Below are 72,089 nucleotides of genomic sequence, written 5' to 3'. Positions count from 1 at the left end.
AAAGGAGACATTACTGAGACATTTTTTGTAAATGTGAGAATCCTAGAGACCATGCAAAACCAAAAAACTGGCTGACACACCCCTCCCTGCCCAAAAAAAAAAAAAAAATTGCCTTTGTTTATTATTGTGGTCTTTCTTTTCAATGCTTTTACAGTTTTTCCTGCTATCTCACTAAAATTCATTGATGAGTTTGTTTTGCTTCAAACCCACATCAAACTTCTGTGCTGACTGGAGCACTGGGGGCTGGGGGCTCTTGGCAGCAGGAGGAGCCACACTGGGCTCCACGCTCACAGCTGCTTCTGGTACAGAGCTACAGAAGCCAGAGACAAAGAGTTGTTCTCTGTCTGCTGTATGGTACAGACTAGTTTATGGTAATACTTTTTGCTTTTTTCACCCTGAAAAAAATGTTTGTTATTTGATATCTCCTCCAATAGGAAAACCAAAGATACTGCTGAAGCATTCCTTGAGCACATCAAGCTGACATGCTATTTATTACTTAACTGAAATAATGAGTCTCTGTTGAATGCTTAGATGTAGTATCTTTTCATGACAGTAAGAGAAAACAGTGGATGAAAGAAAAGGCTCCATCCTCAGGTTTTATCCAGTCTTTTCAATGACTACTTAAATTATAAAGCACTTTTTTTTTTTTTTTGTCTGGTTTGGTTATTTTTGTTGTACTGCACATTCATTCAGTAGCTTTTGCTCAGGAGTAGACAGGAGCCAGCCAAGTCATATCCTACACAAATATCAAAAACAAACACTTGAGTCAACATCTGGGTAAGTACCTCATAATTGCATGCTCTTCGCAGTCCAATATCCTTTTCAAAGCATGACACCTAAATCGTTCCTTAAATGTCTTAAGATTCAATAAAAAAGACCTGCAATATGATAGCTCTTTCAAGCCGCAGTGGGAGACATAAGGAATTATTCTGGATTTTTTCGTACTATTATTCATCCTTAGCAGTAGGCCAAAATTTATGGCAAGGAGCAGCAAGGTTAACAGAGGACTTCATTGAGTGTTTCAGAACAGATACTGACTCACTTCGCAAAGGGGAAAAACTTAATCTTATCTTGTAACTGCAGGGGGAATAAAATGGGACCCTCTAAGGTCTCCCTGTGACTCCCAACTTTACTTGTGATCACCACAAACCTCCTTATCATTGAGTGTCTGCAGTGCCTGATGCTTTTAGAACCCTGAAATACTCCCAATAAAAGTCCTGTTCCTGTTCTGAATCCAGCAACTTGCTTTCTGTGTACAGAGATTCTTCAGCCTATGCAGGACTGCCTTTCTGGCATAGGTGGTGTTTGAGGAATGAAGAAGTTGGTGGACTATATTGTGAGGAGACATCATCTGTATTTGGTAAAGTAACACCAACCTGTTGCCTACTGAGCAATGCAACATTTTACCTCTGCCTTTCATACGAGGTGAGATTCTCACTGCTGTTGAAAGCTTCTGACTCCAGTCTCTAAACTGGGAAGTTTTAAGAACCTGCAATTCTCACTGAAGTTAATGGAAGGTATGAGAGACCTGTACTTTATAACAAATCTGGTATCCAAGAGGCAGTGAGACTTATGTTGTCTTTCCATTAATGCTAGCTATTACACTTGGGTTGCCTGCTGCCCTTTGGTTTATTTAATTCTTTAATGTTTTAACTTACAGACAAAATTATGCATTAGTCCTAAACATGACAGCTGACAACATAACCAGTACCACTTGACTTACATAGATGACAGTTAGCTTTCTGCTAAAGGGATACAGGACAGATAATCCTAACAAGTTTTCATTTTTTAGTTTTTTTCTCCAGAATTTAACTGCTAACATTAGAGGCTTCCTTCCAGCAGGTATTGCCGGTGCTGTTTAAGTGGGATTTTGCCCCATTTATTAAGTATTTTCTCATACTCCACTGACTTTCAGAAGTTTATTGCTTTAATCACTGATCAGGTAAATGAGATAAAAACTAGAATAGTGTGATATATAGAGTAATTCCAAGACGTTTCTGTTTGAATTGTTAGCAAATATTTGAGATAATGGCTGTAGTCCAGAGCAGGAGGATGCAACACTGGCCTGATGGATGTGGTGACCGAGGCTGAAATTCGAACTCAGTGGTTGCTAAAGTTCCTAACAGAGCCTCCAAAAGAATTCCCAATGCAGCTAAGGGCAGCCCATCTTTCTGCATTTCCACATCACTTGCTTTGGAAGTCTTATGGCTTTGTTATTGCAGTTTGTCATTGTTCAAATGGTTTCTAAATCCTGTCCAGGTCAATTCTGATGCTAGATATCCATGTTCCCGTAGTTGGCAATTTCAAGGTGGTGTCTGTGGTGCGCAAAGGGAGCCTTCCAGCCAAGCCCTGCTCCGAGGTGGAAGTGCACTGAAAATGATGGAAGGCACCCCAGCAACGTAAGACAGTCCATCTTTCATTTACCTATGCAGCACATAGGAAGAGAGCAGGAGGAATCAAGGATACAAGATTACCGGTGTCTTGTGTTCCTGTAGTAGAAGTGATTTGGGTAAGTGAAAGTCTGGTTAGACTGCAGGAGTAGAAGAAAGGCAGATATTGCCTGAAACTACATACAGGTTTTGCTGACTGATATTCTAAGGGCTTTGTGACACACATGCAGATCCTTGAGGCTGTACTTAGACAACTAAAGGTAAAATGTCTAAAAAGAGATATACAAGTTCCACCCCCTTTCCAAAACAGGTAGAGAGCAGTGAAATGGGATGTAGTGATGAAAACCTGCTTCTACAGTGCTAAAGAATTCGAAATATGCACTCTGTTTTGAGCAGGGGGCATTTAGTCCGGCAATGGAAGTAGGTCCACATCTTCCTTAGAAGGAAGGGAGACTAACAATGCAACTATATGATACATCAAAATGATGACAGGGACAAAGCAGTGTCACAGCTTGTGACTTCATGGTGCAAAACGTTTGCTAACAAAACAGGAGAATGCCCCCCGAAGGGAGTGTCCTCCTGCTCAGCAGTGCCAGCTCAGCCACTTGCATGTGACAGCTCTGTGAGTTGAGGCAAAAGACCCCACAACTTTCTCTTCCTCTTCACTTTCTGGGTTAATTTTTCAACTAATTAAACCCCCGGCTGGTTTGCTGCGTGGTGCAGGAGCAGCTGTGTTGATAATGCTGAAATGTGTATGTGTGTCTGTGTGTGTGTTTGTGTGTGTGAGTAGGTTGGGAGGTGGCCAGGAGAGCTGCGACTCTGTTTCGGGGTATTGGCACCAGTCTCCCTCCCTTGCACACTCCCAGCTGGCCTGAGGTCCACAAAAGCAAAAGATCATCACCTTTTGTGTACATGTGTTGCTATTGTTGTTCTAGGCTTCCGCTTGACTGCAGGTTTTTAATTGCTGCAACTCTGTCTGCTAGGGGTATGAGCTTTTTGTCTCCCGAAGCTGTAACTCAGAACAGATACCATCAGGCCAGCACCACAGCACATTCTGCCAGTGCAGTTTATTACCCCATGGGAACTAAAACCAAAATAACTTCTGCTGATACAAGCATTTTCTGTGGGTACATCTGTGTTCATGTCCAGTTTTGACCCTGGAGTATTTAACACCACACACATGTCAGAGCTTTATCCTTTTATCCCCAGATGACTGACCATCAGGTTGCATCACACTGCTGGGAAACTCCATTAACCATTTATGGTGGAAAGACCAGTCCTTGGCAGTGGCACAAGGGGTGGGTGATAGATGCTGGAGGTGCTGTTTTCAGGGTGAGCCTAGTGCTAAGGCTGAGATTCAGGTCAGCTGTGACTGGTAAAGAAGATGCAATTATAATGTTGATGCCGTGCTCCGAGATGACCGGTCTGAGTGTACTAGAATTGCAACAGTTGTAAATACATCTGACATAGATGCCCTGGGGGATGCTGTTGGCTCATGGACTGTTACCTTTCCTCACAATTCACCACAGAACCCCAGGAACCTTTATTTTCCAAAGTTTCTATAACCTCCTGCAGAGGCCTTAGGCATTTCTAGGGAGCAGCTGCAAATGACCTATAACTGGTGCCTGTACTGGTTTGCAGTCCACAGCCTGGAGACACTGCTGACTCAGTACTGTGCTGCAGATCTGAAAGACATTGCACTTAGGACTGTCCTGACATCTCTTTAAGATCCATAGACCTTCACATTTCATCTCACCAAAGGCAAATAACAGACCTCGGAGGCTGCATGATTAACCTGGAAGAGGTTAATGTCTGACGCTGTTTTCAGAGTAGCAGAAATCAAAGCTAAAATCAGTGAAGGGTATTCTGGAAGGAAAAACAGCAGGGTTGGATTGTATGAGGTGCCAAAGCAACATTCCTGCTAGCTTGGGTAAGTTACTATAGGTATCCCAAAATCACCATCTTGATGTTATCAAAAGCTACTAAATACCCCCATCACCTTTTTTTTAAAAAAAAGTGAGTGTGTCAAATTAAATTCACTGTCTTCAGGAAAATTTGCTGATTGTAAGTAAAATACAGAGCTCTTTTCCAGGTATCTCTTGCTTCTGAAATTTATTTGTCTTAAAAACAGATGGAGGGAGAGAGAGACAGACTGAAACACTTTCCACTGTTTTATGGAATGAAGGTCCTTGCAAATAATTACTTTGTTGATGAATTGAACATTTTCCATGGGGTTATTGTTGAGAGAGAGTAGTTTTCAGTGGCAAATATTTTAAATGCAAGGAATGTGACATGTACTAGTAAACCACAGACTTTGCTATTGTATTGCACCAACACTGGGAAATTATGTTGGATGGGTGATGAAAAATGTATTTTGAAGACAAATAATAGTGCTAGTAAAGGAACTGAAGCTTTAAGCTGTTAAAGATGTTTCTCTCTACTGCCTGCTAAAGAATAAAAGGTGGGAATTGGGAGCTCCACAAGTCATCAGCTAGAATTATCTTCCTGGAGATCCAGGAGAAAATAGAAGTCTGCAGGCAAGACCAGTTCTAACAACTGAACAGTAAAAGCTAACTGAACGGGCTATTTTCCTTGCTGGTAAAAATGTTTTCTTCTAAAAGAGTTTTATTTCATCATCTCGTGTCCTGATTTTTCTCTTGATTGAGGAGGTATTTTTCAAGAAGCAAATAAGATTAAACTGGTCTTTTATTTTTTTTGATGATAGTTATCAGACAATAATCTGTGTGTAGCAGGAATATAGGTGTTCTTAAATACTTTCTTCTTAAATCAATAAAAAGAATATGGAAAAGTCTTAGAGCAGACAATCAAAATGGCTGGAGGACTGGTGGCAAGTATACCTTGTACTTCACTGTAGTCACTGCAAGGTTTTTGGTAATATGTTGTTAAATCTACATTTTTATTCACTCTTGTCAGAGTAGTCAAAGATTCCAAGGATGCAGTGTTTAAAAACAGGTATTAATGGCTTCTGATATTTTGAATTGTTTACACAGAGTGAAAGGGCTGTGATGGAAAACACTGGAGGTAATTTCAGTGAGAACCTTGAGTGAAGCCGTACATAGAGCAGATGAATGGAGGCTGATGTGGCATCTACTGGGACCAGGACCATTGATTCTCCTGCTCAGCTTTGGGACTCATCTTTTGGATATCAGTAGCAAAAGTGCAGACACAATAAAAGATATAAGCAAATTCTTAATGGCTTGACCTTTCAGAAGACTCTATCTACGTGACTTTTGCCCTTTTCATTGTTACCATCCAGTAGCCTTTCCTTAAAAAAAAAAAAAAAAAAAGAAAAAAAGAAGAAGAAAAAATAAGTCTAGCACAAACCAAACAAGCCCTGAGCCCTGAATTAATTAATGTGAATATGACAAGTTATAGGATGGTCTCCTGGGAGGCAGTCAGATATGTGGTTACGATTTTGAAGCATCTTTGTTGCATGTAAAGAATGACATTTCTGTAGTCCTCATCACTGCATATGATGAACTTTGTATGCAGGTTTAATGAGATTGTATGGCTTGTGTGTTTGTTGTTTTGCAGTAGGGTTGTTTTTTTTTCAGAAAGTTAGTAGAAATAATAGAAAGAAGGAAGGGGGAACAAGAAAAGGAGAGCTGGGACCCAACTATTTAAGAGATAACCTGAGCAGAGCCCTAATGGACTTTGGCACGGGCCTTTTGCAATAGTCAAAGGCAAACTCAGAGGTTTCCTCTGACACAAATCCATAGCTTAGGGTTACTTCACACACATCATTCTTCTCTGAGCATTTGGACTGAGAGCAGGCACAGCATGACAGACTTTGCAGTCTAAAGCTTTTGCTAGCATAATAGGATGTGCTAGCCAAACCCGAAATAAATTCATGTCAATTTTTTTCCGATGTTTAACATTATTCAGGTGTTTGTGAAAATGGAAACTAGTGGATCATCTGTGGAGTTGTCTTAGTAAAAGCAGCCAGCAATGAAAATATATATCCTATAAGTACATATCCTATAAATTGTAGCATGGGACACTGAAAGGTGATGCAGCTAAACTTCTGGGAAACAGGCTTCAGGCTGGCAGCAGTGTGTAAGGAGTAAATCACTTGTAATATGCAGCAGGAAGCAGAACGAGATGTACTATAAGAGGTGTCCATAAGGCTTGATAATAGCATTTCCCATATAGTACTTGGCATATCTGAGCATCAAAGGAAGGAAACGATTGCTTATGGCATTAAAAAGTGCCAGTAAGTATATAGAATAGGGGGCTGGAAGATTCTTGGCAGACTATGTAAGTGCTGATCCTAGCAGCAGTACCAAGTGAGAGAATGATCTTTTGAGAAGCATAGGATTGCTGTTGTGTGGGCCTTTTACAGTTACAGACACTTGGCACTACAGAATCAAATACAGAATTCTGTAGAGTATTTCCCTTTATTTTTCAGTCATTAACTATGAGAGCCGGCATATTATAGCACCTGAGGTTTTCACTGATGTTAGATCAATTTTCTTTTGCTCATATTTTATTGTTATAGTTATCGGTTCTGAATAATTTCTGAAAGCTTACTGCCATATATGAAACGGTTCCTTCATTAGTGTCTGACAATCCACAGGGACATTTTCATGGAAACTTCTACATCTTGACCTGTAATTTTTCTAGGATTTGAACAATCTTAATGTGAGCAAATGACTTTGTTACTACAGAGAAGAGGAATTATTTATTTGTAGAGTCAGCAGTGACTTTACCCCTAAGCTATAACAAAACTGTTAAAACCAAGTGTTTGGTAACTTCCTAGCTAGGAAACATGTTCTGAACCTTTCCTTCTGTAGTTTTCTGTGGTTTGAATTATCATTTGTTAAATATATTATGACATACTATTTACCACAGACCACAGCTTTGAGACCTTTGTGTGGCTATGTCCCCCAGGAATTTCATAAATAAATCACTAAAACCTAGACATATACTTCAATCTCTTTTACTGTATTTTACATCTTCTGAATGATATCTGCTTTGACTTGGATAAGACGAGGTTTATTAATGTTGTTTATCAGTTGCTAATGGTTGTGATGTGCTGAACTGGAATTTGGACATTGCTGCTTCTTAACATGTGTGGCCTGTAGACCATAAAGCTATTATCCCAGCTGGAGGGAAAGAAAAAAAACCAAACCAAAACAAAACAAAAAAAAACCCCAAACCAAAGAAACACCAAAATGAAACAGAAAGAAGAGAAAAAAAGATACTTATTATTCAAGACAGCTGAGCAAATTGAAAACTCTTGGTTCATCTGAAAACCTCTACTGAACTTTCTCCAAACAGCAAAATTAATGAGATGCTGCTTGACTATTTGGCTTTTTCTGCATTGTATTTTGACATTAATTTGATCTGAAATTTCATCTTGACTAATAGTCAGCATCCTTAATATTCATATTGCTTTGGTGGCCTAGGTCTGTGCACTCAAGGATTTGCTGCAGAAATAGCAGTGTTTTGTAAAAGTCAGTGTTTTTCCTTGATTGCTTACAGAAAGTAAATCTAAGAGAACTGGTTTATTACTGGATGTGCATCTGATTCTGAGTCAGTGAGACCTGTAGGTGTTCAGTATTTCTCATTATTGAGCCGTACAAATAAGGAGGCACCTCAGACTTGTTCATATAGGCTTTTGAAAAGAAGAAAGAAAAAATCTCCTTATTCTAAGCAGCCCTGTACAAATCTTCCTGCCTACCCTTCAGACATCATCCATTCGATAATATAGCCTTATCGCACAATACATTTAACCATGTATCTAATGGAACCTTAATTTTTACTTTGGTGCAATACTGCATATGGATAGGCCTGAAGGATGTGATTTTAGATGTTATTGCTGGAGTGTATGTGAACTCTAATCAAGAAGTAAGGCTCAGAACATGGCTAACAAATGCCTGTGCTTGCTGCCTTGCCACAATGGGGCCAGCTGCTGTTACCCTGTCCTGTAAAATGCATTCCCTGTTCTGATGTCGTTTGAATTCAATATCGTGCCTTTTGCACAGCTTTTGTCATATTCATTGTGTGAGCAGTAGAAAAAATTTTAATCTGAGTGCCCTTTTTTGTCCTATCTCCATTAAATAACCAGTGGAAAATAAATCTGTTTAGAAGTTACATTTACTTTTGTAATAAAAATTAGATGTGATCCTTACCTACCATAACTATTTTTTAAACCTGCATCATGCTATGGACCTCTTTGGCCATATATAGACTATTTGCCTATATTTATGTACATATACGTATGTATTTCAGCTATAACGAAATAAATTTTTTTAGGTTGTTTTCATTCTTGTTACATACAAATATTTTACTGTTTTTCATGTGTAAATTTGGGAAGTTCTTTTTATAAATCAGCTTACTGTATTGTTACTTTATATATTTTAGCAGAAGGCATTCCAAAGTACTTCAGACTGCGGCGTACTGAGATCAGCCATCCATTTATGGCTCCTGGCATTTATGACTCCTGGCATTTAAAAGAAGTATCCATTCTGCAAGAGCAACAATGTGTGAAAACCTGTAGGGAGGAACATAAATAATGGTTTATCCACTTTAAAGCCACTGGTTTGTAAATAGGACAGATGTAACTAACATACTGCAATTTGGACGCTACTCTGTCAAAAAAACAACTGACTTTTGCCATGTGTGAGACATGTACATCACATAGTGTATCATCTTGCTTCATACTTTGTAGATGATGGATTATCTTTGGTGATCTCTGAGAAACTGATTATTATTTCTCAGGACTTTATAAGTTTAGATGAATTCTCTGGAGCAAAACGTTCCAGTGTATCTCCCCCTGTCTTGAGCACTCTCAGTTGCTTCTCAAATAACAAATTACATATTTATTCTTAATTAAAAATAGGTGATGTGTATTTTCATTAACCTTTGTTTATTCTGCCATTGGAGAAAGTAAATAAGTGGCATTGACACTATAACCTTTATTAAACAGCGTAGCCAATTTATCTTCTATAATCTTACACTATGAAGCTGGAAAAGGTGTTTGTGGAATCTTGCCGAGATTTCAAAACTTAACAGTGGGGAATTAAGCTTTTTGTGTGCTGTGGAATAATTTGTCTTGTAATTTAGCTTTAATTCACATTTTCACAATTAATTAAACATCAACCTAATCATTATACACATAAAGCATTTAAATTGATGTATGAAGAATGATGGAGAATGAATAATGCTTTGAAGATCCATTTCAAATTAGTTGTTTGATTAATGAATATTCCACAAGGGCATTTGTGTGATGACCTCTGTTGATGACTTAAGGAAAGGCATGTCTGTTTAGATAATGAGAAGACAAAGTGAGTGAGAGTTATCTCTGTGAATAAGCAGTGTAGAATTACAAGGAATAATCTATGTGAAGCATATTACTTTTTTGCATTGCTTGTAAGAGATAACATACAACTGTAAGTTCCGTAAACAAGTTTGGCATTTGCAGATGCTGCTTAATGATAAAATGTGTTAGCACTGTATGCTGGTTGTCTTTCTTTAGTTGCAGAGGAACATAGTGCCATCCAGAGGGACCTTGACAGGCATGAGAGGTGGGCCCATGCAAATATCATGAAATTCAACAAGGCCAAGTGCAAGATCCTGAACCTGGGTCAGGGAAATCTCGAGCACAAATACAAGCTGGGCCAAGAATGGATGGAGAGCAGCCCTGAGGAGAAGGACTTGTGGGTGTTGATGGATGAGAAGCTCAACATGGCCTGGCAATGTGCCCTTGCAGCCCAGAAAGCCAACCATATCCTGGGGTGTGCCTAAAGAAGCACAACCAGCAGGTCACAGGAGGTGATGCTCCCCTTCTACTCTGCTCTCATGAGACCCCATCTGGAGTACTCATCTCTGTGTCCCTCAGCATAAGAAGGACTTGGACCTTTTGGAACAAGTCCAGAGGAGGGCCACAAAGATGCTCAGAGGGCTGGAGCACTCTTCTGTGAAGACAGGCTGAGAGAGTTGGGGCTGTTCAGCCTGGAGAAGAGAAGGCTGCATGGATGCCTTACAGTAGCCTTCCAGTACCCAGAGGAGGCCTACAGGAAAGCTGGTGAGGGACTTTTTACAAGGGCATGTAGTGATAGGACAAGGGGTAATAGCTTTAAACGGAAAGAAGGTAGATTTAGATCAGCTATTAGGAAGAAATTCTTCACTATGGGGGTGGTGAGGCACTGGCACAGGTTGCCCAGAGAAACTGGGGATACCCCAATCCCTGGAAGTGTTGAGGGCCAGGTTGGATGTGGCTTTGAGCAACCTGGTCTAATGGAAGATGTCCCTCCTCCTGGCAGCTGGGTTGGAACTAGGCAATCTTTAAGGTCCCTTCCAACCCAAACCATTGTATGATTCTGTAATTCTAAAACAGTGGAGGACTGTTCTCTCTTCCTAAGACCATTACGATCCTTCACAGCATGTGACCTTTCGATTTCATGCATGTAACAGAAGTAAAATTTTTCACACTGTAGCTCATTGATTTCTCATTGCTTCTATAGTTACAAAGATGAAATACAAATGTTTTATCTGGTAACATTATTTAATAGATTGGTGTTCCAACTATTTTAATACAGCAGTGTTCAAAACGTATGTATAAAAGTGGTTTTAATCTTATGTATCAGAAATGCAGTATACTTTGGCACATAGAAATGTTTCTGTGGTGCAGGGTTCCTGTCCTTGCCTTGGCACCAGCTAAGCTGTTGACTGGTCAAGGCAAGACACTGGTGCCGGAGGGTTGGGACCAAGCCGATGTTCAGTCTGGTCATGCCTACCTTCCACAACAACAAAAATGTTGGGAAGGAAGTGTTGCTGGGTATGAGTCTGACAATTTTTTGTGTTTATCACAGATCCTAATGAGATATTACATAAGTATCTTGGCCAGCAGTTAGCCCTGCCTCTGCTCCCTGCGTTCACCTTGTAGCACTGGGACAGTGTAGGGACAATAAAGGCCTTTGGAGACTTCTTAGGAAAGCACTGGAGCCTGAGGAGCTCTTCAACAGGCCTGGGGTACGTGGCAGGCACCCTGGCATGGCTAACATTTCTCTGAAGCCTTTTCTAGTGCTGTTGGGTCACTTGCTGTTAGCACAGCTGCCTTCTATGATCTTACAGAAGGTATATTTCAGGCACAAAACCACTGGTCTCAGCTTTTCCTTACTTTCCCTTCTCCTAAGCTGTGAAAAGAGGGTGCTGTTTCTAAGTAAGGATTCAGCAGGGTTGAGAAAAATCCGGTCCAATCCCTCTAGAGGATACCTCTGATTCTCCCCAGCTGCCAAGGAAGTAGGGTAACAAATAGAATTGTAAGCCTGGACTTCAGGAGAGCTAACTTCGACCTCTTCAAGGACCTCCTTGCAGGAACCTCATAGGGTAGGGGTCTGGAATGTAGGGGGGTCCAAGAGAGCTGGATAGTATTCAAGCACCACTTCCACCAAGCTCAAGAAAGGGACCATCCTTGTGAGTAAGAAATCAAGCAAAGGGGGCAGGAGGCCTGCATGGATGACCAAGGAACTTTTGGCAAAAGTCAAAAAAAGAAGGAAGTTTACAGAATGTGGAAAAAGGAACAGACCATTTGGAAGGAATATAGAAATGTTAGAACATGAAGGGATGTGATGAGGAAGGCTAAGGTCTGTTTGGAATTAAATTTGGAAAGGAATGTCAAGAACAAGAAGGGCTTCTTCAAGTGCATCAGTAATGAAAGGAAGACTAAGGAAAATGTGGGCCTGCTGCTGAATGACGTGGGTGCCCTGGTGACAAAGGATACTGAGAAGACAGAGTTACTGAATGCCTTCTTTGCTTCAGTCTTTACTTCCAAGGCCAGCCCTCAGGTATCCCAGACCCTGGAGGCAAGAGAGGAAGTCTGCAGAAAGGAAGAACCTCCTCCTTGGTTGAGGAGGATCAGGTTAGAGATCATTTAACCAAACTTGGCACCCACAAATCCATGGGCCTCAATGGGATGCACCCCTAAGTGCTGAGGGAGCTGGCAGGTGTAATTGCTAAACCCCTCTCCATCATCTTTGAAAGGCCGTGGAGAACAGGAGAGGTGCCTGAGGACTGGAGGAAAGCCAGTGTTGCTCCAGCATTCAAAAGGGACAAGAAGGAGGACTTGGGAAACTACAGGCCAGTCAGCCTCACCTCCATCCCTGGCAAGGTGATGGAACAGCTCATCCTGGAGGTCATCTCTAAGCATGTGGAGGAAAAGAAGGTTATCAGGAATAGTCAGCATGGATTCACCAAGGGGAAATCATGCCTGACCAACCTAATAGCTTTCTATGATGGAATGACTGGCCGGGTCGATGAGGGGAAAGCAGCGGATGTTGTCTCCTTGATCTCAGCAAGGCTTTTGGCACTGTCTCCCATAACATCCTCACAGGTAAGCTCAGGCAGCGTGGGTTGGGTGAGTGGACAGTGAGGTGGGCTGAGATCTGGCTGAATGGCAGAGCTCAGAGGGTTGTGAACAGCAGCGCAGAGTCCGGCTGGAGGTTTGTAGTTAACGGTGCTCCCCAGGGGTCAGTACCGGGTCTGGTCTTCTTCAACTTACTCATCAATGAACTGGATGAAGGGTCGGAATGAACCCTCCGCAAGTTTTCTGATGGTATAAACCAGGAGAAGTGGCTGATACACCAGAAGGCTGCACTGCCATTCAGCAAGGCCTGGACAGGTTGGAGAGTTGGGGGGAGAGAAACCTAATGACGTTCCAAAAAGGCAAGTGTAGGGTCCTGCACCAAGGGAGGAATAACCCCATACCCCAAGTACAGGCCAGGGCCTGACCTGCTGGGAGGCAGGTCTGGGGAGAAGGACCTGGGTGTTCTGGTGGACACCAAGCTGACCATGAGCCAGCAGTGTGCCCTGGTGGCCAAGAAGACCAATGGTATTCTGGGGTGCATTAGGAGGAGTGTGGCCAGCAGGTCAAGGGACGTTATCTTCCCCCTCTGCTCTGTTCTGGTGAGTTTGTGTCTGGACTGTTGTGCCCACTTCTGGGCTCCCCAGTTCTAGAGAGACAGGGAACTACTGGAGAGGGCCCTGTGAAGGGCTACATGATGATCAGAGGACTGGAGCACCCCTCTTACAAAGAAAGTCTGAGAGCTGGGCCTGTTTAGCCTGGAGGAGACTGACAGGGGATCTCATCAATACATCAATGTATACCAGTATCTTATGGGTGGGTGTCTAGAGCATGGGGCCAGGCTCTTTTCAGTGGTGCCCAGTGACAGGACAAGGGGCAATGGGCACAAACTGAAACACAGCAAGTTTCTTCTGAATACGAGGAAAAACTCTTCACTTTGAGGGTGTCAGAGCACTGGAACAGGCTGCCCAGAAAGACTGTGGAGATGCCCTCTCTGGAGACATTCAAAATCTGCCAGGATGCGATTCTGTGCAACCTGCTGTGGCAGGGGTTAGACTAGATGATCGCCAGAGGTCGTTTCCAACCCTGACCATTCTGTGTTTCTGTGATTCCATGACAAGTATGTGGGGATTTCATGGTGTCATAAGTCTTTTCATAGAGCTCGTTTTTTATTGTAAAATGCAAATTTCATGAAATGGAGGATTTTATGCATGACTAGGCAAGATTTGCCATTTAAATTTATTAATTTTATTAAAAAGACATTTCTCGGATCCAGGATGGAGATTACAGTCCAACCCTGACCCTCTAAGTGCATGGAAAAAGACACAATGGGTAAGACCAAAGATGCCCAAATCCAATAGTCTGTCTCCAGCAATGGCTAGTAGAAGAGCAAGGAAATGCTAAAGATAGCTCACACTCCCTGAGCTTCCAGTAGGCAGGTGGGTTCCTTCCACAGAGGTGATCTCTTTGTGTTTTAAAAGGCACACAGCCTGCTTGGTTCCGTCAGAGATTAGGATGGGTTCTTCCACATCCTAGTCAGTAATATTTGTATTCAGGCTTTACCTTTGTTTCAGGGAATATGGAGCAATGGAAGGAAGCCAGATCTCATGCACAGATCGATCTAGAACAGAGATGTGGGTGCAGGTCTCAGACACTTTCTCTCACATTTTTTCCCATTCCCTTGAGTCCCTCTCTTCTGATAGGTTTTGTTCTCATAGTTACAGTCTCAGCAAAAATTGAAACAAAATTGTAATATTTCATCTTAACTGAGGCAGTCATGGAGCACCATATTTAGTCTCTTCTTTTTTCCTTGAAGTAGAGAGGACAGCCATCACAACATGGCACCCTACGTCCTCTCCAGCTCATTCAAGCCTGAGTTGACAGCCTGGGGAAGATGTTTCAAATTTACTATCAAATGTAGCATTTTTTCCTTAACCTATGTGAGTTCAAGGGCCACATTTGAGGATCTAAAAGGGGTTGAGAGGGGTAGGGACCAGGGAAGGGACAGAGTACTCACGGATCCAGCATCCACAGCTTTTAAACTATTCAGTCAAAGAAAAATCCTGTCTTTCTCAGATCCTCATCCTCTACTTCCTCAGCACAAGTGGAAAACTTTGTCTGGACCTGCACATGCACATGTCTCTTGATTGGGAGGTAATATTTCAAACCATAGTTAATCCTTCTAGGATGACTTCTTTCATATTGGATGGGATCTGAGGTGATGCATTAAAATGAGGCGGATCCTGTCCTTTTCCCCTTGGTATCATATCTCCTGCCTACTGGCACCCCTGCTTTCTCAGGCCTGGGTAGGAGGGATATCTGCAAACTCTGGATACAGGAGGAGAAAAGCTCCCATTTCCCCGGTTTACATATTATTAAAATAGTTAGAAGGCAAATTAAAGCAGACTTGAAATAAGGGATAATGCACTGAAAATCGTGAAATAAATTTAGAAATAGAGACTATTACCACAGAGATGTCAATCACAGCAGGGTAAACTGCAGTATTTATTTACCAAAGACAAATCAGAATCATGCCCACTGTGCTGCCTGCCAATATGCTGTTTCAGAAAGGCACTATTTATAGCACAGTACTTTTACCACTAGTAGAAGCCCACAAATATTAGTATGTAAAATATAGAATACCTTTTCAGTCATCAATGGATAATCATGATTTGATGTTTATACTCTCTGAGCTTTGTCATTATTCTTTGCTATATTTTTGGACTTCATTGTTGCTGAAATTAATTCTGTTTTGTGATTGCAGTGAATAAGTGAGAATGACAGGAGAATATATTTACTAATGAGTTCTTTTTAAACAACACTTTGAATCAATAAGTGCAGATGAAGCTGAACTTGCACAGAACATTAAGCTGTGACCAGACAAAGGTTTAAAAATAATATGACAATAATGTTAACATAATAATTTGTTCACTGATAAAATTCATTTTGCACTGGACAGTAGATAAGGTCTTCAGATACATCTAAATTAATTTTTCAATACAATGAGCACTTAAAAGCTTGTGACTGACTTTTGGTGAGACATAAGGGCATATAGGATAAATTTATTTTGAAACTGGGACACAAACTCCTAAGTAAAACTTAAACTTTGATCTTTACCTGGATTCTGATATAGAATCCCTCAAAAAAATTTAGCAAGTTACTACATCGTGGAAGTTAGAAAAGACACCTGCAGTGAGATGCTAGTAAGTAGACATGTTAGGCAAGGGAAATGCCATTTCTTGATTCATGCTGAGCACCTAATTCCATCTAGTGTAATGTAGAGCCTGCCATGTGGTATTCATTAAACTAAAAGTACGTCATTAGTTAAATAAAATATCTTTAAAACATTCTGTATAATTGGTTCATTTCTAATGATCCACACAGCCTGCAGGAAAAATCCTAGGAAAGAAATGAGGAATATACTCCCTCAAGAAAAAAGTGAGTGCTCCGCTCCACGTCCTCAGCTGGTGTAAATCAGTCTTCTTCACTGACTTCACTGCTTGGGGATTTGTTGCATTATGTATTTGTCTTTGCTTGTGGTATAGCTGAAGTGAAAAGAAGGCAACTGTTTATCTCTAAGCTTCTTATCTTGTAAACAGTATGTGCTGGAGCTTGTGTGTGTGCACGCATAGATCCAAAGTTATCACCAAAATAATGAAACTGCCATTTAATCAGAGAAGATTTTTATGAAACTGTAACATCCCCCCACCCCCCTTACCCCAAAACCACTAAGTGGTTTTAAAGCCCCATGATAGAAGAACAATAGAAAGATCAATTGGAAGTTTTCAGCTCCCAGTGCCCAGCAGCTGCCGACTCCCCTGTGTGAATTGCCCTCCCTGTCTCCCTGGGACAGAGAGCTCCGGTGGGAGCGGTCAGAGCAACCTGGCTCAGCTCAGCCAGCAGCCTGGGGTAACCACGGCTGGCATTAATATGCCTTCACTAAAGGATAAAACTCTTCGGCAATTTCTTTGCCACCTGTGTATGACAATTTTTTTTTTCCTATACAGGCTTCTACTCATTAGTGTCCTAGAAAGAAATAGCCTTTCTATGAAAATAAATCATTGAAACTCTACTTCTAAGTGTGTACTGTTCCACCCTTGCATTTTCAGTGGTGAAAACTGGTTGTTACCTCTACAGCTGAACCCTTCAAAATCCTGAGCTTATTGAAAGGAGAGAGATCAATTTTGAAACTGTGCTGGGAAAAAAAAAAAAAAAGGCAAAAAAAAACCTGAGAGGAAAGTATTCAATGACAAGGTATCCAGCTGTGCAAAGATGTTTCGAGGGGAAAGCTGCTGCCTTTATTCTTGAATGGCATAATTCAGAGAGCTTTTAGAGCAATAAAACCACACCTTTGGCAATCACGGTGGATGATTTCTGCACAGAAGTGTTGCAGTGTAAAAGTCTGGGTTATGTACCTTGAGCTTGTTTTCCTGGTTCGCTTTGAGGTATCTGAGCTGTTGTTATGCATCGCTGTCCTGGTTCTCCAAACTTACCCGCAGAAGCCGTTCATTTCCAGAGAGCCAGCAGGTTCACCACCTGCCTGGAGGGCCAGGTACAATCTACTTCTGCACTTTGCAGACAATGGTACAAAAGAATTTTTAGTTTTCCAGACAGGTGGATTCCTAAATTCTCATCCAAAATTTCCCTGCAGTTTTTTGTTTAACCAAAGGTAACATATCAAAATGAAATTAAATGAAGCAATCTCTATTTTTTCCAGCCTCATTTAAAACTGTGTGGACCATAAGGTATGCGATCTGTCAGGTAACCTGCCTCTCAGAAGAGAATAAACTGTAGCTCCCACGAAGCACTGTGGCAGCTCAGGGAAAGATTAATGTTGAACTGTCCTGAGACAAGATATTTTAATTGTATTTAGCAAACTAAATTAGTTCTGCATGGATCAATCCAACATAAGCCAATCTGTTTCATTTTCATTTTGCACATTGGAAACTGAAACATGACAGAAAAATTTCACTTCTCCCAAATTTGCTTTCTATTAAAACAAAGTCTTACTCCCAAATTCTCCATAAAATTCTTAACTGGTGTGTAATATTTACTTTCTCCTGCTCATGGCTGAAAGCCAACTTCCTTCAAGGTTACTGTTTGCAAAATCCTTTTGCTGGATGGAAGACATGCAAAGATCAAAGCTGTCCCTGAACCAACTGGTTTCATCAGGGAAAGGTACGTCTCCAGCTCATCAAAACGTAAGCCCTAAAACCAGGCAAAGAGCTTAGAATAAATATTGTGTAACGATTTCTTTCAAAGGGGGCAGGTTTGGGGTTGTAGCCATGCTGCCATGAACATGGATAGCTTTAGTCAGCCTGGACAGTGGGTTAATCATGCTTGCTTCTGTCTGCAGTGAAATGAGCTGTTTTGAAGAATCATAAGCCAGCACATTCACTGGTGGGAAGCAGAAAGAGAGGGCATTGAGGAGTCATTTCACAAGGGCCAGTAGCTGCTGCTTGCTGGTGAGAGCCATTCCAGACATTATGCTTGTAATTGACACTCTAAAATGCTTTTGCTTTTTATGTTTCTGTGTGAGCCATTCAGCTAACGTTAATTTCATTCAATGGCAATAAAGGTGAAATCTCTCTAAAAATAATTCTCTTCCTTTGCATGAAGATATGATCCCTAAGTAAACAGGCTTTAATTAATGGTAGAGAGTATCCTGTCAGCTAGCAACACTACCTTCCTCTGTGGAGCTACACTAAATTCACGGAGCTTTTAAAATGACTCCTCAGACACAGCATCACTGTTTCTCTTTCATCCTACTGCCCAACAGCCCTCTCAGCAGTGAGACACAATGATTTTGAGCAATACAATACAAAAATAGCACCTAAGCAGCTGTACCGAGTGAGTCTGCTATGCTGTTGGAAAGGAGAAAATCTTTCAGTTAGATTTGTGGAGGTTCATACAGTGGTGGCATTTCAATGTTTTTTACAAATCTCTCATGTTTTTGTGTGCCTGTACTGAAAGGTGATAGTCTCCAGCAAACATTGTGTGCATACATACCATCATCAGCTTTTTCTAGGAGTTATCCTCCCCCACCAGAAGTCAAGGAATAAGATTGTTTTGATGACTCACAGGTTAGGTAAAAGTGCTGTATTTTTCATCACCTGTGGATTGTCTCTGTCTCACCTTGGTGCTGCAGGGACCAGAGAGACACGGGAAGGGTCATCTTAACCCTCAAAAGTGTTTGACAGCAACTTGCTCCTGGCCCGAGGTGCCCTACTGCCAACGCCCTTTCCCTCTCCAATGTGCCTGCGAGTTGGGTACTGTAGATACTGATGTTCTGAGCATTTTCTCACCACTTAAAGTATTTCAAATTAGCTCTCTGTGCTGGTACTGTTTCTAAACCGATCATTGGCAGCCTGCTAGAGCACTGCCTAGTGCCTGCAACTTGCCTTGCAAAATGTTGCTGGAAGGATCCTATCTGAACCAAACCATGGAAGCTCCCCTCTGCTGTGGAGGACCTATGCAACACAAGGGAAAGGGCTTTGGGAAGTACTGATCCCTGAAGACTAAAACCACCTCCCCTCTGTCACTTCTGTAAGGGCACCTCATTGTCAACCTGTGTGTGTTACCTGCTGGTGAATTGATCATTACCCTGTGTCAGAAAGACACTTAATGCCATTCAGATTAATTTCCAAATGTCCTTGTGATATCTCTCAGGGAGGAAGGCAAACAGTGGGTTTGCTATATTTAACTGAGTTTCGTGAGAAGTTTGTTTTGCTGGTAGATCAACGCAGTGGAGAAATGTTTGCCTATTGGTGCCATTGACCAGATAGAAGGACAGCTATTTCTGCTGACTTGCCCGAGTGGGTGCTGGCTCTTCCCTCTGCACAGAGCAGTAGAGGCATTAGTGGTAAGTGGAGCTAAGCCTTTACACACTGAGGAATCGCTTGCTGAGAAATACAAGGAAGGAGGCAGAACTTCAATTAAAGAGAGGATGATGAAAATCAAATAGGCGACAGGCACGGTGCTGTGGGCACAGCGTGCTGAACAGTTTTTGGTGGCCTCACCAGCACAAGCAGTAGCTGTCCCTGCTGCTGGCTCTTGCCCTGTGTTTCATGCCTCTCTCCTCATCCTGCAGTCCCATGCTGGCACAGATTTTTTTCCATGCAGGCAGTGGAGCAGGCTGGAAAGTAAACACTCTTGTTTATTTACTTCCAGAGGTTATTTTTCAGCTGGATGGAGTTCTCTACCCTACCTGACCACATGGACAGAAACACAGCAGCAGGGACACAATGATTCACAGCCAGGAACAAACCATTGGAAAGGATGGCTGGATGGGACAGTGACTGGCCACAGAAGATCTGCTGCCAGATGCCAAATCACAGCTTCGGTCCAGACAGTATCATGGAAACACTCTGTCTTTTGATTTAACATGCAAAAACCTGCAAGGTAGAAATTATGCCAATTCACCAACTGGATTTCTGGAAAGGAGACCCTATTGTACTTTAAAGAGCTTTGATCATACAGTCAAAGGAACATATACACATAGCTTTGGCTCTCCTGTATCTTTTTTCAGAAAAGAATCAATATGATTGCTGCAGATTTTCAAAGAAAAATGATAACCCCATAGCAACTGGTTGCTTGTAAAAATGTTTTATGGTGGTTCTTGCCTTGCTTGACTATGATGAAAAAGAAAGAGATGGTTCTTGCCTTGCCTGACTATTACAAGCAAGGACAAGATGTATCCACCACACTCTGTTAATTGGGAAATTCTCCGGAGCTGCAGGCAGCCAGTTGGTCTGCCCCCCCGACCTGTGCTGCAGGGAGCATCCCCTCATCCCAAAGCTGCATTATGGCTGCTGGGCAGAGGTCAGGCCAGAGGGCTGGGAGGAAACCCAGCATCTCCTTATTCCTAGGCCAGGCCAGAACTCATGAACTGGGAATGTCTAAAACAAAAACTAAATATGAAATGGAAGTAAACCATAAAAATGGCTCTTTCTCACTTTGTGCAGGACTGCAGAGGAGTTTAAAGGGGTCATTCACAGATGGCATAATCACGACAAATGTTGGCAAAATAAACCAAAATTGCAGCTTTAATATCAGAGATATAATCAAGATTTGGCCTACTTGTTGCACATTTCCTTTTATAGGCAGAAGTTATGGGTTTATGTACTGGAACTCTCTTTATAACAGCTTATCAAAAGTGCTTCACATGAACATATGTTTTCCCATGGTTGTGTTTTCTGAGCATGCTGAACGATTTAGTAATATCAGCTAATGATGCAAAATGGGTTTCAATAGCAATTTTAGTGGCTAAATGAATCATACTTAGATAAGGGAAATATGAAACATTCCATTTTATGCAAAATTGCAAATGACCTATCCAACACATCTCTGAGGAGAAGTTAACACAGGGCGGTACATGGAACTGGAAAAATACAGCAATGTTTTCTACTTTACAAATGAATGGGATTTTAAAGAGAACTTTAACATACAATACCAACTATTTTCTTTACGCTTGTTATCTTTAAAAAACTTCATGTAAGTCTTTGGAGATGAATTATTTTCTCCCTTTTTTCAGTAATCTGATGAAATACTGGTTTATTGTCATTTGTTTTCTTTTTCTGTGTCTTTTTTTCTTTCTTATTTCTCATTAGATATTAATAAACAGAGCAAAACAGAAAAATACAAGTGATTTGACTAGGCAAAGAAATGTTGTAGTGCATATTTTACCCTACTTTATTTTATACACCTATCAAGTGGGGTGATTTCCTCCAAACAGAGTTTTTTAAATCTCCTTAGAAAATAGGGGAAGATTTCTTACACAGTTTTGCACATGCCAAAGTTGATTAACAGATACATTCATATTTGTGCAACGAAAATCAAATCACCATAAAACCTGCAGAAAAGAAAGATGGAATTAGCTGAGTTCCATGCTATGATATGTATAAGAAAATTATTTGGACTATCCATCTGCTCTGTATTTTTCCTAGGTCCCTATCTAAAAAAGGTGATCTATTTGCTTCTTTGGGAAAATAAGAAAAAAGGAAGGGACAGTAAACCAATGAAAAATCTTGTTGACATAATACAAGGCAAGCTGTCTAGAATAGTAATTGTTACTCCTGGGACACTAATCACTAAAGATGTTCATGGTATGTGAATTTCATCCAGTCTTCCAGTACCGGTAGACTGTATTTCCAAAAATGGTGCCTGAAAAAGTGCTTTATTAAGGAAGCATATACTATTTACTGCAGCACTGGGTAGCATTTCATATTGCAAAACACTTCTTAACTTTTAAATAAATTTTATCCCTGGTGACAAGTTAATAGATATCACACTAGGCTATTTGCTATGAATTGATTTATGTTGGTAGTAGACAGAAACGGTAGCCTTCTTATTCTGAGAGAAAATTGGAGTGGGATGTGGAGGAGGAAGTAGAGGAAAAATGAATTTTATAGTGATCTTAATTAGAAAAATATTACAGCACCAGGGTCACACAAAGGGAGTGAAGCATTGTTTCACTTTATGGCAGAAAGATTGATAGATTCTGCCTAGGATTTGTGGCAAAAGCCTATTGTAAATTGTCATAAACAACACATAAAAATTACAGCCAGAAACAATTTTTTGTGCAACTGGTCTGCACAATCAGGAATTATTTTTTTCCTTTTAGGATATTTCATATAATCTTATCTAAGGAATCTCCATATTTTCCAAACAATCTCTGTTGAAACATAAACCAACTATCAATTGAATATAGGACTTTAAATGAGTCTGTGAGGGTAGGTTATCTTCAGTGCACATAATGAGAAAAATAGAATAGTTAAAGTTGACATCAACCTATTTTAATCATGTCTGTGCTTCTCAGATGCTGAAACATGAAATCTGGGACCAGCAGCACCTAGAATGTGTCCCCTCAATAGGTTGGAAGCATACTCAGAGACTCCATTCAAGTGTAAAGGAACATTATAGCATGGCATGATAACTGATAGAAGATTACAGACTGATTAAATTACTGCAAGCCAAAAGCAGCGAAAATAGTGCAAGAAATTAATTTACAGAAAAATCAGTCTTGAAATGTTCTCAAGCAACACTAATTTAAGCTTTTCATTGCTTTGAAGTAAAGGTGTTACGTGAAACTCAGAACACATTTCAAAGGCCTTCAAAACCCTATAGAGGCTAAAATGACTTTCAAATCACAGCCCTTCCCACCTATTTTTTTTTTTGGTATCACTAAGGACCATGGTGGAAAGGTGGAGATCTGCATCAGAATAAAGTATGTGTACTTCCTGTGTCTGGGAAGGGGAAAAAATCTCTTAGAAATCTCTGAGCCCTAGACCTAGGTATGTCAAGGAGTACTGTTGTATATTAAATTTGACTGCCACATAAGCAAACAAATGCCAGCAAATAGCTCCACGACAGGAAAATTAAGCAAATTCATTATTTTTGTTGGCTTCAAACCTTTTGCTTTCTCAAGGCTGCGATTTGCATTACTTCAACCATGACATACCCAGGCCAGATGCTTGTTTCATTCATTATACCTCCACGTGACATGCTGCAGCATGTCACACTCACTGTCCTAGTCTCTCTACTTTGTTCCTAAGAAAAAAGCATCATGAATGGGAGATAATTTAGATGATCATGTTCTGCGGTAGTGGGTACCTTAGATGTACTATAGATGGAGTATAATCGGTACAAATTTAGGTGCCTACATTTCAACGTGTAAATTCGTGTGGCTAATTGTTACCAGCTACTTCAATAGAAAGGGTACGGATTCTTTCACAAGGCAGGCATGGTTTATTCTGCCCTAATAAGTTCCCTGCCTGCTTTCAACAGCTGCAGACTGACTCCCACCTTGAAGCTTATTCCTTGCCTCCAAGACGCTTTTTATTTTTCAAGTCTTCTATAGGTTAAATGTGCACCATGTGGAAAGGTTCTGTCCTTGAATTTGTTAAATTTGATGTTAACACGTTCCCATGCTTGCTTTCTCTTTGTTATTATTTTAATACCTGAAACACAGAAGCTCACAAAACAGGCTATTGCAATGATTCTGTATCAATATGTTTCCAGAGAAAAAGGACACCTTTGAATGTCAGAACAGAAATTGAGATAGTAGAATATATTTTAATGTAAATCTGAGGATTAGTTCTAATATCAGGAGTTAAATATGTTTCTTAAGAAACAGCTTTACAACATCATTAACAGTTAATTGTATGGTGTTTATATTCTTACTCTTTTAAAGCAAATTGATTTCTTTATTTTTTTCTTTTTTTTAAGTTTCAATGAAGCAGCTGTCTAAAAAGAAGATTTACATTTTTCTTGAAAATTAATCCTGGGCATAGCAAATATTAGAAACATGATAAAAAAATAAAATTGCATCCCTTCTTTTTCTTTTTTCCACCATGAAATTATACAAATGACATTACAACATTTCAGAGTGTTTTTTATAAATAATTATCACTTTATATTGAATATTTGCACATTAATAACTTGGGGATTTTGTCATTTTCAGTGTATTCTTCTTTCATGAACACTGTGTGATTATTCATAATGAGCAGCCAGTGTCTTTGAAAGTACTGTAGACTGTGCAAGTAAGATAAAAAAAAATGTTTTTGTAGTGACTGCAAATGAAAGACCTCATTAATCAACTAGATTCCATTTAAACATTAGCATTAGAAACGTCAGTATGTCATCATTAATATGTTTAACCCCTTAAAGCTGTGCCCCTCAAAGTCACCACTTGGAACCCGTGTGACAGCATTGCACAGAGAATATGTACCCTGAGTTAACGAAATGTGTGCTTCAGACCAAGAGCAAAGCTGAAGTCTCCTCCTGGATGCATTCTCAGACCTCTTGCTGAGTTTACTAAAAGCACCATTTGAGCACTGATGGGAGAAACAGCTCTTTCCAAAGCATTTGGATATGTTAAGAAACTGCTGATTCCTCAGTAAAGGGTATTTATGAAGCTAATGTTGATGGATTTTTGTATTATAAAGTTAGCCCAGTAATGCTGACTTCATTTGCCTTTCTCCATGTGCGTGTGTGTTTTAGCATCCCATTTTATAACTGTTTGAAGAAATATTTGGAGTGTTATAAATATGTGCCATTTTCTCTGAGGAACCTATGGACGTATCTGCTGCAGTCCATGGTTAAAGCTAAGATGCATTTTTCATTTCTTAGCCATTCAGCTCCTGTTAATTTTTAAATGTGTATTTTGGGACCATATTCTGGAAACACCATAAGCGAAAGGGAAAACAGCCTGAAACTGTATCTTTCAACTCAGTTTAATCAGGAGATTTGAGCATAAAGCACAAAGTTTCTTACTTGCAAATTACAAGGTGTCAGCAGAGACCCTGCTTGCTTTCTCTACTTGTTTTCTTTTGTAAAAGAAAGTAAGTCTGCTGGAGGCATAAAAAACCCACTAAAAACTTCTATATTTTTCTCAGTTTGGTGTGTTGCATCTGTATGTGGTATACTCATCTGCTTTTTGCTGAACACTGCCGAGCCCCACTGGATTCAGGGTTGGATTTTGCCAGCCATCACATCTCTGCAAGAGACAGTTACTTCAGAGGACCAAGGACTCAGAGGTCATTGATCTCACAACTTGGTTTGTGCTTGCTTAGAACTCTAAGGAAACGAACTGAGACCTGAAACAGTGTCAGGCCAAAAGAATACTTGCTGCTGGTTAGGTAGCCAGTGCCAATGGCATGGTACTGGGCTAGACTCAGAACCAAATGAGCAAAGGTGTGGCTGTCCTAAAGCTTTGAGTACTTCTGAGGACTGAAAAATAATGTGATCATTGTGTGGTAGTAAAGGGCATGCAAAAAAAAAAAATTTGGATTCCTGTGTAATCCCGAGTGCTGTTTGTAAGATTTAGATTCTCTTAAAATCTTGATTTACACTAACTTCAGCTGGACTCCACAGCTGAGAAGCTGCTGGGCAGAGAAGTCCATGGCCCAAGGCAAACCTCAAACCATGCCTCTTGCACTGAAATGTGTGGGAGCTGGGACAAATACTGTCCTCACATCCTCCTTCTGGGAGCACACCTACCTGCATCCCCTCTGCAATGTCTTTTCCTCCTCCTCATTAGCTTCCTATGTTAGGAGACAACAGAAATGTCCATGCGGACAGGCAACTCATGCTTGATTTATAGTCACTGATGCTGACACAAGTAATAAATTCAAAGGAAGATGAAAATTGCCTAGCAAGAACGATTCAAATAACACCTGCCTTCCCGGGCAAAGGAGCACTTACTTGCTTCTGCTCCACTGACAACATACTCACTGACCTTTACAAGAATGGTGAAAACTGTGCACATGCCAATATTTAAGAAATTAATTCCTTTTTGTAACTTGTCTTTAAACACATATAAAGGAAAGAGCAGGATCTGTGCTCTGGCACATATTATGTGAGGAAAATATGAAGATTAACTCTCCTACCAACAAAGAGTAGACATCTATTGACTTAACAAAAATTTAAAGATGTATTAGATTGATGTAGAAGATGTATCAGCTCTGAAATGTTGATGAATATTTTGGAACGATGTGTTGAAGAAGTGATTTTTGTAACAGCCAGTGCTCTCTGAAAAATGCCAACAGAAGTTTCTGTCCACGTGTTAAGTGCAAGTTGCCATTCTCCCAAGTGAATGAAATTAAGATTTGAAATTGAAGAGCAATTTGCATCTTAAAACCACTATACCTCATTAAGCAGTTGATAGTAGCATTCTGCCTATTTGCACGCCCTCTGGGTTTCAAGACAGGAAATAATTGTTGGAAACACAGTATGTCTTTCTGCATCTTTATAGCTGGAAATACTACTATATAAAAATAGGCAAATACTCTTACACCCAAAGGCTTGCAGAGACAGTGATTTCTCCATGCCAGAGATTCAAAACTCAAGTTGAGGAGGCCTTGAGCAACCTTCCTTCACTGGACCCCCTTGGAGTGGCAGGCTGGACCAGAAGACCTCTGGAGTTCCCTTCCCACTACTTTGTTCTGTGAGTCCCAAACCACTTTGTGCTTCCTTGCCAGTTCATGCAAGTGTTGCATTAAGAATCATGTGATTTCTGAAGGAAAAAAAAAAAGAGCCAATAGATGATGCAAAGGATGGGTGAGGAAGAAGTCAAAGGCACAGATTGTTTTAGGGTTAGGGCTGGCAACACTTGTAGTACCTCTCCACCCCCTTTTTTAATTAGGACCAAAGTCTGGAACTGAACATCTCCAAGACAGTAAGGAACAGTGTTGTATGAAAGGTGTAATATGGATATATGAGGCTCTCTTCAGGATAGCTTTGTTGGTGGGTACTGCTTATCTTCAGGACTGGTCTTACTGAGAGCTTGCTGGAGGAGCAGCAGTGGAGAGTGCTGCGCTCTGGTGTGTCATACATCCAAGAGTGGTCCTTCAAGGAGTGAGATAACCAGCATATCACATAGCTGCTCATGGGGTGCTCTGCTTCCAGACGTGTCCCAAAGCAGCAAGCAAAGGATGGAAGAAGTATCTCCAAGACTCTTACTTATTCTCCCCTTCTCAACTGCACTGTGACTGCTATGTCTAAGAGGGTGATAACACTTTAGCCATTAAGAGGCAGTCTAGTAGTTTCCTCTTACAGGGACCCAGTCTCTACTAAGGGTATTCTTTTAATGCACAGATTTGTTTCTTTAAATGCATACTACTGTTTAGCTATCTTCTTTGTTCTTTTTTTTTACCCTCCAGGATTTAGGACAAAACAGCTACAGCCATGTACAAGCATTTAAGCAATCATCATCAGGTATGTTTTAAAATAAATGGCAGTATGTTGGCTCCAAGGTAGAAACGTGGGTATAAAGACATTCAGGTATGGTTGGTACTAAGCAGAACTACAAGTATTTTTCACTGTTTTATGCTAAGATAGCAGAATTTGAGGGAAATGTCTGTAGTTGTGTCCCTATCTCTTTCAGTTTTGAGACCCTGAAATGGCCAGAGCACCGAAATGAAGTGGGTTACCAGTCTCTCCAGTCCCAGTAGGACTGGAGACAAACAGATCTTCATACAATCACAGCTGTGCACCAAGCACATGCTTTTCTTCATTTAGCACTTGGGACTGACCAAGCCTGAAGTCTGATGGACTGCTCAGTAGATGAGTATAAAAGTTCTTCTTTATCATAATTTGCACTGCACTGTTCGGTCAACTTCCATTATAGCTGTCTGATATGATAATAGATAGCCCATAACATTTGAGTCACTCAGTATTCCTTCCCAAATTGAGTAAAGGAAGAAAAGAGCTTAAAATATTTATAATGAAAGCCTGCATATCAAGTTATAGATAATCTCAGTTCTGAGATGTGGTCAGATATCCTCATTTTTCTTGTGTGATTCTGGACATTTTGGTATGAGTCTTACGCAGGGCATAGCCCATAGGTTTCTGAGCAGGAGGCTGATAACACTATAAGTTGTGATTGTGGGATTGAGAGATAGGAATATCCTTTAGAGTGTGAGTAATAGATAGAAATGTTTTCTACAATGACCAAATATTATTTTTCATCAGCCTTCTGAAAAGTTTCAACCTGCCCTAATTTTCTCCATTGAATCTAATAGAACTGGATTAAACTACAGGGGAGATGAGAACATAAATTTGATTCCTTTCATTCCATGTAATATTAGGGTTTGTATTCTTTCAAGCCGTAATAACCTCTAGACTTCAGCAAAATTGAAAACCTTTAAATAGCCTTTCACAACCTTTCAGCGTAGTAATGAAGTTTTAAGTGCTCACTGGGGATTTTCGGTTCAGAAAAATCTAAGCAGCAGTAGATATTAAAATCTAATGTTTACTTCAACTCTTTTACAGCCTAATGGTTTTTTCTGACAGTGTAATTTTTAAAAGGTTAGGTTTCATTTATGAATATAGTATACTAACCCTGGAAATATTTCTTCTTTAAGGACTCTGGTGGGAGCCTTATACTTGTACTTTGGAGCACCTGGAAAGGCAGCTAGAACAGTGAAAAAAGAAACTTACTGAGACCCGACTAGAACAAGCAGGTTAAAAAAAAAAAAAAAAAGTCTCATGATTTAAACACCACAGGAGGCAAAAAACAAATTAAGGATGTAGATTCCTTGTGTGCACATAATTACAAGTATGTGAGTCACTGGAGTCAGCACGGTTGCTCATCTACCTAAAGACCTAGAGAGGATGTCTGGCTGCACTCAACTCGGGGAGCAGCTAAACAGATTTTATTTATTTATTTATTAAGCTGTTGCTGAAGGGGGTAGCAGTGGGGAGAGAAAATTGCAGGGTGAATTTACACTGATTAAAGAAACACAGTCTATGTACACAGGCCTTTCTGATGCACAGTGTGGGACTGGAAGGATTCTGGTTTTCTATGCTGCTAAATTAGTGGAGAAAAGAGGATCTGAATTTCATTGAGACAATAACACTATAAGCCCCAGAGGGATATTTTTCATTGCTGTATCGCTCCATATACAATGTTTTATACATACATATTTTTATTATGCATACAAACAGCTATTAGTATTTGCTGGGAACATATAATAATGTGACAGGGAGCTTTGCTTCCTTTTCTAATAATACATTCAGATGGCATTTGGATATCTTTTGTTGGTAGTTTTTCATCTTAAAACAAAATAAAAGCAGAAGGAAATACAGAAATAAGGACATAAGTAAATGATATAAAATTCTTGTATCTGACAGGTAAAAGTCCAGTGCTTCTAAAGCAACAAATTGCAGTACATTTTCATTAAGAAAATAAACATGTAGGAGAGGGAGGATTTGCTTATGAATATTTCTTAAGTACATAAACACATGCAAATGAAAAGAAACAGGTCCCAACATAGACATATATGTAATAGCAAAATATCCCATAGCTGATTTTAAATTTCTAGCTAATTTAACTCATTGGTGTATGCTTAACTTTAAGAGCATGTTTATTTCTATTGGTTAAACAAAATGGCATCGGGCTAACTACCAGTCCAGTGTCCCAAACCACCTACTGAAATCCCTGTCGTAGGTCCTTGTTTACCCGTTCAGGCCAGTGCTGGCTTCGCGGGGAAAGGAGCTTCCTGACTTGTTTGTGATGCCCTGCTGCTGCTCTCAGCCTGTACTTCATGGAGATGGGTGAGGAGAGTCACAGACTGGTGGTCAAAAGTAACTGCTAAAAACTGTTACGGGAGAACAGGCATGCTTGCGCTTGGTAACTTGCTCTTTCATTCCTGGCAGACATACTTCAGCTATTCAGCACTCCTTGCTCAACAACAGTAAAGTGTTAACTTCTCAGAGGATGTCAATTGTCAAGCAGCACAAAATGGCATAACTCTTCAATCTTCCCGAGTTGAAAAGAGACTAGAGGCTTTAGGTAAAAGGAAAATCTAAGCCAGAGGAGCGTTCACAATATAGGGAGAAAAGCATGAAGGGGGGTGGGTGGGGAGAGAGAGAAAACAGTCACTGAAAGAGGTTATAGAGAGACATTGCTGGTTCAGAAAATGCAGTCATATGAACATTGCAGAGAAAGGTAGTTCATTAGAAAGTCTAAGAGACTGAAATGTGGGATTTCCCATTTCACGTGTCATGTGATGCTCAGGATTAAATACTTTTGTTGGTTGAGACATTTCTAAGGAGTCATTTGAGCCCCTGTCATGGGTACGGTTGGGGCTGTTGCTTCTGTGAGGGACAAAAAGCTCTGCTCACCTTTCCTCCCTGTCTCCAGATATATGCACTTGCTGGCCACGTGAACGTAGTTTTCTGCAGCATATACAGTATAGAAATGTAGTGCCAGTGGAGCAAGTCACTTGCTTTTAGTTTTGCAGGCAAATGTTCCATGCACATTAATTTCCCATGGATTCATTTAAATCGGTCTTGAGCAGATGGGAGAAGGAAGAAAACAAAAGGTTAGGAGCAAGAGGGAATGCTGACAGAGAAGCAAAGCAGGTTAGAAATAATAATTGAGATCTAGAAGAAAAAATGACAAAATGGATTACCCACAACTCTGCTCTCATACAGTAACAGAAGGAAGTGGGGAAATGAACAAAAGGGAAAATGTAATGCGAAGAAATGATGGCTGAAGGATATGAAAAGCTCAGAACAGCTGGTAACACATACTGGGCTAGCTCCCTCACCTGGTGTAAGTACCAATTTTGTAGGTATTTGGAACTGGCTTTATCAGAGTAGTCACGTGTGTCAGACCCACAGAGGGGAGCAAACCCAGGTCTACTTCTAGAGTAGTCAAGGTGATGTCCTGGCTTTTCCTTAGGTTAAGACATTGCTGTTCAGGCCCCACTCTTAGGAGATTTGTGTGCCTCTGCCACCCCCCACTGGCCTCCAGCCTTGTGCCATGATGAAGCAAAGTGTGAAATTCAGGCAGACCAAAAAAAACCCACTAGGCAGCACAGTGGCAAATGAAAACACAGCTGAAAAAGACAGGCTAATGGGCTTCAGAGAGAATAATCAGAGGTTTTTATGCACATTACTGCTCTGAAATTAGCTGTAACCACTGAGGAAAAAGACCAGTGTATCACTGTGGACAGGTCACGGTAAACCTCTCCTTGATATGCAAGCGTGAAGCAGTCGATTGAGAAGTGACCCAACAAAACTGGTTATCTAACTGACTGGATACAGAATAATACTGAAAACGACAACAGTGCCATGATTTGAAAAGACTCTGTTCTTCCTCCAACTCCATGCTGCTCCTCAGCTCAAGCAACTCTGTCTTGGAAAGATCTAAGAAGACAAATTTATGGCACAGTTTAAAACTGAGTAAGATTTTGATTTGACCAGATTATATTTCAAGGTCTCTTCCAACCTGGGCTGTTCTGTGATTCTATGATTTTGAAATCAGAAGAGGCTGCAAAGTAACAGGACTGTTATGTATGGAAGGGGCATTGCCCAGAAAAGGCAGTTTACTCATGTACCCTTTTGCTTAACAACTTATGTGCGAAGACAAAGTAGAGCTGGAAAACAATGAACTTATAGAAAAAAAAAAAAACCAACCAACAACAACAACAAAAAACCCATACTATTTTAACCAGTATATGCAGTCACTAAAGATACTTCCAAACCCTGGGAACTGAAACAAGTATGGAACATTTGCATGAGCAATGAAAACCTCCATCCTATCTCCAGATAGGATGCTCTTTTCACACAGTTATTATTTGGAGTGTAAAACCTGAAGTCGTTAGGCATGAACTAGTTGCCAGGTGAATGTCTTCATTCCAGAAAGGAGTGCTGTGCAGACATGACTGAATTAACTAAGCAAGAGGTGGAGCAGAAGTCTCAGCCAGAATTGCACTCTCTGTCACTCCAGGCACTTGAGATCGCTATGTTTACAGAGAGTTTGGGTATGTCCCCATGGCACTGCACTGTGCCTGCTGCCTTAGAACTGACAATGCAAGATACAAACTTCTCTTTCAGAAATTAGCTCATATGCTTTGCACCTTTCTCTGATTTTAGAATCATGGAAAAGATAGACTGAGAGAAGAGTTCAAGATCATCCTAGTCTGTCTTCAACAGTGCTGGACCAACAAAGCCAAGTGTCCTCATGCACATTTGTCTGTCTTTGAGAACAAAGCATGGGCATTCCACAGCCTGCTCATCCACCACCGTAATGAAAAATAGATTATTCTCTTTGTTTTTAAAGCCTTTTTGGGTGCTTGTTATTATGTCTTTCAATCTCATGGAGTGATCCATTGCAGAACATTCCTATTTCTCTTTCTAGAGGTTCTCCAATGATGTGCAGTTTTGTTCAGTTTCTTCAAAACTCAGCACAATATTTTAGCAGAGATTCTTCAGTGCTGGATGATTATTTTGTGAGCATCTTTATGCTTCTTGACCTTGTGTGACAGCATTTTTGGAACAACAGGGCTTTGGTTATTAGCATTAGTAAGGTGGTACGCTTTTTAAGTTCTTTTATGCAGGTAGCTAATGGAAATATCAGAGAACAGCAGAGTCAGGTGCAATGCACTGCAGAGCCCTGCTTGATACAGTCCTCTGTTTGATAATCAGCTACTGGTAGCTACATTTAAACTATGTTTTTCCAACATTATACATAACCTGAAACAAATTGCTCCAGAACAGTTTTCTTTAGCTTTCTCCTGAGGCGGTGTCAAAAGCCTTGCTGAAAAGAAGGTGTGTGACATCTACTATAGCTTCCATATCAACTAGTCATTCTGCTGTCACAGGAAGAAATTAGATTGTTTTGATGTGATCGTTCCTGACAAATCAACTCAGACTGTTGCTTACCTTGTTTTCTTTTTAGGGCTTATGAAAAATCCTTTGTTTGTTTGTTCCAGTACTTTGTAGGCAATTTGAAATTGGGCTGGTAATTCTCTGGCTCTTCCTGTACAAATATTAGCTTTCTGTTGGTCCCGCCCAGTTTTCTAGTATCTCAGTAGTCACCCATGAATCCTCAAAGACCATGGGTAATGATTCTGAAGTTGCTTCAGGGAGATCTTTAAATACAATGATTGAGGTAACTACTTTTTAACCTCTTATTTGCCTGCATTAAACTGTTATAATAATATATATATATATATACTATAATATATATAATATAATAATAAAACTGTTATTACCCTATTTACATTGGTATTGGTGTCTGCCATGTTGTGGCTATCCTCTCCAGTAAAATGCAAAAAAGCTGTAAGTTTTGTCCTTCTTATCACTACCTGTTGATAATTTTTCCTTTGCAATTTGTTTTCCAACATATTTTTTCATCTCCTACTCTTACTAATATTCTCGAATGATTTCTAGTTATGCGCCATGCCACTTCATAGTTGTATCTCATTTCATGCTCTTGCGAATCTATCTCTATCATCCTTTGCTGTTTCTGTAAGCTGACATAATTTTTGCCTTCTGTATGTCTTCAACTATTCATGTTCGGTGGAAAGATTATTGTTTACTGAACTCTCTCCCTCAGTTTCTCTGTATTACGATTTGCACTTGTGTCCTTTATACAGTCATGTAAAGGAGCTGCCATTTCTTCTTGACTATTTTTCCCTTTCAGCTCGGTTCCTGGAGAGCTGACCAGTCAGTTTTTCAAAATCATCAATATCTTGAAGTGCATTGGTTTCTGTTTTGCTGTTCTTTCTCCATAATGATGCTCACTTGAGTGGTTTCCTATATTCATGTTTTCAAATGACTCATGCCATTAGTCAGAATCAAATATAGAAATACTTTGTTTCTGGAGGTTTCTCTGCCATCTGTATCGAGCAGTTGTTACCAGAGCATCTGAGGAAGAACGGGATTCTGTGTCCACGTATATCCAGTTTCCATTAGTTGCCTGCGCAGCTGAAGTGCTTGAGTGCTGCCAAGTCCTTTTATTTAAATGATTCTGCTTATTGCTCATAAAAGCCTCTTCCACCAGATCATTCTGTTTTGGTGAACTTTCATAGATTCCCCACCACCATGTATCTCCCTTTAATCATTACTTAAGAGCTCTTCAGCTGCTCAAACCCCTTCTGCATTCTGGGATCTCAGAGCAAATAAATGCATCCTTAATATCTGAAATATCAGATCCTTCCTTTTTATCTGTACTTCTTGAGCAAGTTTCTTATCAGCTATAATTCTGAGAGGGTGATTGGATTGAGTCTCTTAGGCCAAGTCAGCATTAATTTTGATCATGTATGAAGACTTCAGTCTTCTGTTTATTCCACATACTTCTGTATTGGTATGCAGAGGTCTAAGATAAACACTGACTTTAATCCATTGCTCTCTTCTTTGTCTTGTCTCTGATCCTATTTTGAACAGGTTGATCCTCCCAAAATTTTATGGCTTGACCAGATAACTCCTGTTAATACATATCTATGGTGGCTTGCTTGCTTACTGGCTCACATGCAGATTGACCTCTGGTGGATTAGAAGGGCTACTGGTATGACCCGTTTGGGCTGTTCATGCATCTCCTGTATACCAATATACTTCGGAGGTTCCTGAGAGTGGCGGGTGAGACCTTACTTGGTGCTTTCTGCCCCTGCATGGGCCAGAGTCTGACGGCTCCACAGGTGATCTGTCTGTCAAACTCTTTCTACTCCATTTGTCTTGAAGTATAAACCTGAGAGTTTTAGATGTGTTTTATTTATAAGCACAGGCCAGGTAGGGAAGTGCAGCAAGTGGGAAACTAGGAGGAAATAACTCCTCTGCAGCTGCATTGGACGTTCATCTGTGTTACCCATTCTCCAAACCACAAGAGGTGGTTACTTGTGGAAAAGTGTGAGTAGGTGTCTGGAAATCACATTGTGGTCTTGAGCTTACAATGCAAACTCAGAACTTTACTTTCGTTGTAATGTCTGCATTGACAACTTTATTCTGGACAGTATATGCAGCCCAAGCAAGCATTGTGCTTTAGACTATACTGTGGGTTGTCAAATCACCTTTGATATCAGTGGTACAGCATTTACCTTTTCACCATCTGCACTCTTCAGCCCAGCTACAGCAGCGCAACAAGTGTGTGTCCAGCACAGTGTACATCAGCGTGCTTATTTTTACATTTTTCATGTCTTATGGTGTTTGTTTGTTTGGTTTTTTTCTTAGGTAGTTTACTTTCCACAGAATCGCATCTGTGGGCGGTGATTCCTCCTGCTTGGTCTTTAGGAGGTGGTGCATATTCATTTCCAGGATGGTATAAAAAACACAAAGCAAAAAAAAATACTTGAAAAGTTTGGGGAACACCTGTGTTGTTATATTGCTGGTGTGTCCCCAGAGGCTGGCAAGGACAAGTGCCAAGCCACGCATGCCCAAAGAGGTACGTTCCCCTGGGCTACACAGCTGGAACAGGGCTCCTCTTGGGATGCTTGGTCCTTTGCAGGTTACCAGGCAGCCTGGTGGGAGAGGAAGACATGAGGATGGAGGAGGAGGTTAGCTCTCATTCAAGTGCCTTGTGGTGAAACCCATCACCTCACCCTGGGTGAGGGGGTGGGGGCGGTTCTTTGTGTCAGCAGAGAGAGGCGAGGAATCCAGGAACTTCTTTTCTCCCATTGATTTTTTCAAGGAAGAAGCATTCCTACCTCACCTGCTCCCTAGTTTTAGAGGGAGATTGAAAATATTTCCCACACCCCTCTCCCACCCCCCACCCCTCGCTGAAAGTTATGTGCTTTAAAATAATTGATTTTTGATTGAGAGATGTTGGGAAGCATATTCAAGTGCAGGAGTTGGGTGGATATAAAACTGCTGCTGCTCCTCTTTTAACTTTGTCCTCCTGCTGTTAGAGATTTATTTTTTTTAAAAATTGTGTGTAAATGCATTTCACATGCTACTGTGAAAGATCGAGTTAAGAACTGCATGAGTTGCTTTTATATTACAGACTGATATTTGATAAATAAAGGGAAGTTCTGGGACTGGGGTCTGGTGGTAGAAGAGGCCAAATTACAGGCAGTAAATGTTGCCAAATCCTATACATTTTAAATAAAAAAAATGCAAACTTTTTAAGTTATTTTCTTAATATTGTATTGTGTTGAACTGTTCTGATGGACAAGAATACAAAGCCATCAGGAAATTCTTCAAAGGTCTGGCACAATCTGGAGCCTTGGTGTGCTTTGATGAATTTAATCATATAGAGCTGGAGGTAATTGTAGTACCAGTTTCTTAGCAAAGTTGTTATTCAACGGAAGTGACAAGCTTGACAACTTCATTAACAGTACTGACATTAAACAACATTGACTGAAGCTTACTGTTAAACAAAACAGAATAATACAATTTTAGTACATTTTAATCAAACTCAACTTGTTGTCTATGCCAAATCTGTCCTTGTGATTTTGTTATGGTTTCTGCATTCTCTACTGTAAATATAGCCAGAGAAATATTGCTGTTGCAACCTCCTGAGCACAGTGTCAGAGGGAGGTTTGTGGGGAGACATTGTATTTTGTTCATGATAAATTAGTGGCAAGATTTCTCTTCGGCACTGGTATGCAACCTGCCACTCACAGTGTTTTGAAAGACAGGAGTTAACTTTCATCTACAGAAAGCTCACAGCCAGAGAGAAAGGCTGCTTTACTACCACATTTATTACCTTGCTGGGGAGGGGGGAGCAACCAAAAACATAAAGCAAACCTGCAAGGAGGGATCTGCAACAAATGAGAGCTCCAGGTTTTAAGAAGGTAATTTATTGCACTTGCACAAAGCATAATTAAATGTACATATGAGGAAATATTGAATAACTTTTTCTTGTATAAACTGAGGTGATCTGGTTGATCTTTCATAGCTCCTACATTTTTCTCATTTTTTTTTTCTGATTTTTTTCTAAATCACAGCTACTGACAACCCTTGGTAGAAGGTATTGACATTGAATTAGGCTATAACCATTCATTTAAATTTCTGCTTCTGAGGTAGCACTGAAACAGGCTTTAAAAACACAATACACTTGCTGTATTTTCCATTATCTTGTATTAGACCATTAGAGATACATAGCTATTTCTGGAAGATGCTACGGCTTTAGCATTTTCATTCATTTAGCAGGCTATCATTTGATGCATAGGGAATTTTCCAATGCACTGGGCAATTTGTTAGCTTAAGGGTGTGATTGATTTTTGTTTTTATTACATTTAGTGGCACATTAAAACATCATTTTAAAGTTTCAAAACAAATGTACTGGTGTTTTCAAACCCAAAGTGTGTTGAAGAGCTTCTTTTGCATTTTCCTTCAATGCTTTTTGTAGCTGTTCAACAAATGTTGACCCTTCAGACACTGGGTGTGAGCAGGTGCAGGTGCAGGAAGATATGTCTGGATTTACCCCCCACTATGTTTATTATCAGCAATTTGTGTGGACTGGCAGAGTGGAGCTGTCAAGCAATCCAAAAGGAACAATAGCATAACAACTTTGCTAGGGTGGATGAAATTATAGGATCATTTCTTCCTTATGGCTGTTTGCTCCTCTGCTAGACTTTGAAAGATTTTCTCACTAGATTGCACTACCATGAAGAGCAACTGTTCCTACATTGGTTCTTTTCCAATAAAAAGGCAGCATGCACTCCTTTTTGTATTAAAGTACAGCATACCCCAAGTAAATGCCCGAGTGAAATCTTTTTTGCCTTTGTGCACTTCTTTCCTTTGCCCACTGACAAGAGATCCCTCAAGACCAGCACTAAGCTCCTCTTCATTAGAACCCAGTTTTCAATTTAAATTTTAATTAGAATGGATGACTAGGATACTTAACATCACCTTAACTTCTGCATGCCACTAATCAACAACCAGAAAAATATTTCTTGTTTTTATTTTGAAAAAACAGGTTCCTTTTTTGTAAAAGGTTTGTTGCTGGCCATTGAAATTTTTTTAGCTCATTCTATATAGTTTTATTTTTAAATGGGATTCATGCTTGCAAAAGGATATTCTTTTTTCATTCTTTTAATGTAAGGTCACCTAGAACCTGGATTCTTACATTAACATAGGGATAGTGTGCAGATAAGGTTAGGGATAAACTGCATACATGTGTAGTCCTAAATGCATTTTTTAGCACTTGTTTGATCCATTATGATATATTATATTATGTTACATTAATATATTATCATACACTGGCTATAATGATATATACTTGATTGGAGGATTACAACTCTCCGGTGTTGATTTTGCTTGTTGGTTTTAGTTCTGTGACCTAGCTTAAATTGGAGATGTCTTCAAACTGGAAACTAAAACATTAGGAGGTCTAGCTATTACCTGTGTGGTATTTCTGGTCCCCAAACCATTGAAGAAACTTATTTCCAAAGAAAGAAATGCCATACAAATGGCAAAAGATTTTATCTAACCAGAAGACACCATACCTGACTAAGGAATTGCACACATAGGCTGCCACAAACAGAGTGAACTGGTACAGGATAACTTTGGTAGAGGCCACCCAGACATTTGAATGGTCTGATATAATTTGAAGGCTTTTATAGCATATTTAGATCAGTGCCTGGAAATTCATCAAGGACAGTAGGTATCTTCTGGTTCAGGTTGCTGGTCAGTTCCCACAATCATTCCCAGCCACTGCTCATTGTCACTGTAGCTGCAGTAGGACAGTTGTGTCTGTGTCAGAGCGCTAACACAGCTAACAGAGCTGTGAGTCAGGAAACTGGGGTTTCCAAGGCTTTTTGATTTCCTAAAAAGAGCTCAGATCTAATGCAGCTCTTAGTCTCTAGTCTTCAACTGCAAAAAAAAAAATATCATCTTTTCAACATGTCTGGTTTCTTCCCTCACTCCAATACCATGACATCAGTCTCATCTGCAACAAGCTCAACTAAGCTGCTGTCACCCACTCTTGAATCTAGAAATTCTCAAAGTTATTAATTCCTTTGTAAATGTCAAAATGGATGAGATAAAAACATAGAGACTGTAAATGTCCTGTAGGGAAAACCATTGGGAATTCCATCAGGAATTTTGCCATTAAAATGAGTAGATCTAAATTTTTGCCTCATCATCTTTAATTGCTCTTCAAAAGCTCCGATACTGTCACTCTTAATTTTGTAGGAGTATTTGCACAAGAATATTCAGAAGACACAGTGGGTTTTTTAAAATTTCTAAGTATTTTTAAAGTCACACACTTGAAATTTTTCTTAATGACACATTGTAGAGAAGAATAAATGGCAGAAATGGGAAATAAAACATTCCAATAGAATTCTGAGTGCTAACATCTTAATGACTATAAGTTCACTACTGGTGTGTTACAGGCCTGAAACTGTGTCACAGGGGTAAGTATTTACAACAACTTCAGACTGCAGAGGAAGCTGGCTAATATGCAACTGCATCAGGCCAGATATTACACTATAATGGATCACACAATTCAAATAACTTCAGAATTTCTTTCATTTCATAGAAAGATATTATGCTGCTTCTGCGTGCTTAAAGAAAGTACACTCTGACACAGCAATAATCACAAGAAAAGTAATACTCTAACAGGCAAATGAAATAGAACATTATCGTGCTGGTACACAGCAAAAGAAGTGAACTCATCTTTTCTGCAAGTGCGTTCCCCAAACTAGAGATAAACCCAGTGATTTAATTTCTGTAATAAATATTCTAAGAGGGAGAAATCCAACCTTTTGCTTTCTGACCCCAACAATGTTTGTTATTCATAATACAGTGTTTGGATTACTAGCCTCAGCTATTTTTCTTCTTTTTTCTTTAATCTGTTCCTTTGTGTTCTGTTTTTTTTTTACAGTGCCTGAATCAGTAACATGATTCCAAGTCTGCGAACAGTAGCTATGAGGGAGCTGTAGAAAAATAAGCAGCGCAAATCTTACAGTATATATCAACAGCACTTCTTTGTCATTCTCCTCCTGGAGTTTCCCTCAGGTGCCACCCATCCTAGGGGTGCCACCCACCCAGGTGTCCTGCTTGGACATGAGGGTGAAGGAGGCATGCAATCATCATGAAGACAGTGAACCTGGATGAATCTGGTTTTCTCCAGATAGCCAGCAGAAACAGGACACAAGTGAAAGCTGTTTCACACATACTTTGCCTAAGATAGTGCAAAGTTGGTCACGTTATGAAGTATTCTTGAAGAAGGTGGTATTCATTGATGCAAAAATTTCTTCAGCCCATCACTAAGCTTGTGGCTGGACTCAAGGTATCTAATATCTGCTTTGTTATTAACATTTATAAATAAAAGAAATTGGTGGAATTACCTTAAAGGAAAACTTTACTCCCAATTCACATAAGGTAAATAAAACAGGAAATAAGTCTCTTCTTTTTGCCTCCCTACACCTGCCTGATTTGAACCCCAGCATGTTCTCATTGCCAATTTTTGTATCCCCATGTCCAGCAGCACCCTTCTTTTCCCAGCTTCCTGACCTCATGTCTCTGTTCTCTGCCATTGATTAAAGTCCAGTTTCAGTTTCTTATTTCTACGTTATCTTGTAGGAGCTGAAGCATGCACACAGGATTCAGATTTAACACTATCTTCATAGCCACATGGCCTGCTCTGGGACAATGGTAGGAATGTTATTTTGAAATTTGAGCACCCTCAGAAGATGGCTTATTAGCCCTTCCTTCCACATCTGAGGAAAAGGATAGATTCTGCCTGATGCAACCCTCCTTCTCAGTTGCGCCAGGGCAAATATCTGCTTCCAGAGGTACTACCCAAACTGTCACACTGAGGTCTGCAATAGTGACCTGTGTTGCATGCAAAGACTTTTCTATTACAAGATCATCTCTCACTTTTGAAAACATTGATTTTTAGAAAGACAAATGTTGTTTACTGGCAGGTGCTCACTTCCAGTCTGTCTACCAAACCAAAAATCAAAGAGAGCAAGACAGTTTGTATTTTCTCTTTTACTGACATGGAGGTAAGGGAAGATCCATCCTGCTTGCATGTGTGATTGCCTGATCTCTAACCAGTTCCCTCACCTGCAGCCCACTCTGACACATCGATCTTTGTGCATTCAAAATATTGGTAAAATAGATTCCAGTACCATCACCAGTTTTTCCACCATTCTGAAAAGATGTACAGCCTCCAATGTGGCTAATTGAAGGCATTGCATTGAGCATGCAGAGTCCTAAGAGAACCTTGCACCATACCCATACACTGCCCAATGCTGGTCTTGTAAATTTTGTGCATTAACTCTTTTCCCATCAGTAAAACATCTTCTGGTGTGTGTCTCAATGACGGTTGTCTGGTTTTGTTAATTTTATGGTACCTGTTTATTTTATGGTAGCTTGCAAGGCTGTTTGGTTTTCACTGCTGTTATATTACATTCTCTTGTGCAAGGTATAAATTTACTGTTTTGTGGTTTGGTTTTTTTTTGTAATGTGCAAGTGTTCACACAGCAGCCTTGAGAATAGCATGCTGTGATCATTTTTCCTTACCAATGAAGGGAATAGCTGACTTTTCCTATTCATTTTCCAAATGTCAATTCACAAATCCAGCTGGTTTGTAACCTCTAAAACTGTCCTGGGTAGGTTCTGCTGTTTACCTACTTCCATAAGTAAACTTCTAAACTCTTTTTTTGTTGTTGTTGTTTCTAACATTTTCAATACTTTTTTCCTTGAAAGCTTCAAAGACAACTCAGGATAATTAGTCTAAATGCTGAAATCTCATTTTTTCTTGCAAGTTGTCTTGATAATCAAGACTATGGGGATGAAATGTCAGCTATTTATAGACTTTTTTTTTTTTTTCAAAACAATGAAGTATGAAAACATCTATTTTTATCCTTTAAAAATAATTATCATAGAATCATACAATGGTTTGGGTTGGAAGGGACCTTAAAGATTGCCTAGTTCCAACCCAGCTGCCAGGAGGAGGGACATCTTCCATTAGACCAGGTTGCTCAAAGCCACATCCAACCTGGCCCTCAACACTTCCAGGGATTGGGGTATCCCCAGTTTCTCTGGGCAACCTGTGCCAGTGCCTCACCACCCCCATAGTGAAGAATTTCTTCCTAATAGCTGATCTAAATCTACCTTCTTTCCGTTTAAAGCTATTACCCCTTGTCCTATCACTACATGCCCTTGTAAAAAGTCCCTCACCAGCTTTCCTGTAGGCCTCCTCTGGGTACTGGAAGGCTACTGTAAGGCATCCATGCAGCCTTCTCTTCTCCAGGCTGAACAGCCCCAACTCTCTCAGCCTGTCTTCACAGAAGAGTGCTCCAGCCCTCTGAGCATCTTTGTGGCCCTCCTCTGGACTTGTTCCAAAAGGTCCAAGTCCTTCTTATGCTGAGGGACACAGAGATGAGTACTCCAGATGGGGTCTCATGAGAGCAGAGTAGAAGGGGAGCATCACCTCCTGTGACCTGCTGGTCGTGCTTCTTTAGGTGCACCCCAGGATATGGTTGGCTTTCTGGGCTGCAAGGGCACATTGCCAGGCCATGTTGAGCTTCTCATCCATCAACACCCACAAGGCCTTCTCAGGGCTGCTCTCCATCCATTCTCTTCCCAGCCTGTACTGATTGATACTTGGAGTTCCCCTGAGCCAGGTGCAGGACCTTACACTTGTCCTATACTTAAAAATAGTCTTTTACTATACACTCCTAAAATTCTTATGCAATGTACTCCTCACTGTCTTTTATACCACACATGTTCAGTTTAGAAGACTGAACACCAAGCATCTTAAGACCTAACATCTTAAAATGGATCTGGACCTTTTTCTGCTGCTTAAAATTTTATGCCGAGCAAATAGTGTGCTCTGGGAATGCTTGCCAGCACCTTTGCTAACAATGCAGAAGACAGAAGAGGATTTAGGTCATCCCTCCAAAGCTCTGCACTAGCTCTGCAGTAGCAGTCTTGATAAAAATGTTTAAAATATATGTAGTAAAGCAACTTGAAATGCTGACCTTAAAGACTGCCTGACCATTATTTTTGAAGGAGTTATATGCTGCCTTGCTAATTTAGCAATGCACGTCAGCATGAAACTAATGAAAATAACTATTTAAATTGTTTTACTTCACCGAGGATTTCAAAACATATAGAATATATGTGCTTTAAAATTAATTTTTCTTTTGTGACTACAGTCCTTTAAAACATTGAATCTTTATTGGACAGTTGTTTCATTTATGACAATGGTCTTATCTTTAAGTGAACAATTTACATGTCAGAATGATATTTTCTTCATGGACATATAGCCAGATTTATATCAAAATCCACTTTAAAATCTGTTCTTCCCTCACTTTATTTCTGCATGTTTATTTTATGTGTAAGATATTCTGAGTGGCCCGAGATGATAATGTAGCAGAATTGTTCATTATCCTGGCCATTTTAGATCTAAATGCACACTAATTTTTCAGAGCTTTTAGTTATTTGTCATTAAATGTCTGTGAAAGTTTTACTTGGGTAGTGGGGCAAATATGTTTATAAAAGAAAAGAAACACATGCATTTCAACAATATATTTGACTATGCTGGTATTTATTTCAAGTGTATAATTTTCCCAAATTGATGACCACAGATCTGTGTATACATTTCATCCTGGTGAAAGCGTGCAATATTTTCCACACAGAAAATTCCTCCCATATTTTGTTTCCTCCTGCAGCTCATGTTGAAAGATTGTTTTTTTAAACTCAAGGCTCAAGACCATGTTTATTTCCTTATTTGTTTATTTGTTTAAAAGAAGAGTTACATTTCTATAATTAAGTGTACTGCCACATTTGAATGTGAATGGAAAAATAAGCACCTAGTTAACTTCAGTGTTTGAAAGGAGTTCTCCTGAAAAGGCGGATTCTTCTGTTGGAATTTTGTATTTCCTTACCTGCAGCACGGCCAGACTTTAAAGGCCTGAAAGCAACTCCCACTGAGTTTTCTGAAAGTCCTTAATCAAGTATCCAAGAAAGAAATTTGACCCTAAACAGGGATTTCTAGGGTAAGTGGGGGTTGTCTGGGGAGTCTGCATCTGAAGGGAGAAAACTATATTCTTTCCTCTTGAAAGGCAGTTGGTGAAAGAAACATAAGGAATGGCTTGGAAAAAGGAAAACAAAAAGTTTCTAAACTGCAGGTAGAAACAATATGTCTTTTGATAAAGCTAATGTTGCTTTGTGTTAAAAGCAGAGTTCAGATTGCCGGGAGTCACACGCTTTGTGTGATGATTTTCTACCTCACACCATCAAAGACTCACAAGCACCGTGTTGAATAAACTACCACTCAAAAAGAAAACCAGAGGAAAAAAATAATCCCTGAAGGTAAGAAATGATGAACAGGTATTGCACTGTCTTTTACAGAGAGAGAGATGCAGATCCTCAGAGCGAGGTGATGGGGGCAGAGACATGGTGGGCTGGGGTGTTTCAGCCACTGCAGTGCCTTGCCTCAGCACAGAAACCCAGCACACATCTGAAACACTGGTCTGATGGTCAAGCAAAAATCCCCCAAAACATCATTACCCCAGAGAAAAGTAGAAGTGTTTGAATTTGGATGTTTCTGCAGGACAAGGAGGGACCATACCCAGTCCCAGCCCAGAGCAGCCTCTGTGGTGGCTGTCCTGCCCCAGGGGGCTGCGTCCCCAAACCAGGCAGGAGCCTGAGTCCTATCCCCAACCTCTGGGCAGGACAGCTTTGGGGGTGACACCTTGCCCTGGTGGGTGCCTTCCCTACAGTGTGGAGATGACCATCGCTGATGGGAGAGGAACGACATCCTGAAGGCAGCAGGAGGAAAGTGGCTGCAGACGTGTATGGGCAGAGAGACCTCAGTCCCAGCTGAGTAGTTGCCCATCTCCCTTTGTTAATAGTTGCTTCCTCTTTGGGGTTTTTTTTTCTTCTTTTTTTTTTTTTTTTTTAAATCACATTCCTAACCAAGGTAGTCTGTGATGTAAAAATCAACAAAACAAAAGCCCAAACTTCTGAGTAAGTTTTATATCTGCTACCTTAACTTCAATAATTTAATAGCTCCATCTCAAGTAAGTTATTTTTGCCTATTACAGTTTTAAGCAATAGATTGTATTTAGTATGCTCATATTAATAAGGGGCTGTTTATATAAGCTCTTTTTAATACAACATGGAGAAAGTGATTGAAAGTCAAAATAAAATAGAATATTTATTGTTTTGCCCATCTGTTAGTTACATTTGTTTTTTGTATCCTTGGGCAGAGTGGAAAATAAGTTTGCATTAATTACCTCAAGCAATTCTCTGTTGTACTATCCAAAAAACTGTCTAATATTTGCAGCCCATTCCAGCTCTTAAAGTGGGTGAAGGGGAAAGACAGAGATATATTTGAACAGGTGTAGGGATAACTTAGCAGGGGATCTTTTAGGGGTGAGGGAGGTTGTGGTTTGGGTTTTTTAGGTTTGGTTTTCACTTTTTTTTTTAATTTCCTGGTGTAACTGCCTTCACACACATACAAAAGAAAAACAACTGTAAAAATAATCCCTGAACTTCCTCCTTCCTATCTGCAGTTAAGTTGGAAACAATGTGTTCCCTGTACTTTTTGCCCCTGCCCTATATGAAAGCACTGTATCTTTGATGCTAGATTTCCAGTAGGTAACCTTGCTACTTTGATGAAATGGCTTTGAGAGGTGGGTTCACAGTAGAGAGCTCACTAGTCTTACTGTCATAAAACAGGAATTTTAAAAGAAACAACAAATATGTAAGCTGCTTGCTCTTTAAGCTTAGGGAAGCCTTTGTTTTGCTCCAAAGGCCGAATATTTCATGCATAACCCAAATAGAAATTATTTAGCCATTAACTAGGTCTCTTTTCCTAACTTGTTTGTTTGTTTGTTTGTTTGTTTGTTTGTGTGTTTGTTTTATCTTATCTCATTTTATTTCATTTCATTTTTCACCGGTTCATTTCAGAGATGTGTCCAATACAGAGAGCAAGGCACATCACTTCTCTCCTCACACCACTGCTACTCTCTAGGTCGGAAGAAGAAAAGGACCAATCCCCAGTAGGGTGTCAGGATGGTCTACTGGGGAAGGCTGAAAATGTGGGTATCAGCAGAGTTCTTAGCATCTATTGTAAAAAAAGCCACCATTTCGTTATGTGGCTTGTGGCAACTCACCAGATTTTCTTTTTAGCAGTTAAACTTGCTGTTAAATTGTGGAAAAGCAAATATTTTATCTAAGCTGAACTATCTTTGGTAAATACATTTTTTAAAGGCAACTTGCTTGAGGTTTGCCATTATATTCAGGAGAGATTTATCAAGCCTTTTTCTTCTTTCGTGTGTAATTTTAGAACCTCCAACTAGTGAAACATTTTTACAGCTAAATAAGTAGCTCAGCTTCACTGGGGAGTAGGCTACAGAGACTGCAAGCACTGACAATTTTACTGAGATAGTTTCATGGCCCTCTAGCACAAAGTGATGAGCAAAGAAAACACCAACTCTTGATTAAAAATAAATCCACTTATTGAACATTCTTGCTTTTAATATCAATTTAGCCTTCAAGTAGCCAGTGCGAAAGCAAATGCAACATTGCGTGTCTTGCTGGTATGCATTAAGCCCTTGAATGCTTTCATTTTAATTTGGAGCTGAAATTTGACCTAATTTAAAGTTTTCCAGTCTTATGATTATAAATTGGATGTATTCCAATGGCTAGTTTTATATCAGATATACTTTTAAAATGAGCTCCAGAGTTTTAGTTCTTTTTACAAGGTCTGTCCTTGCAACCTATGGGTAACAAGAGTAAAATCTGTCCTTGCCCTCACTGGAAATCTGAAAGTTAATTTCCAAACATAGGAAGTGTTGGTTCCCAGCAAAACAATCAGAGATGTCAGCTTGCAAAAATTAACTTGTCATGATGGTGGCAGAGGTCATTTTACTTGGAGCTGCCTATTTTATACTCACTTTCCACATTGTCTACTTGTTCTGGGGAGGAACTGGTAGAGTGAGGGAGCCAGCTTCCCCCATCTTGCTGCCGAAATACCTTTTCTGACCATTACAGGGAAAACAACTTTGTGAAACTATTTCAGTTTCAAGTGTGTTAGCACATTCAGTCATGACATCTCAACTGCTGCTTTATAATAGAAAGCCTCCTTGAACGTTGATGCTGTGGGTTTGCATTTCAAAGCAGCTTTTTTACACATGAGTTCATAGATTTCACTTACAAAGTTCCTCTGCGCAGTTTCTGGGGTGCCAGGCTGGGAAATGGGGAGGGAATGCTGTTCTGCAGGAGCACTGACCACATCCTCACCCCCTGCTCTGGGGCAAGGAACACCTCTTGGACCCCTCGGCCCCTGACGCAAGCACGGAGTAACATGTATGTTTAAAACCACAACCAAACCTAAGGCCCTGACAAAACTGGGCACTCCACTGCACTCCCTGATTTCCCCCCGGAGAGAAGAGAAGAGAGGGAATAAAACAAAATGACAGGTATTAAACGTGGTGTTGAATGTGTGGCTGGAAGGTATGCCTATGAGAGCTATAATATATACTGACAAGGAATATAAATACATAGTGTATAGTGAAATGGTATCTATACGTATATATTAACAAGTTTGATTTCCTGTTTATGCTATGCAATAGTATTATTGTTAAAAAACTACTATGATGTGTTATTTAGAAATGAAAAGAAGGCAAGTTTTGTCAGGTTGATTTAAGACCATACGTAGTATGTTCCCTCTCTTGTTTTGGGACAATCAGAAATACTTTTCTTGGTGTTTTCCTCGGGGAAAATCTATGCAAGATTTTCTGGGAAGAGAACCACCCTAGCAAGTCAGCAGAAAAAAGTGTCGTTTGCAAGAGCCAAACCCTGAACCGGGGTTTCCACTATATTTAAAGAAGCTATGATCTCTGCATCTCAGAAATTGTATCTCAGTGGAGACTTTATCGGACATAGTATGGCCCATTATGGTTGACAATACGACCATTTAAATCAAAATTATTTTAGGAGGCCATTTGTTGCCGGAAATTAAAAGTGTTATAGTCTAAATGCATTTTTTAACTAAGGAAATAAATGACTCAGTGCTTCATTGTTGGATTTGGAAACTCTCCAAGGAAGAATTTTAAAGTTTGCATCTTGTTTACAGTGTGTTTTCATTCACATATCAAATAAAATGTTATGTTTTCTTAGCTTAGCAGTTTTTGATGAAAAAGTTTAACAAACAGCCTAACACAGGAATTTACAAAAAATTATGTCCAGGAGGATATAAAAGACAGTTCTACCCAAGATGAACAGTGTAGGTCATCAAAGTAGAAGCTTTTCATTTTATGTATTTTTACCGTCAGTTTGGATGTAAATTTGTGAGGCTTGCACCAAGTTTGAATTCAGTTCATTTTGTCTTATCGGTTTTTTTAAGACAAGAAAATGAGAACAAAGCCATTAATATCTCCAGTTCATGTTTCTCCCATTTGATAATGACATACCAGGAGACTCGTAAGGACTAGAAATAAATGTCTGAAAAAACCTCCCTGTGTTCTTTTTCTTCTTAGCAGGCAATTGTGCAATCAGAGCTGACTTTTTACTTCAACTGGTGTATGAAAAAAACCTGTATAAAACATTGAAGATTCTATTCTAAAATCAATCAAGGATCTTCCTGACATGAAACCCCCAGTTTAGATCCACCCTATGGATGATAAAGCAGAAGCAATTTCAGTCTCTTGTTACAGTTTTGAAAAAAATTTTAGCACCTGTGTTCTGAAGGTGTAAACCTACAAGAGCAGCAATTTGCCACACTTGAGTAACTTTTATTTTATTTTAATGGAGCTGATGTTTTGGTTTGTTTTACAGTTGCAAAGTGGGAGATGAAAATAATGATGGAAAGGGGTTATCTCTTAGAGTTGTAGCTGTATCATATATATGAAGCCTCCTAAAGCCAGTATGTACAGAGCCATCTTTTCCACAACTATTAAAAAGTTGCTGGTGAGTGGCCAACAACTACCACACTGACCTGCAGACCAGAAAGTGGACAAGGGTTACTGTACCCAGGCTGAGAAGTGAACAAATACGGAGTTCATGGAAGAGGTGGGGCATTATCCAAAGGATTTTTGTTACTTACAAATCTCCCTAACATCAAGTGCATGCACAATAAACTGTGTCTGGTTAAGGAGTCTTTTTTCTGAGTGTTTGTTCCTTGTTTTTAACATAAGAAGTACATGACTTCTTTGATATGTTAAATATTGTTAAATACATGTTAAATACAGCCTTTTTGGTATCTGTTGTAAATTCTGTTTACAAACACATGGCTTCTGGTTGGTTTTAGTTGTGCCATGCTTGGGAAGGTGCATCTTTTGGACCGGGGACATCAGGCATTCTCAATTTTCAAGTAGCTAGAGGATATTTTAGATGTGATGCCTCTTTAAATCCTTAGAGCTTTTTAAGTTAAGACCTTGCAAGGAAGCTCTGTTTATAAAGAGCTTAGAAAGGATTAATGGCTTTTTTCCCTAGTGGTCAACCAAATCTTGTATATAAAAATGGGTGACACTGACATCTCCTGAGATTCACCCCAAATAGTTGTATGGCAATAACAGAATTATGAACACATATCTATATATAATGATAATAAAATCTTATCTGATTTTGAAAGATACCATGAATTCTGTATTAGAAACATTTTAAGTGATGATAGCATACAAAAAAAAAAAAAAGCTACATCTCCCAAATACTATATAAATCAGGTGTTTTTTCTGCAAACTGCTCTCTAACTTTTCCATATGAGGAAATCATTATCTAGTTAATCAGACAGCAATGCTATGGCATTAAAAAATGTAAATTGTCTAAGTATTACTTGAAGCAAAGGCTGTTGCTACATTTTAACTGGGGAAGAGAAATAATAGTCTAGTAGCTAATTGGGTTTAAAAGATACAATCTTTTTCCCAGTATTGCACTTTAGGTAAATCACTTAGTCTGGGCTACATTTCATCTGACTCTGATCTAATATTAAGATGTCTAAGTTTAAGCCAATGACTTCGCGCTGCCCTGGTAGGAGAGGTAGGCACAGGGATGTTTCCAGAGGGTTATTCAGTAGGTGAGCCTGGGGTGACATCTAACTTTAGCTACTCAAATTAGGGCAGACAAACATTGTGCTTTGTTTCTCTGACTCATAGGGTAATGGCACAGAGAGGTGGGGCAGTAAATACATTTGATACAGAGAGGTACTCGGGATGCTTGCTGTTGGAGGAAATAGCAGTACCTCAAATGGGTACACAGACAGATTTTGCCAGGACATTCCCAGACAGGAGAGCACTTACAGGCGTTCTGGAATTTGTTTTGGTTTATTTTTAGGGCCTGTTCAAAGTATGAGTGAGGCTTTAATTGAGTGGGAACTTGGGAGAATAAAGCTCCTTTGGTAAAATAATTAACATTAATTAATGTTGAGTAATTAATGTTACTTTAATGTTAAGTGAGACAAAAGACATTTTTTGCTCATGCCCTGATTATGAATTAGCCACTTTTGTGGGAACTTTAAAGAAATGTTCATGATTTCATTAAGAATCTAAGTTTGAAGCTGCTTAGGGTGCTGTGAACTACCTCACCTGGAAGTGGGGAAAATGAATCAGTAGCACCAGATTTGCACTGCTCTGGCTCTTCTTTATTATTCACATACCTAATCAAATTACAAAGTTCCCACCCCACAGTCAAAGAAAATTTTTTTTAGAATAGGTGTTACCAGATTCATAGTAACTGAAAGCAGATTGCAGTATTCACAGAAAGCTAGAATTTTTATTTTAGATAAATATTAACCAGAAAGTAGAGCATTTAACATTTCATTTTGTATACATGAATTTCATTTTTATATCACCATTTTGTTACCATTTTTTTATATTCCTGTGAGGCTGTTCCAAGAAAAACGTTCATTGCAGTTAAAATTCATTTTTCTTCTTGACTTGCATGGTAAGAGGCATAGTTACTTGTATTGAACATAAGTATTCATTGCAACAGATTTCAATTTTGCAAGGAAATTCCAAGTATCTATAAAGAACTTAACATGATATACTTTAAATTCTGAGGAGGGCACTATCTAATCTGGAGTACAGTTTAGTGGTTCTGGAAAATAAATTGATAAAAATAAATTAAAAGTTAACTGACTTTTATTTAGTTATCACGTTGCTAAAGTTTTAAATGGCAGATGTCACTTGGAATAGATCCTATTTTCCAGACCCACAATCAAAATATTCAATAAAACATATTCACTTCAATGCTTTCTCTGCATATAGAAAATAGAAATTCTGTCTCTCATCTGCACACATGCAGCTCCTGATTCTTATGTGTAAAAGGTAATGTTTTCCATGGGGAAAATTAAGAAGAAAACATTTTCTGCATCCCCTGCTCCAGAGAGCCGGCTGGATCCAGCATTTTCACACAGATGCAGGCGGTAACAGTCAGGTGGCTCTGTGAAAGCTGCTGCTCAGATTTGGGTGCAGTTCTGGCCGCACTCAGGCTGTGACTTTTCTGCACAACAGCACTGTCCTTTCTCACCTTTATAAATCCCAGAAGGAGTAAAAGTGGGTGAGCGGGAGAGGGGGCTGCACGCTCAGGACTTCATGAGAATAGCAGCCATTTCTGTACTGTCTTAAAATGGACACCAGTCAGGGTTTGCTCGTTCTAGAGAGAGATAATTTTCTGCTTGAGATCCTGCAGATTAATTGCCAAGTGTCTCATCTATCCCAGGAGAGGCTGTGGAAGGTGTATTGATAGTACCTGCAGATAGCTGGGAGAGATGAGCAGTTAATGGGATTCACCAAGTCACCTCCCCGACAGGGGAATGCGCTTCTGGTCTTAACTTAAGAATCAAATTCACCCATCAGAGAAGCTCTTTGGTTTTGCAGGATAAGAGTTTCTCTCCACACCCAGGATTTTTAGGCTTAACTGCATGGCTTCTGCAGGGTGGGGGATTTGTCTTGGTCAAATCTTGTCCCTGTCACCACAGTGCGAGGGGGAGCAAGAGCTGTCCTTGGGATAGCCAGTGGAGACTGTCCAGCTGGGGCTCGTTCCCAGCCTGTTCCTGCGGATGTGGTTTGGGAAGGGGTGGGTAAGTTCCCTGTGGTGATGATACATGCTGTACAAGACACACTTAACCTAGTATGTTTCAGGGCTACCTAAGCTGTGTGCAATGCTGCACCCAGCTGCACTGAAGGAACCACTGGACTCCCCATCACGTGCTGCCGCGGTGCATGGGAGCGCTGCGACTATTCCTCACCAGTCCCAGGAATGTGTCAATTAAAAGCTGGGAAACTACTGTCTCATAAGACTTTGCTGGCGAGGTTTGTAAAGTGAATGAGGGAGCATCTCCCATTTTAGCACACTGGTGCCTGAAATCTGTGACCCCTTAAGAAACAGGGTTATTTTGCTTAGCCCCTCTAGGCTGTGGAAGTAATTCCCCACATACATAAACCCGGTGCCACTGCGGACTCCAGCAGATTTCAATGGCAGGGTCACACGATTTGGGAAGGTTTAAAGAACAGTGGAAACATCTGCATGCACAGGGCTGACAGCCAGACAACAAGGTAAGATGCTAACATTCACAGGTTGTATTCAGCAGTGAAATTCAGTGGCTCTAAGAGAAACCTGGGGGGAGTTCAGCAGGACATGGAATAAAGAGGTGTTGAGCATTTGGGTAAAGTATGTGTAGCTGGGCAAACAAGCCCATGTATCAGAGATTTGGGTAAAAACATAAGCGTGTGAGAGATTCCTTGTTCACAAATTTTACTCAGAAAAATATATGTGAAAGCAAGGTCACTGTCAACAACTAATTCAAGCAGAATGAAAGCCTTAAGAATTAAGAAATCAGGATTGTTTCCTGGATAACAAATAAGAAGCTCTTCTTATCTTAGTATTTTTATTACTGCAAATGACACTGGGTGTCTGGGACTGAGAGAGGGGGTGATAGACACTAGATTGGATCAGCTGAACATACAGAGAAAAATGCTGCAGATCAATTTTCCTTAATACATGGACATGTATACCAAGTGCTGTAATATTGCCACCCCAAATGAGTGCCTGTAAGGCTTAGCGAATACTGCACTTATCTGTGTGTGGATGCCCAACATGACTGATGAAATAAGAAATGTTACAAGCTCTCATCTGCAAGTGAAAATGAAGTAAAGTCTTTCCCAGGTTTGAAAAGTTCAGTTCTATGAATTTTTCAAAGCGTCATTGTCTTTTCAAACCATTCTACACCGCCTGGGAAGGGGGAGCAGAAACACTTACCATGTCACAGTTAAGCTTGTTTACATGAGATTTAAGGTTGGTCTTGCTAGCCCAAGGGGCTCAGCTAATCACCTGGACCACGTAGTGAAATGACCTCCAAACTGTTAGAAGTTCATTCTTCCCTATTCTGCAGCAAAACTAGTGGGTATCATGTCTTCGTTTGCAGCTGGGGAGGGGGGCAGCTGCCCTTGGCTCTGCATGGTACTTTGTACCATGCCAGGCATGACGGGACCTGCACCAGCTTCTCTGAATTCCCCACCAAGCCTTTCTCTCTGCTGCCCCTCGCCTTCCTTGCCTGCTCTTCCCAGCTCTTCCCAGCTTCTGCTTCCAGCTCAGAGGCTGTTGTTAGTCCCAGTGAGGGGACTCCACAACTCACGGGACCCAGCCGGCATGTTTCAATTACTGAAGTTAACAGATAATTTAACACATTTCCCACTTATGATGCGCAAAAATGTCACGCAAAACAACCCTCGAACTCTGTAGATGTTTTGTTTTTTACAGAAATAGCAACAGAAGGGGCAAAGCTTTCCAAGAGGGACGAAAGAGGACATGGGAAGAAGGTTGACAAGAAAGGTGTCAGGAGATGGAGCAGAACCGTACATCTCATCTGCCTTGCCTTGCACCATGGTTGGGCTGTGCAAGGCATCCGAATGCCACGTCTTTGTATCAGCCACTCCAGCAGCTGCTTTTGGGATATGTGTGTGAAGAGAAGGGCATTTTAGATGTCTTAGCCTATTTCCTGCATGGAAAATGAACAGACCTTGGTAATTAAGATAGGGTCTCTGGAGAATCTTGCTCACTTTCTCCCTAATCACCCTCTTCCACACCCATCTCCTCCAGACACCCCTTTGTATTTGGATATTCCCTGCTGATGAATTAAGGACAGGATTATATATGTATTTGGTAAATAAAGACATGATTGCCATTGCCTCAGAGAGCACAGGCAGCAGCTTTTCACAGAAAGTTACCTACTTGACACAAAGGGCTAGAAGAGGTACAGTGGGAAGGAGCCATTTCAGCTGGGCTTAGCCACACCTTCTGTCAAACAAAGAAAACATATGCAAGCATAACTAATTACAGAAAAAGGATCCTAATATTTACTTAATTTGGAGGTGAAGTTCCCTGGAAAAGGGAAAAACAGCTGGGGATGAATCTAGACAAAGAAAACAGGTCTGTACTAATAGGTCCTTAACAGACCTCACCAAAAGATGAATAAGAGAGTCTATTTTCTTGCTCAGATACATATTGTCTATGTGTACGTATACATTAATATAATCAAAGCTTTATACCCTACCATACCATATTTTCCTAATACAATTAGCTACTACTCTCCTATGGGGTTCCTACCTCCAGCTCTGCTTTCTTCTCTCCCTGGGAGATATGGATTTGCAGTGTCTGACATGTTCATGTTGACCCTAATAGAATTACTTCCAATCTATATGCTGGTGTCGATAAGAGGGACTTCTTGTACTTTTCTATGCCTATTGTCAGCAAAAAATCATTCTTTCATAGTTGGTACAATATGTGTATGAGTAGTGTCTGGGATATTGTTGCAGATACTGGGAATTCAAAAATGAATTTCTTTTACCTTTGCGAATCTAGTCAGTTTAATCTATGAGAGAAATAGGACATAGAATTTCTTTGCTGATCAAACTTAATTTTATTAGCTAATGAATCCTGTAATTAAAAGCGATGTGTACATTTTCCTGTCCAGCCAGCCAGTTCCTGGTAGGTGTTGCTGATGCCACCAAATGGAGGGGACTGCTGGGAGCACAAAACTAGTTAGAGGGATACTGAATACTGATGGCCTCATTGCAAGTCCAGTTCTCTGCACTGTAGACATCTATAGCTTCTTTTTATGAAGTATGATCTCCGTGCTGGGCACCTGCTGCAGTGATAACCCTTGATTTAGGAAGCATGCTGTCACAAGAGAGTGAACTGAATAGGAAATTGCTAAGGATGTTTTCTCTTCCTAAACAAGAGGTATTTTACTGTGAGAAAGATGTAAATCACAGGAGGGAAATTGGCCAACTAAACTACCAGGGGGCTAGATCTGAGGAAGAGTTAGTCTCTTTATTACATACCTTATAAAGATGCTACATTTAAGATTCAACTATGAGGATGGCAACCTCATGTCTCCTGCACCCACAGCTGCAGCAAGCTGCTCCTTGGATCTCTTTTGGAGTGCTGGCTGCCCAGAAGACTAGCTGCCCCAGGATTTGTTAGTGTCCTCAGAGGCTCACTGCCTGTTGGACAAAGTCAGGTCCCTAGGGCAGCTCCAAGGCATCTTTTGTAAGACAGTCCAATTTCTCATGGATCCTGCCACTTGCAGTGCCTCCAACCTGCCGCTGCCAGGGCCATGGAGGAAAAAGTGAAAAGTTTGTCTTCTATACTCTTAGCCGAGTCCTAAAGACATATTTTTTACCTTTTTGTGATCTTACGCAGAAGGAGATGACTTGCAAATATGTCCATCTATGCTAGATTCTATTTCTTTATTTCCATGACATTCTGCATTGTGTATTTGCCAAGTAATTCCAGGTTGTAATTCATTCAAAACAAAGGGGTTGGTGTGCTGTTTATTCTTTAATGATTGGACAGTGGATTAGAGCAGACTTTTGGCAGAGATCCTTCAAACTTGTTTACATTTCCATCTGTCTCTGCATCTTCTTGAGATTTTTCAGGTTATTGTGCATGTGCCTTATTTCATATTCCTAAGAGGAACAGGCATTTTTAAAAAAGAAGTAAATTAGATATTTTGGGGTTTGAAATTTCACACTTAGGTATTCCTCAGTGTCTAACAGACAGGGGTTTTTTTTAGTTTCTTTAGAATTCTGAACACTTTTGTTTCTTCTACAGCTAATTTATTATGCTCTCCTTGAAAAAAAACAGATTGCTTGTTTTTTAGCCTTTAAATGCTTTGGTATAGCTTTTAGTCGTTGTCTTGCATTAATGCCGTGGATCTATAGTTAGGGAGACTAAGAAATATTTCACTTTCATGTGTTGGCTTTAACACTTTGAAAAATAGATCTTAGACTTGGTGTTTCATATTCATCTCCATTTTGCTTTTGAACACGCATGGAGAAGTGGCATGGTAATTTGTTTTGGCAGGGAATTAGCTAGTAGCCTTTACTCCTTGAAATGCATTTGGAAATATTTTTTTGTTTGAAAAATCTCAGAGTGTCATTACAGCCATGTAGAGTTATTAAATATATATTTTAATGGAAGCTATGAACTGTTATTTTCCCTGGGATGCACATCTGTATGTATAGAGTGGGGAGGACTGACAGGTTTTACTTCTGGAAGTTGCCATTCTCCTTGTTGATCTGAATTATGTTTATTGTGTAATAAATTCATTTTTTTAAGGTATGCAACCTTTGTTCAGTGTGTTTATACTGCCTTGCAGCAACCTGAGTGTTTTAAATGGGACAGTGAGCAGTTTAGTTCAAGGTATCTGTGCAATTTGATCACAGAGTAGTTTTCACCTGTTTCTTTTGGGCATGATTGCAACCTAATCTCTGATAGGACTAAAGGCAGACTGACAAACAAGATGGGTTTTGCCATTTGAAATTTGGATTTCAGACATTTTTGTGTGTTGGAGTAATATGGCATCTGCAATCTTAGAAATATGAATAATGTGTTTTATCATACTTTATCTGAAATAGGAGTGTTCCTTCAAACCGCTTGTTTGTGAAACCCAGTCTAGCTCTGATCGCTCAAGAGGGGAGATCAAATTAGGACATCTCAGAAAGCTAACTGTTCATATCAGGTCTATTTAAATGCATTAAACTGAACAACCAGAAACAACTCACTGTTGAGAGTCTTTGGCATGTATATCCAACATACAATATGCATATACACTGTGTTTTGCTCTTTGTCCTTGCATATAAATGTACATCATTAAAAAGAGATACACAGCATATACTTCTATATTACAGTGGTAGAAATACTGCAATAGTGGAAGAGATATGGTCATTCAGGAATCCACTGAAAAACAACGGCTTGCTGATGCCAGCTTTCTTCCATTGCTGCAATATCACCATTTAAGTCCCCTTAGCTTGTTTAATGGTCCCAGGGGACACACCCCTGCCAGGCTCCCTCTCTGTGCAAGTTGGTGTAAGCAGGACTGAGCCTCCCTCCCTGTTCCCTAACCCTACCTCATTCTGATGCTGCACATCGGGAGGCTGAGGTGGAAGCTAAGGTGCAGAGAGAGGCACCAAAGAGGTTTTTTTGTTTGGATCCATGTAGAGTGTCATCTGCTTTCAAAGCTACAGGTGAAAACCTCTCTAAAATGCAGAAACTTCCTGGTTCAATTTCAAACACACTGTTGGAGGGAGATGCTTGACTGATCAGTATCCAGAGTAGATGAATTTATTTTCCTGGGTGCCTACATCTATCTCTCTATATACAATAAGAAAAATAGAAATTATGAAGAGTAATGATGTCTCCTCTTATGTTTAAACAATGCCACATCCAAAATGTCTCAAGGCAGCACCACTGCTCACTCTGTAGGTCATTCTGACAGCAACAAGTTTAGAAGAAATATCCTTTGGGGGGGGGGGGGGTTTGGGGGGGGGGGGGGAGGGGGGGGGAGGACAAACCTTCAGATGTACAAGTTCTTTTGCAGTCAGTATTCTGAAACAGAATCAGGGAAGGTTCTCTTTTATTTTTATACTTATTTTTATATATTTATATATTTATATATATATATATAAAATTAACATAAAGATTATTGTTGTTATTAACAACAACAATATCCTATTGCTGTTGTTGTTTGAGATGGATTTTTTTTGCATGTATTCCCTCCATAAACACTACCCAACAAGACATTCTAATGTGGAAGAGATAGTCCTGGCTATACAAGAGATTTAAAAACAATCAGATCAAAAGCAACTACATAGAGATGAATGGGAATCATCTTTTTTCCTATGGCAGTGTAGCTCTGGAGCTGGTCCCTGTGCCTGCAGCACAGTAGTGTCCTCTCATTAGCGTCTGGCTTCGGTCAGACCAGGAACCCCATTTTGTAGCCCTTTTGGCTCTTCCCTCTCCACTTCCGTATTGCAGTCTTTCAGGCAGGCTGGTCAGCAAAGTGGGCTCCATGCCCCGCAGGGGTGGTGGTGCCTACATGCCCCCTACTCACCCCTACACACCCCCTACTCACTGGGCAGAGTGGCACCAGCCTCCTGGCCAGAGGTCTTGGGTAGCCGGGGATATCAGAGCAGGGCCTGTCCCGCGGTGCGTCGCCTCGCCCCGCAGCCCGGCTGGAAGAAAAGCAGAGGATGCAACCGTTTTCTGCTGGGACCGGCCGCATTGCCTCAGCTCCCAGCGCACAGGCAGAGACCAGCACAGGTCTGTGCTAGGCTAATAATGGGAAGGCACACAGGCTCTCACCTTCCTTAGATACCTCACCAGGCTTATCTCTGTATATCAAACAGGACTTTGTTTAGCGATCCAGGGCTATGAAAATAGCCTTTTTGTGAGAGTTGCATGTGCAAATATCTCATCTGTGTCTAAAAGAACACAAAATATATATGTACAGTTCCTTTTTCACCTTGCTGTTGTTGTCATTGCTGTTATGAGAGTCAATATCTGGCATTAATTTGGGGTTGTTTCCCTGTACTTATTACCTTTGTCCTCCCATGCATCCAGTCTGTCTGACACTATTAGGTATGAGAAAGATAATCTTTGCACCTTTAATGGATTACCTTTTATTTTAAATGAAAATATATTTTCCAAAATAGACAGAATGCTCACTGTCTTTGATGCCAGCTCAGTATATCACTGAGTATCATCTTGGCTTATATCTTCGCTACTCTGTGGTGGGATTTCAACAATAAACTGTTCAGTTTTGGCAGTTTTTTAACGTCACCCTCAGAGATGTTTGAAAGAGACTTTTGATTCACTAAGTTTTATATGTATTTTAGATGATGAAAGGCCAGAATTTTACTTTTATGTTTCAGCAATAAATGTGGAACCCTCTGAACTTTTTAAAATAGTGAATCTTATTAATTGTAGATGAAGGATTAAAGAATATTTAAATAAGAGAAGCTAAAATAATTATGTTAGTGGTGGCCTTGGCCACACATTCCTTACCTGTGTGGTTGTTTTTTTTTTTATTTTCTGTGCCTGTCCCACAGCATTCTGATCTCTGATTGCATCATTTCTGACCTCTTCCCAGGGGTTGTTTCACCAGCTCCTGACCATGGCATCCTGAATATATCCTTCGGGGAAATCATACAGAAAATTAATCAGCAGATGGTTCCCTGGTTCATTGGTTAGGTAATACAAACCAGGAGATATTTCTATTGAATACGTTTAAATGTGAGTGCAGATTTCTTTGGTTTAAGAAAATAATATGAAAGCATTTCAGTGGACTCATACATGGCCTGCCGTATCTTTAAGCAGTAATTGTTTTGAACTATGTATATGCACTGTTTAAGTAAGGTGATAAAAGGACTTCCAGGGCAAAAGCTCTAGAAACAAAAAAGGGTATCCCTGGAGAAAACCTACCTTTCCTTTAAATCCACCCTCCTCTCCTTCCTTCCCCAATATCCCACTTCATTACTTAGGAAAGTTGTGATGCATTCCTTAGTGGGTCTGCTACCTTTGTATATTTTTTATATATTGAATCAATTTTATGTAAGGCATGTTCGAAGTTTACGGTTTTTACTACCAGTCCTTCTGCCATCCTCCATTAGAAAACAAACATACAAACAAACTTTTCTTAGGACTTGATACAAATTTTGTCTTTTTAGGGGGGAAATTTAGACTATGCATAGCAACTGCTGTCATGGAAAACTGAATTATCTTTTAGTTAAACATTTTATATCCATAAATGTGATTTTTTTTTTTCTTTGAAAGGTCTATGAACGAGTGCTAGTTTGGTATGGTTTTATGTTGGTGGAAAGTCCTCTAGGGTGCAAAACCTTCTGCTTTGAAAGTACTTGCTGGACTCTTGAACAGCAGGAAGGAAAAGGTCTAATGGATGAACATAGAGTAAAACGTTTTCATATACCCAAGAGCTATCACTCTGGAGCAGTTGTATGGCAGATTTGATCCAATTTCACATGAATGGAGCGATGGCTGGTGTTTCAGAGAGCAGAACAGGGCTCCTGTAGTGAAAACTACTAACCACTTTAATTATATTTTCATGCGTGGCCTATTTTATAGTGCAATTTTCCTGAAAGGCTTACAATTTGATTTCTCAGACTCAGGAGATTGGTTAGGGTTTTGTTTTAAAACTAATGGACACCTAGAAAGCTTTTTTATTCCTGCTTCATGTGTGAACATATGTTATAAATAAACCTTAGAAATAAACCCTTAAAACTATTTTAAAATGTGACAATGAGTAAAACGCAAGTCTTAACCAGCAGCGTTCAATGTGAATAAGTGAACAGCAAAAGACTGAGGAGCTGGTTGTGATGAAGTGCCTGGCTACTGTTCACCTTAGTTCAGAAATTCTTTGTGGTGCAGGACTGAAGTGGGCAGGATGACTGTAGGCGTACATGTGCATATCTATTGGTCTGTAAAGCAATGGCCTGGCCTTTCTGGATGGTTCCTGCCCTGACTTACAGGCTGGTGTGTCCCTGAGTAATAGTACAGTTAAGTGAGTTGAAGATCTGGACAGGATTTGGCTATGGGGTGGAGCATAAATCCCATGTTTCTGACTATATAAATATCGGTGGAAAAACTGTTACGGACTCCTCTATTTACAGAATGCATCTTCCTTTCAGCACAGTCCCTGCTAGTACTTGCTGTGAACTGGATAGTATAAAGAGATTATTTTGCAGTACAGTTTAATCTGTTTCTGCAACAAACTGTCATAAGGGAGTAAAATGCAGAAGCTGTCCAGAGATATCAAAAAGAAAGACATTTAGCCAACATGATTTTCCAAGAGGAAAACAAAATTGTGTCTTGAATCATCAGTATATAATCATGAACAGACTTGTTTTCATAATGTCCTTGAAACAAATCTGCCATATGAGATAAAAACATAATGTATAAAAGATACTGTGGCAAATGCAATGCAGCAAGCTACTACAGTATAACCTGGATCCAGGAACCTGAGACAACACTAAATAACAATATTAACATATAAAATTAGATTGCTGAGAGAAAGGAAAAGGAATTAAGGAGGGCAAGGGAGAGAACATGTTGCCAGCAGTGAACTGAAGTGGGATAGAAAATGGGTGAGACAGATGATATAGGAAGAAGTTTTTTCGCAGATGGTGGGAGCATGGGGTGGGGGATGAATGCTCCGGAGAGTAGCAGGCGTTTCAGAGAAGGCAGAGTGCTAGTGCCAGCTTAGCGAAGGAGAGCATAACAGCAGAAAATCATTCCACATTCTATTATATGCACGTTGAAAAAACTGGCTCTGGTGTAATTTTGTGGCATGTCTGTGTTCATCAATGAAGATACTGGTTTTAGTTTTGTAGGAGCAGCAGCTCAGGCTCTCAGCTCTCCCACATGAGGACTGCCCAGTCACAAAGAACCACAAATAATAGAAATTTTTTCCTCATATTTTCAGGAAGGTAAAAATCCATGGAGAACATGTTCATTTTAATGAGGTCGCAGGTTTGACAACGGGAGTGCTCTGAGACTTAGCCGGCAAGAAATGGTTTGTTTGGTGCAGGTCTTTCTTCCTGCCCCAGACTCCTCACCTGCTATTAGTTCTTCAGCCAGCTGGGACTCCATTGCCCACTTCCATACTGCTGGGCCAGGTGGCTTACCTTTTCTTGTGTCATGGTTCAGGGCACCCTGCACATTTCTTCAGCTCCAGTTTAGCAGGACAGCCCACATGTTTCATACTGCCAGGCTATGTAGGGCAGGGCAGAAGGACCTGGCACAGGAACTCGTGCAGGAGCAGTCTGCCCATGCCTGCTGCAGCTTCCTCTGGGCCAACTTACCCTGCCAGCATGGGAGCTGCTCCCCATTAGATAAATGGACTTATCCTAGACATCTAGTCTTTAAGTGGCTTGATTAAAGTTCGCTCGGGAGTCTGTGCATGAAACAAAAAGTGCCTTTTGAATGAGTGAACCTGCTTTCAAGACCCCAGAAAAATTCATTTGTTCTTACTCTGAGGAATCTGTTCCATTCTTCTCTGCTTCTCTCTTCTCAAGGATCATTGAAACGCACGATGTCAATGATCATACAACACAGATGCAGTAAGAGTAGCTATCAGCAGAGATGTCTTTCCTTCACAAGGTTTCCAGGAATTCTAGAGTGAATACAGTGAAGTAGACTGGTGCAATGCAAGGAGACATGACACAACGAGACAAAGAAAAGACAATTCAGAGACAGCAAGACAAAGAAAAAACAATTCAAAGGAAAACACAACTAAAAAAGATGAAGAGGGCCTCATAAACAATTTTCTTCATGAAAAAATAATCTCACTAAAGAAAACTGAGAATATGTAAATACTTCCTCAATGTGTCTATTCTATGCACACAGTTACTATAAGTGCTCCAGGGATGTTGTGTAATCGTGGGAGGCTGGAAAGGAGGTGATCACTCTGTTAGACTGTGGCCCACACTGTGAGAAAATAATAATAAATGGATAGCTGCATCTTCAGCTCTTAACTTAATTTAATTTAATTGCATTTAATTAATATGATTTTTTAATCAAGAAGCAAAATCTAATGAGCAATAATAACTCTGCTCTTCAGGAGAGCCTGTGAAAATCATGCATCTTATTTGTAGATGGTACCAAAAGCTGTTTAGTCTGGGGGATAGATGCATTATATGTCAAGGATATTGAGTTCAAACCCTATGTAGTTTGTACTTTCATTAAAATTTCTATTAAATTTTTCCATTGGTATAGGACTTATGATTTAATTATTTCTATTTTTTGCAAAGCAGAAATTGAGGTATAAGCTAACTTATTTCTCATGTAAGAGATAAAATTAACTGAGAAGCAAAGTGACTGTTCATCAGCTAGTGACTTTCTTTATGTAGTTTTGCTAATTTATTTGTTTATTTCCAATATTCAAGCTTCTTTTAATACATAAACCATTCTTTAAAACACTCTGAAAAAACTAAGATCTGATTCAGATGTTGCTCTGCTTTTTATCTTCTCATGCTATAAAGTCCACAGCTCCACATTTGTATAGATAGATATATAATGGGCTCCCGTGGGGTGTCCAATATCTAAACTAAAATGCTGTAATGCTGAACAAATAGCTTCACTTCATGCCCTAGAACAGGATGGACTGTCAGTGAAATTCATCTGTGATACTTCTGTCTTTTTTCTTTGAACACAGTGATATGATAAACCTTCAAATGCTAATAAAGTCTGTGGGATGTGTTCTGCACTTGCTGTATTTGCTGATACCAAACTGTGAATTTTCATTACCATGGGGCAAATGCCAAGTCTGCATTTGTGAAGCTCTTTGCTGGCTATGTAGATGAATATCCTGGTGCGGACAATTTGGCCCACAGCACCCACAACACGCCTTACATTTCTGTTCCATATGGCCCAGCTGCCTGCAGCTAAAATATCAATATAGAGCTGTAGTATGTCTTGTCCAGATGACAAGGGTGTTATTAACATGTTAGAAGAATAATAATAACCAAGTACACAGTGCTGAGACAGTTCCCCTTATATACTATGCATGACTTTTTTATTGTTGATATTTAAAAATGCACCTTTCAGGCTCCGTTCTGATTCCATTTGTCACATCGCTGTTTTTCAAGGTCTCTTTTTCCTGCACTGATATATTATTCTCCAGCCTGAAAAGTAATTGCAAGTCCTTGAGGCTCATAGGGGATTTGAATCCTTTGCTGACTAAGGATGCAATTTAAATAAATGTTCATCATTAAGCAGGTATGTAGAAGGTGTGTTATGCTGGAACTTTAATGTGCTTAAAGTGGAATTTGGTACTACAAAGCACAAAAATATTTTTCACAAAAGGACCCTTCTTGGAAAGGTCTCACATTGAGAAGAAGAAACAAGTAAGAACAAGAGACTGAACTTTCTGAACTGCTCTTTCACGACCCCCCCTCTGTCCTTTCACTCCTTTCATCTTAAGAAGAAGTAACACAATTGCCATGCTACTGCACTGTGAACAAAAAATGGCTAAGCATGTCTTAGTTTCTTTGGATGTAGCAGATCAGCGATGTATGTACCTTCAGAGCACAGGTATGTCTGGGGACCTGCACAGTCAGGGTTACCCTTGGCCACTCGTTACCCCTTCAGGTTAGAGTCCCCTTCTCTGGGTAAATGCAGCAACGTTTTATGGTTTGCGCTGTCTGTTCACATTAAACATAAACAAGGGTGTTGGGCATTATTATAATAATAATTATTATTGTTATTGCTATTATTCAGCTTTCCACCACCTCACCCCTCCTGGTTTTTTTCCTGTTGTCTCTGTGGCTTTCTAGAACTGTCAGCAGCAATTGTGCTGGTCTGTGAGGAAAGCACCACTCCACACCCAGCATCAGGTGAAGCAAGCTACAAGAAAATGTTCTTCCCAGCAGCTTTGCTGAAAAATGCTCCTTGTTGTTCTAAACACAGGAAGGGGAGGCTGGGATGCAAAACAGAGGAGCCAGCCATCTGCTCACTTGCTGTCCCTCCCTCATGTTTGATCACTGGTATTGCTCCTTTCTCTTCTGCCTGCAGGCTTTATAAAGCCAAAGCAGAGGCAAGGAAGTTCCTCAGTTGCAGACTTTCTGGTTCTTCCCTTCTTTGGCCCTGCAGTAGCAGCTGCTCAAAGAACTGGGTCCTCAGTGACCACAGTGAAGCATGTGCTTGTCGCTCCACAGTGCAGTGGCATGGGGCGAAGCTCAGCTGCTCCTTCCTCTCTACCTTTACTGTGTTGCATTTGCTCTGCTCATGCTGGCCTCATGTTCTTCCTCCCCTGTTAAACCTGCAGTTCTCCCCACAGCACTTAGGTCCTGACTTTGGTTTTGCATTTGGTTAACGCACCTCTGACCACACATCTGATATCCAGCAAGCAGCTGTCAAATGCAATGAGTTTTGTTGAACCTCTGCAGTAGTCATTGCCATCTGCAGTGAGTTCAGCAGGGGCAGGGGAAAGATCCCAGTGGGCAGGTGCTCCTTGGTGTCAGGCTGTGGGAAGTCCAGACGTCTGGGACCATACTTTCCCATGTCAAACAGATCTGACCAGAGAGCAATGCCCCCTAGTAACTTACAGCCTTTCTCTATTGTCTAACTGTACCTTTTCTTTTTCTTTCATATGCCTGGCTCTAAGTTATTTAAATCACCTAAATGTCTTGACATCCTCTGCTGCCACAGCACCAGCCAGCACAGCCATCGGGCCCTGAGACATCGGATGGAGGCACAAGGCCGTTGGCTACCAGGGACGGTGGATCTCAGCTGAGGTTTCTGCATTTGCACACTAAATTGGTAGAAGTGTTTTCAGAGGTAACTGCTGTGCATGCTTAATTTTTACACTTCATTTCAAGCTGCCTGAGCTAACCTGAAGATCCACAACCTGGAGCAATTTTTGACTGTGCTTGGACCTCAGGGAAAGTAGTGCTTCAATTTCATTGTGGTTTCTTTGAGCTTTTCTTGCTGACTTTTAAGACTCAGTCTCATAAGCTTTCGGTGACGCTGCTGTGACCAATAGCTGAAGGAGACTGTGGGACAGTCATTGACTGTGTGATTTGTATCTAGAACATTAAACCATCTCCTTCCCAGTACTTCAAATGCATCCCAAAGATTCTCTAGGCTAATGGTATATTGACCCTGGTTTCCTTCAGAAACGAGGCTTCTGTGATGCTGTCTGCATGTTTCTGTGTCTGATGACTTGTGAACCAGTCGGTCAATGTCAATCAGATCTGCCACAGATTCACAGGGATCAGAGAACACATTCACAGTCAGATTCACACTTTCCTGCCTATGTATGGTGCAGCCTGACCTGTGATCCTCACACAAGAACAGGAATTTACCTTTTCTCCCTCTGTACAGATTTCATTTCCAAGCCCATGTGTTGCTCTGGTACATGGCACACTTGCACCAAAGACCATGAAGACCATGAAGAGCTTCTGTGTTCCATACTCCAGACAAGAGGGAGGGGGGTGTGGGTGTGTGTGTGTGTAAATAATCGTAAAACCCTTCAAGTTTTAAGCAAAAAGAAGGAGCAGGAGAGGACCAAGACTTCTGGAGTGTCTCACACGGGAGGGAAGGCTGTGGCATGATCCCATCCTGTGTTAGACTTCAGCAAATATGTGCAAGTGGAACATCCTTGCAGCACGCTGTGCACACGTGAACCCCCCTGCTCCAGGGAAGGCTTTGCTTGCAGCTTGCGCTTTGTTAGCCACCAGGCAAACCAAGTAGAAGACACGAATATTGTGGAAACTCATCTTCATTAGTTCTTCTGTTCACAAATACTTGTCTGAAGGAATAAAAGCACAGCACTGTTTAAGCACAGAACTGTTTCCTTCCTTTTTTCTTCCAGCTCATACGATTTTACCTTTGCACTGTGCTAGCCCTAAGCCTCAGCATGTGCAACATTTTGTTAAGAGACTATAACTGTTTTAGAGGCTGAAAGCCAAAACCTCTTTAGATTTAACCTCAAATAATGTTTTCTTAGGAAAAGGGAGACTCTCAAAGGGGCTGAACATACACCAGAATTAAATATTAAATATTAGAAATTTATTGAATTATTATATTCAAGAAATAATTCTGGTAACTTCCCTAAGTTTCCTCTTCTCTCAAGGCCTATAAAATAGCATTTGGAGTACTAAAACACTTATTGGTTTATAAATAAGTAGGTGGGGAAACATTGTATTTAAAAAGCAATTATTCAAATTATTTCTGAAATAGTTATTAGATAAAATATGTGGTGTATAGAAATATATTACTAAAGAATGATGTATCAGCCTAGAAACTGGAAGCAGAAATCAGGGGCTCCTTAGATGGGGCTAAAGCTGAGAAAAGCCCAAGGTGGGTTGGGAATAGTTCAGAAAAAATCAGTCTTTATGTCCTGAAAGAAAGTGGCTAGGTGGTTCTTTCCTCTGAGTGAGTTACGATGCCAAACCGGCACAGAGTAACTGCTCAGAGACCAGTTTTGTCTTTAAGCAGCAAAGGTATTTATTTCATGCAACGTTGGGGAGCTAGCCGATTCACACTGGACAAACTAGCTCCAAAGTTTTCAGTGAAGAGTTAGGTATTTTATACAGTTTTCGTGAGACGTTACACAACATCTTTACATACATAGTCATTTGATTTTGACACCTAATCATTTCATTCACAATAGGTGGGATCTAGGTGGAGTAGACCTTTCAATTTTCTTTGTTCAGTGATTTCCTGACTTGATGGTCTCCTTACCTCCTTCAGGTGCCCACCTTACCTTTTCTAATTATTCAGAGTACATTCCTTTCTTAACACAAACAGAGCATCACCCAGAGCATTGTACCAAACTCATCCTGACTAATTTTAAGACCTTGTTCTGTTTCATTCCCCCCTTTTCTTGACACTTACGAATACTTTCATCAAGTTTCAAAGACAAACGGCTTTGGTATACATGTATCATTGTCCATATTATTTGCGTTCTATTAACTATGGCATTTAGTTTATACCACAAACAGACTTTCAAGAGGGATAATAGGAACATTCCTCCAAACGTGATTAGTATGGGATGTATTAAATAGTGGAATACTTGCATTGCTTTAGAGGAATGTCCTGCGAAGATGTCCAACCAATAATGTTGTCTTACTTGTTCTGCATTGGCTAAGATAGATTTTAAATTTTCAGAGTCATGTTTTACCTGCCAAAGCATGCACTGGGGCTTTCTGTTTACAGTTTTTCTGTGTTGGAGTGTCTGAGCATTGCTTTAAAGAGACTGATGTTCATGCCTATCATACCCATTTAGGTACATCGTGATACAGAGTCTAGTCAGCTTCAATTAACTGTCTAGTAATTACAAGAACAACATAAAGTCACAGCCTATAATTCTAGTAAAACTGCACACACAAAAATTGGTACCATTCGCTATTTCATGACAATTATCAATATTAATGTTAACACAAGAAGTTCAAACACATGTACATCCATTTCCTACATAAAACACGCTTGTGATTGGGCTTCAATATGTGGAAACATTTCAAAAGTACACATAGCCTTTTCAATATCTAGACATAGATATTCATTCTCTATTACTGCATTTTCACAGATGTATCCCAGTTGTTCTCTGGGGATACATGCCTCAATGCTAATCTACTGCCATTTGCCTTTGGTCTGATCATAACTTGCCCAAACATTATGGTCCATGGATCTGACAATGACTTTTTGGTGTATGGCTCCTAATGTCAATACAGGAAAGATTATCTGTTCTTTTGCTTCAATTTGTTCATGTTGTGGGTTGCAGGTGAACTTTGCTAGTTGCCACCAAGCCTGGTGATCTTTAATAGGTGGCTTAGTAGTAGGACTTTCTTCAAGCTTAATGATAAACATTTCAGAAGCACCTCTGTCTTTGCTAGCCCATAAACACATAACTGAAACTGATTGATCTAACAATAGTTTAAGCTCACACTGGACTTTGTTTCTTTTATCCTTTTTAACACTACGCCACAGGCAAGAAACTGGTCCTTCTTCCCTCCCCGCCCCCGCGCCGCCCCCCCCAAACACTATTGTCTGTATCTTCCATATGACTAAATGTAAGTGACTGGTTTTTCATAGGTGTTATTAGCTTGACTTGTTTTGTCTCTTGTCCTATTATATTAACACCTTTAACAAATTCTGAGTCTTATTCCAGTCTTGTGTATATGATTTGTTGTTAGATAAAACTTAAATGGCTAGATCTGGGTTAGGCTCTAGGTTCATTGAGAGCCATGTGCCTAACCCATGAAAGTGATTTGATAATTTGCACATCAGACCATGGCCATTCTAAAACGGGAGCTTGAGATAAGTTATCAAAAGTCCAAGAATCAGCATTGAGAAGGCTTGAGAGCAGGTGCTCCTCCTCGTTTGGAAAACCATGGTTTCTCAGGAGTTTTCTTAACTTGGGAGTAGTGAATCCAAGTGGGTTGCTCCTTTATCCATACTGCTGTGAACGTAGTCAGTAACACCCGGAAGGGTCTGTCCCACTTTTCTTGCAGAGGGTTTTCTGAAAAATTCTTAACATATACCCAATCAGCAGGACTAAATGGATGTAGTTTATAGTCAAGTTACTTAGGTTGGTGTTCTAATAATATTGTAGCATTTTTATTTAATTGTTTCCCTACAGTTACAACATAAACCATACACATACTGGTTACCTATTTGATCTAGAGCTTCACTGTTTATTACTTGAATCACATAGGGTCGGTCATACAAGATTTCATATGGGTTCAGCTTCTTTTTTGATCATGGTTTGACCCTCAGTCTGATTAGAGCAATAAGTAAAGCTTGATACCAATATAAATTTGTTTCTTGGCATATTTTGGCAATTTATTGTTTAATAAGATGGTTCATTTTTTCTACTTGTCCACTTGCTTGGGTTCTGTGGGGTATATGAAGTTGCCAATTGATTTTTAATGTTTTACTTATTGCTTGTACGACTTGTGCACAAAAGTGTGAGCCCCTCCCTGTATGAAGAGATGCTCTTAGGTGCCCCAAATTGTGGTATGATTTAGTTCAACAGAACTTTAACGACTTCCCTCAACTTACTTGTTCTGCATGGGAAAGCTTCAGGCCATCCAGAAAATGTACCAGTTAAAACTAAGAGATAGCGGTACCCCCCTTTTCTTGGAAGTTCAGAAAAATCAGTTTGACAAATTTCACCTGGGAATTGTCCCTTGTTTATTGCCCCTTGTTATATTTGGTTCCAGTATTTGGGTTATTTTTCAGGCAGAGTTAGCACTGAGATGTGACCTGTTTAATTGTGGTCCTGCCACTCCGACTCTTACATGCTGATAAAGTGGGTCTAAGACTCAGTGAGTCTTATCATGTTCTGCTTTTACAAATTGCCATATTAGTTCTTCTGGCAATACTAATTGTCCCGTTTTCAGTTGACTCCACCCATTGTCCAATAGCTTACCTTCATTTTCATATATCCACTTATAGCCTGTTTGTTGATATTCTGGCTGAAAATTTGTGTCTGTTTTTTCTGGTACTAGAGCTGCTATTGATAATTCTCTGCTTCTTGCAGCAGCTAATTTAGCTTCTGCATCAGCTTTCCTGTTACCTATTTCTGGAATGGTGATACTTTTCAGGTGTCCCTTAAAATGCATTATAGCCACTTGTGTCGGGAGTTGGATGGCTTCTAACAATCGCAGGATTTCCTTTGCATGTTTTATAGCTTTTCCTTGAGCAGTCAATAGTCCTTGCTCTTTCCAGATTGCTCCATGGGCATGGATGATAGTGAGGGCATACGCGGAATCAGACCATATATTTCTTCACCTTCCCTTTGCCAGTTCAAGAGCTTGGGTGAGGGCTATCCATTCTGCTTTCTGGGCTGAAGTCCCAGGAGGCAAAGGATTTGATTCAATTACCTGTTCCGTGGTGGTTACGGTTTAGCCATCCATCCTTATACCTTGTCTTACAAAGCTGCTGCCATCCAAGAACCAGTTGTCTGTATCCTTGAATGGTTCTTCTTTAAGGTCTGGGCAGCTGGAGTATACTGCTTCGATGGTCTCCAAGCAATCATGGACAACCGGTTTAGCTGGAATTCCTTCTAGGAATGAAGCTGGGTTGATAATGTTAGTTACCTGTATGGTCAGGTCATCTGATTCAGCTAGGATTGCCTGGTTACTACTACAGCCACTGCCCTCAGGCAGGCAGGCCATCCTTTGCTTACTTCATCCAACTGCTTTGAAGAAGTATGCTACAGCTTTTTTGTATGGTCCTAATTGCTGAGCCAGGACTCCTAAAGCCATTCCTTGATGTCTTGGGAGTCCATGTTATGTTGTTTCTGGTTGTTTTCAGTAGATCACATAAAGGCTTTGCAAGTAGTCCATACTGATATATCCATAAACCACACCAACCTGTCATTCCCAGAAAGGTTCGTAGATCTCTCACCATTTCCGGGCTGGGTGTCTGGCAGATAACTTCCTTCCTTGTTGTTCCCAGGGAACGCTGTCCACCAGAGACTTCATTCTTGCACCAGTTGTGCTTTCTGTTGGGAGACTCTATAACCACTTAAACCCAAGAAGTTTAAAAGAGAGACTGTCCATTGTACACATTCTTCTTCTATTTCAGTCGCTATTAATAAGTTATCTACATATTGTAGAACGCCATCTCCCAGTGGCTGTTGCCATTGTTCCAATTCTTTGGCTAGTTGGTTACCAAACAAAGTGGAACTATTTTTAAATCCCTGTTGTAAAACCGTCCAGCTTAGTCGCATCTTTCTACCCCTATTGACAGATTCCCATTCAAAAGCAAAAATCTTTTGACTTTCCCAAGCTAGGGGTAGACAGAAAAAGGCATCTTTTAAGTCTAACATTGTAAACCAAATCAAGTTATCCCTTAATTTTGTTAAAAGTGTATATGGTTTGCTGCTACGGGGTGCAAACTTTTAGTTATTTCATTTACTGCCTTTAAATCTTGGACTAGTCTATAAGTTCCATTTGTTTTTTTTTTGACTGGGAGAATTGGGGTGTTAAAGTCTGATTCACATTCTATTATAAGTCCCAATTTCAAGTTTTCAATTATTGGTTCAATCCCTTTCTATCTTCTAACCTCAATGGATATTGTTTCTTGGCCACTGGCTTTGCTCCTGGTTAATTTCCTTTTTGAATTGTCCCAGTTTGATTCATGTTCTCCCTACAATTTTGTCAGTCTAAATATTTACACTATGAGTCAGTGCCCCAATGGGTCTTATTATGTTCTTCCTTCCTGGATGACCCTCTTATAACAGAGGGGGTCATTCTTCACATCAAGGTCTGGCATGGCATATGTTCCCACCACTCAACGCCTACTGGGTTGCAGCCAACAGCGGAGCTAAAGATTCTTCTTGGTGGCAAACACATAGGCCAACCCAGTCCTGCCCTTGACTATGGTAGGAGGCACTTGACCAACCTTATTCCTCGTACTTCTTAGTCAAT

The 72,089-nt window shown here is 40.2% G+C and overlaps 2 long non-coding RNA genes across 3 annotated transcripts; both read left to right on the top strand.

Moving 5' to 3' along the window:
• Positions 1–17,946: 17,946 nt before the first annotated feature.
• On the top strand, positions 17,947–44,683 carry LOC114013646 (uncharacterized). Of its 2 annotated transcripts, XR_008747875.1 has the most exons (6): positions 17,947–18,182; positions 19,454–19,579; positions 19,888–26,662; positions 27,378–27,432; positions 39,773–43,901; positions 44,087–44,683. It is a non-coding gene; the product is annotated as an uncharacterized LOC114013646 (long non-coding RNA). The 2 variants fall into 2 exon arrangements; XR_003556745.2 differs by having other exon boundaries at positions 17,949–18,182; positions 39,773–44,683.
• A 1,076-nt stretch (positions 44,684–45,759) lies between these two features.
• On the top strand, positions 45,760–49,009 carry LOC114013647 (uncharacterized). Its single transcript, XR_003556747.2, has 2 exons — positions 45,760–45,950; positions 48,691–49,009. It is a non-coding gene; the product is annotated as an uncharacterized LOC114013647 (long non-coding RNA).
• The last annotated feature ends 23,080 nt before the right edge of the window (positions 49,010–72,089 follow it).

This window comes from Falco peregrinus, chromosome 6, assembly GCF_023634155.1.
Source record: "Falco peregrinus isolate bFalPer1 chromosome 6, bFalPer1.pri, whole genome shotgun sequence".
Lineage (NCBI taxonomy): Eukaryota > Metazoa > Chordata > Aves > Falconiformes > Falconidae > Falco > Falco peregrinus.
The sequence above is the reverse complement of the archived record's forward strand: the minus strand, read 5'-3'. Positions and strand labels throughout refer to the sequence as shown.